This window comes from Pinus tabuliformis, chromosome Q (assembly GCF_031772625.1).
Source record: "Pinus tabuliformis cultivar Carrire ecotype Pingquan chromosome Q, CPIR1, whole genome shotgun sequence".
NCBI classification, from domain to species: domain Eukaryota; kingdom Viridiplantae; phylum Streptophyta; class Pinopsida; order Pinales; family Pinaceae; genus Pinus; species Pinus tabuliformis.
The window spans coordinates 226,755,056-226,827,144 of NC_142296.1; positions in this window are offsets into that span (position 1 = coordinate 226,755,056).

The window sequence follows — 72,089 nt, forward strand, 5'->3', positions numbered from 1 at the left end:
TTAGTTTGTTTGTGTTTCTCTTGTTGTTTGTTTCATAAACTTAGAAGTAGCAATCGAACTGCATTTGCCATTAACAAATGCAAAGTAGACATCTGCTACTTCAATCCATTCACTGGATCTGTTTATGATCTGAACAACTGATTCACAAATGATCTGATTGCCCTTTGTGATAGCTCTTAGACCTCCTTTAAATCTACCCTCTGATTGTGCATTACTGATTGCTTTTACTCGGCCAAAAACCATAGATTAAACTGCAAATCGTGACCCAGAACCCGGATAGAATTCTCGTTTCTGCCCCAGCGCAGGCTCTGTGAAGAGATTCTGCATTTCAACGCAGTTCCCGAGAGGGCTACCTGCACTGCAATCCAGTTTCTCTGTGTAATAGGTGCGCTGATCAACCTAGCCTTGTGCAGCTGAGTTTCTTTGCTTCATTTTTTCAGTTTTGTCTCTGATTTTTGCAGCCTGTGATCAGTGTATGTGTCTGTTTAAAAACCCCTTTTCTTTGCCTTAATTCCACCTCCTTTGTACAAAAAGACTGTAGATGTTTTTGTGTGTTTTTTACATCATTTACAGTTTTCCATTGAAAAAGTAGAATAGTCATACTGTCGTCCTTTGATTTAGATCTGTCGTAAGTGTCGATTTTGATCTTAGGAGAAAGTTTATTTGCTGTTGACAGTCGATTATGCTTTTAATTTTTCCTTTGGTTTGAATTTGTGACTTTCTAGTGTCGAAACGAGTATTTATTTCAAAATCATAAAGTGTCGTAATCATCTCTACCTTTTGATTTCGAAAAGAAGCTTGTTTGTGTTTGTCACTTGAAAGCAAATTCAGATTTGTACATCAACTTTCTTTTTAGGCATCAATATTAAGAAAGTGAAAAACAAATACATGCACATGTGCATTTTCATATTGACAGTCTGTTTGGCTTGATTTAGGAAAAGTGCATTTAAAGTGTGCTCTTTGCTCTTTGTGAAAAGATTGTGTCTTTCTTTTCCCCTTGTAGCTAGGATTTTCATTGCTAAAAAGAGATAAAAGTTTGCTTATCATCTTTAGATTGCATTTTAGGAATTACATCTACATCTCGTGGTGAACCCAAAAGGAAAACTTCATAAGAAAGATCAACTTAAAATAAATTGAATGAATCTAACAACACTTTGGAACTTAACGCACAACATTTAGAGGTCTAGGCTAGAGACGTATTCCGGCGCCGTAAAGCCTGGTAACTGTTGTCCTCACTGATGCTTGGGTGATTCCTCCACTTTGAGACGATAAGTACCAGTACGGACTTGTGCTCCCACGTACTGTCGAGTATATATTGGGAGACCCCTATAGGCTTAAAACCTTTTATCCATAGGAAGCCGTGTCGGCCGCCCTACTGATTGCAATGCACCGAACACAGCATTCGGGAAGATTGACTGCCGTACCATAAAAAGTATTCTGCAGTTTTGCGATTGGTTTGGTACTCCCTCTACCTAGATCTCCAGAGCAGTCCCTTTCGTTCCTTTTCAGACTCCTTAACGGAAAAGGTCCATCTGAGCACTTGTCACTTCAGGCTCATTAAAAATCGAAGGAGACTAGAGTCATCTTTTGTTTTTTCTCGACTCTTAAAAACTGAAAAAACAAGTTGTGTCAAAAGCGTCTAAAATTCATTTAATTCGGAAACATACTTCCCCTTTTTATTTTAGTTGATTGAGTAATCCGCAATCGTGGAAGAAAGTCAATTGAAACCCCGTTGTTCGCAGAGGCTTATGAGTCAACCGTCTTTGTCTCCGGAATCGAAACCAGTACGGACAAAGCGAACTCGTTTAACCGGTTCAAAATCTCCTATTAAAGTTAGAACAAGTGTTCCAACAACATCAGAGATTCCGGTTACTCCAAACATTTCTGGAATCCCTGCCTCTATAGAAGAAGTTCAACAACCACAAAGGGACAGTGATACTGATCCTAGTCTGAGAGTAAACACTTGTGTTACCGAACTAGTTCCATCTACAACTGGTTCGGAGAGTCTTACTCTTCAAACATCTGTCGTTGTCGATTCCACACCTTCTTCGGCATCAGAAATATTTTACGGACCTAACGGTCTTCCCCTTCCACCTGGTCTGATTGCAATTGAAGAAATTGTAGAAGATCCTCAAACAAGTACTCCAACGCACTTTGGAGTCGGGATCACTCTATATCCTTCTTCATCAGAAGTTAGTCTACCACCAGCGGAAGTTCCTGTAGAATCGCTAGGTAATCTTTTGGATAGACTACAAATGTCTGAACAACCGTCAACATCTAGGACTGTGTCATCTGACAGAGCGACAACAGAACTCCCTGCTGTCACTCCGACAATGTTCGCTGGCATACCATCTGTCCCGACTAGCTCTCAATCGCTAGAAGGAGCCCACTCGAGGGCTATTTCGACAGTCTGGTCTATCCCTGTTTGTTCATCCGGAATAATATCCGGAAACCCTTGTGTTGAGTCTCAACAAATTGATCCATTTGGAGGTCAATTTGGGCAGTCCGGTCCCCAAGGGCAAACAATTCCCTTGAGTTCTGGATTACCACCGTATGGGGGGCAGTATGCCCTTTCATTATCCCCTCCGGGAGGATATCCATATGGGAGTTCACAACAATATTCAGGTTATACTGGAATTACCTCAAGTGGTTGGGTACCTATACTACCTCAACAACCAAGAGTTGTGTATTCTATACAACAATGTGTACCTATGTCGAATATCCCGACTACACCAGCTATTGCGACGGTGTCACAAGTTCAAACGCTGCCTGTTGTATGCCAACCTCATATTTCTCAGGTTGTAATGCAATAGCCCCTTGACCCTGTGACTCAACCACAATCGCCAACTAGTGGGGCGACACAGGTCTAGAAGGGTACAATTACCCCACACCTTGGTCCAATGGTTAGTATAGCGCAACAGCACATGGCTTCTCAACCATGGCTGGTGCAATACCAACAACCACAATTCCAACAAGTATACCAAGGTTCTGAGCAGCAAATCTTTGCGAATAGCGGACAGCCGTACATTCAAAACGGTCAAAATCAACCATTTTACAATGGTCATGTCCACCAACCTTATCAGTCATACCAGCATCAAATGCATTATGCTGGCATGCAAAGACCAACTGCTCAGGCAATCCCATCTACCCTGGGTATGCTTCACCTAATCTGAATCAGTAGTTACCATTCGTGGCAACTTTAGAGTTACCTGATTTAAACCGGTTAACAAACGATCTAATTTCTTACGCCCCTTGGTGGCCAGCGATTCCGCATAAACTTCCATCAGATATTCCTAAATTTAATGGAAATCTGAGTGAAGATCCATCGAATCACGTGATGACATTTCATCTATGGTGTTCATCAAACACCCTAAATGATGATTCGATTAGACTTCGCCTCTTTCAGAGGACGTTAACGGGTCCAGCGGCAAAATGGTACATTGAATTGCATAGAGCTTCATTCGACAACTTCAGTACCTTAGCCACAACCTTTTTAAACCATTTTCAATTACCAATAAGGTATGAAACGGGAACGGAACTCCTTACCAACTTCAAACATACAATGACCACTCACATATCTGATCATATACATGAGTGGCAACGTCGTCGTAGGATGGTAAAAACGTACGTTCCCGATCAACTATTAGCTGAATGGTTTATCAATTCATTATTACCTTCCATCACGGAAGATGTGGCAAAGGGGGGAGTCGTAATGGAAGAGCAAGTCATCGCTCGTGCACAATATCTGGACTTGATCTATACTCAGTCCGACACGCTCTACGACAAAATACCAGACGCCCCTAGACCGGAATTCTCAATTCCTCCTTCTCCTAAATCGAACAATGACTTTCATGCCGGCGATGGCGTGATTGGCACAACAGACACGAAATCGACAAAGGCTACATCCAAGAAGGCCCGTAAGATTTCACGTCAAAATGCAAAATACAAACTTCTTGCTTCGGAAGTAAATGCCGTATCGACAGATAAGGGCAAAGAAACCAAACAACCAGGAAGCAAGAAGAAAGGCAAAGGGAAGATGAAGAAACAGGATGAATCATCACCTGAAAAATCTTCTTCAAACCCTCCTGGAAATAGGAAACCAAAAACTCCATGCTATATATGCGATGAGGATCAGTGGACCTCAGAATGTCCGTACAAAGCTGAGCTTAAGAAATTCTTTAAGAGTTCGAAAACCTCAGCAGTGTTAACTGATCCGTTTCCGAATCCAGGAGCAAATCTGGTTGAAAGTGGAAATGCTTCCCCGTCTCAAGTGCTGATGTTGTCGATTTCGAAACAGCAGAATGATGCTTTGATTTCGACAAGGAACAAAGATTACGGGAATCCACAGCTGTCGAACAACAAGGATAAAGATCGACCAATTAGTTCGACAACAACTTCGACAGAAGTTGTGCCACCCACCATTCCTGAATTGACAATAAAACTGCCGAAGGGAGTAGTACACAAGTCGACATTTAATCCCTGCGCTAGAGCGGCGCAACATTATAACATAGTGGAAGATTTGGCCCAATCGCCATCCGCTATGTCGACTCTTTAAGTACTACAAAATTGCCCATCCCAAAGGTAGGCTTTATTATCGGCCATTGGTGGGATTGATCCAAAGGATTCCAATCTTGTATCCTTTGACCACAAAGGATACGATCCTCAGTTACCGGCCCAACTAGCTTTCCTTGTTCAAGTGAAAGCCCTCAACAAAACTGTTCATCGAACAATTATTGATGAGGGGGCATCTACATGTATCATGTCGATGAGTTGCTGGAAAACTTTAGGATCTCCAACCTTGTCGCGGTCTACGACGACGTTAAAAGCATTCGACGGAAGGACATATACCCCATATGGTATCCTAAATAACTTGAAAGTTGAACTAGGGGGGAAAACGGTAGAAATAGATGTTGAAGTCATCGATGGGAATCTTGATTACAACATCCTACTAGGAAGACCATGGATATATGCCATGGCAGCTGTTGTGTCGACCTATTTTAGAAAGATTGCATTTCCCTTTCAAGGAGGAATTACAATCGTCGATCAACAAAACTTCCTCCCCAATGGTTCTCAAGTTACAGGAAGCATTCCTTAGATCCATGGAAGCCCCCATTCTCTTCAGAATATCGGAGTAGGCCTACTAAAAGATCCTATACTAATGGGAACTTTCGCTCTTCCACCACCAATCAACCTGGCGGAAGTAGCATCGGTAGGAACCTGCAACATGATATCTTCCAAAAAGATATAAGGAAACGATATCGACATGGATCATGCAGTGGTTTTGCCCCCAAGCCCAATAGAAATATTATAGCAATCAATGTTTCTAGCATGGGAGGCAAACCCAAATCAACGCTCATCAAGCATTTGGATAGATAGGTCTAGAGAATATGGTACTCCTTTAGATCCTTGGTCGCGAGTGCATGTCACTGACGAAGGAATTGTCCAATCTATGGTAACTGAAGGAGCACCATGGAATGATTCCCACCATCGTTCCTTTCTTCCAGATTGTGAAGAAGAGACTCAAAATGACCTTTATCATCCCTCAGTCTTTGATTTTCTTTCAAATACTGTAAATACGGTGGATTCCGAGCGAAACTTATCCAACATTGAGGAGACTATAGCCATAAATATCTCGACCAAAACAGATGTTGTAGAGAATATTTATGTTGGCAAATGTTGTTCTCCTTCAGAACTGGAAATATATAACGCTCTTTTTCGCGAATTCAGAGATGTCTTTGCTTGGTCATACAGTGAAATGCCAGGCATCGACTCAAGTATCGTTGAACACAAAATTAAGATGTATCCAGATGTCAAACTAGTACGACAACGACTAAGGTAGGTGCACCCCAAGAAAGCTGCTGCCATTAAAGCAGAAGTTGAAAAACTTCTCCATGCTGGTTTCATCTACCCGGTTCCTCTAACCGATTGGGTATCGAATATTGTCCCTGTTATGAAAAAACAAGGGACAATTAGAGTGTGCGTCGATTATAGAGATGTAAATCAAGCTTGTCCAAAAGACAACTATCCTACACCCTTCATCGACCAGATAATTGATGAATGCGCCGGATGCGAAATCTTTTCATTCATGGATGGATTCTCCGGGTATAATCAAATAAATATCCGCCCACAGGACCAGTCAAAGACTGCAATCATTTGTCCGTGGGGCACATTCGCATATCGAAAATTACCCTTTGGCTTAAAGAACGTAGGGGCGACGTTTCAGAGGGCAATGAATTATGCCTTCCATGACATCAAAAACATCATTCAACTATACCTCGATGACCTTCCGACTCATTTGCGAAAGCGGACTGATCATCCGCAGCATTTAAGAGTGATATTTCTACGTTGTCGACACTACAAGATACGACTCAATCCGCACAAATGTGTATTTTGCGTCAGTTCTGGTCGTTTACTTGGCTTTGTAGTCTCCAAGGATGGGATTCGTCTCGACCCGTGTAAGGTCCAGGAAATCATAAATTTGCCTCCACCTTCAAATTTGCTTCAGATTCAGAAACTCCAAGGGAAAGCAAACTTTCTGAGGAGATTCATTCCAAATTACGCCAAACTTGCTAAAGGTTATACACGTCTTTTGAAAAAGGAGGTACCCTTTGTCTGGGATCAGGTTGCGCAAGCTTCCTTTGATGCTTTAAAAGATTCCCTAATGAAAGCATCATTAATGTACACCCCCGATTATCAAAGAGATTTTAACCTGTATCTGGCTGCAACAGATACGACCATCACAATGGTTTTAGTTCAAGAAGTCAATGGAATTGAACATCCTATATATTATTTAAGAACTTAAATGATACAGAAAGCAAATATTCTTTTGTTGAAAAACTAGCGCTTGCAGCTGTTCAAGCGATACAAAGATTTCGACACTATGTCCTCTTTCGGAAAACTACCATTCTGTCAGATTGCAACCCCATGACTTATATATTGTCACGATAGTTGCTGGGGGGCAAATATTCAAAATGGATAGCGATCCTTCAAGAGTTTGATTTGGAATTTGTAAAATCCAAGTCAAAGAAAGCTCTAGCTTTTACAGAACTATTATGCGATCTCCCATCGTCGTCCAACGATGAAACATCCGAAGAATCAATCGTGGATGAGAATTTTTTTATGATATCTACAAGCAATGAGTGGTATGGAGATATAATAATTTATCTCCAAACCCAAAAATTTAGGCCAAAAACCTCACACTCTGAACAAAAACGTATTCGATACCAAGCAAAAGACTACATGATCGTCGGTGATACACTTTACCGTCGTGGTATCGATACAATTCTGAGAAGGTGCCTCATCCATGAGGAGGCCGAAAAAGCCCTGAATGAGTGTCATTCAGGCGCTTGTGGGGGGCATCAATCTGGATATGCTACAGCACAAAAAATCTTACGAGCGGATACTTCTGGCCAACAATATTCAAAGATTGCATAACCGCAGTCAGAAGTTTCCATGCTTGTCAAATTTTTGATAGCAAAACCAGAAGACCACCCACACCTCTACAGCCAATAGTTGTTGTTGGGCTGTTCACCAAATGGGGCATCGATTTCATGACATGTAACCCCACCTCGACCGGGGGGCATGGGTATATCATAGTCGCAGTTGACTATTTTACCAAATGGGCTGAGGCGATGCCTACATTAGAAAATACCGGTGAAACAACTGCCCTCTTCTTTTTCAATCATGTAGTCGCCAGATTTGGCGTACCACAGGCTATAGCCACAGATCATGGATCGCATTTTCGCAATCACATGATGGTCAAATTAGCTGCCAAACTAGGGTTGTCTCACGATAGCTCTACTCCGTATTATCCGCAAGCCAACGGACAAGTTGAAGCGATCAATAAGGTCCTGAAGCACATGTTGCAAAGGATGATCGGAGTTCACAAAAGAAGGTGGCACCTAATCCTGTACTCAGCCTTGTGGGCTTACCGAACATCGGTAAGGAATGCAACCGGGTTCACACCCTTCCAACTGGTATATGGCCTGGAAGCAGTCTTACCAGTGTAGTGTGAAATCTCGTCTCTCAAACTCGCAATTGATCTCCTCCCCGGAACTTCAGAAGAAGAGGCTCGTTTCTTGGAATTAATCCAATTGGATGAAACCCGTCGTGACACCGCTTTGGCTAACGAAGCCCATAAGAAACGAGTCAAGGCGCAGTTCGACAAAAATGTCAAACCCCGTGTCTTCTCGGAAGGTGACTTGGTCCTGCTTTACGACCAAGAATCCGATAAATTGGGAGCAGGTAAATTTAAGTCTTTATGGATGGACCCCTATATTTTTAAATGAGTGTTAGCAAAAGGAGCCTACGAGTTAATGGATTATGACGGAATTCCACTGGCGCAACCTTGTAATGGGTTGTACCTCAAGCATTACTATGCATAAATGGTAACCAATATGCTTTTGTTATATTTCTGTTTTCGCTAAAGTGTTTGTTTTGGTCGAGTAATCCACTTTTTACACTTATTGCAGATGTCAAACCTATTGGAGCCATGTGTTGGATATGCCGACGGAGTGAGTCGTAGTTCTCGGAACCTGTCCTCCGCAGCCTGGGCCATTTTTGATCCAAGCGGCGAGTTAGTAAGTTTCAGAGGTGTATGTATTGATCAATCGACGAATAGCATCGCTGAGTATAGCGCATTGATAGAACTTCTCTCTGATGCCATCACCCATGGTATATGCCGACTAATTGTCAGGATAGACTCACAACTCGTAATACTACAACTCAATGGTATATATTCCGTCCAAAACCCAGCTATGTATCGCATGTTCCTAAGGGTTAAGATTTTGGAAAGACAATTTGATCTTATTCAATACCAACATATTTCCAGAAACTTAAACACATTAACCGACTCATTAGCAAACTATGTGTTAGATAGACATTTGCAACATTTATAAAAAGAAACACATCATCAATGTTTTACATGTGGATCATATAGCTCAACCAAAATAAAACCCCGAAAATCAAAAATATATATAGTTGTTTATGGTTTACATATAATGTTCTGTAACCAAGACAAAATCGGTCACATGACCCAAAAACTCAAAATGCTAGGGGGCACCCTAGTCTAATGATGCTCGTGATAGCAAGTCACAGCCTATGCGATCATGCGTAAGAGACGAGTCCATCGTCTAGGCACACCAGTAGTATGCTGCTGTAACTGCAAAGGTAGCTCGTCAGTCCTCACATCTGGTATACCGAGAGTGAGGCCCTCAATCTGCTCCTGTAAAGCTGAGAGAGTCTCGGCCACATCGAGGTCGCGAAGAATAGCTCTTCCGGCGGCCTCTCCTGCTGGGGCAACAACTGGTACTCTCAGGCGAACTACTGGACGAACAGGACCAACATCTGCATGTACACATGAGTTTGATTAAAGTCTTGATAGAATAAAGCACAAGGACATTATAAACAAAAACAGTAAATAGCAATATGGTCAGAGATTTTACCAATAGCACCCCACTGCTCGCCATCCGGCAGTACTAAATCTGGATCACCCCGGAAGTCCATGCCTGCATATGGATACTCGGCATAAACCATCTCCTGACGATCAAACCACCTGAAGAAGGTATCAGAAAATGAAATCTGAGACTGGCCAGCATGCCTAGACATATGGTCAACCCATCTCTGCATACGTGGTTCAGTAGGAGAAGGTAAATCGAGTGCAATGTACTGCGGCTGCATCAATGGTATCTTCTCCAAGGCAAAGGCGGTCAAAATAGAACCGAACCCAAAGTTCTTCAACCTCCCGTTCTTTATCTTGGTCAACTGTTCTTTCATCACAAGAAGTACTGCGTCGCACCAGTTGAACACCTTCGGTTGGAGGCATTCCAAGGCATGCTGCATATAGGATCTGTTGGCTACATGAAGAGACGCACTACCGGCCATCCTACCAAAAGTAAACAGGATAGTCCTAAGGGACCTGTCAGTGACATCACGGATGATGATCTTGCTATCTTTACTCGGCTGAGATCCTTCCCTGCAACACTGGCAGACATAATCTCTCACAGAATCGCCTCCGCGGGCCGAACCTGACAAAGAGATGGGGGCACCCCGCCTCGACAAGCCAGTCAAGAAATAGATGTCTACTGCAGTCAAGGGGATAGATTTGCCCCTAATCTGGAAAAATTGATTGATAGGATCCCAAGCATCGAGCAAATAATGCAGTAGGTTGATCTGTTGTCTCATGCTAGAAATGCGGAAGAACTTCAGCAAGCCACAATTCCGCAGCGCGTTCACTGTAACTGGATCATGTAGGGATATCATGTCCTCATCTTCATGCTCATGTTCTCACCATGTAAGGGTCATCTTGCTCCCAAATCTCTGAAAAAACAAACAAGAGAGGAGTTAGATCCTGATTTTGGTAAGAAACAGGCAAAAATTCTATAAAAAATTGTGCAACAAATTCCCTTTCTGTGCCCAACGCACCTGCAGCAGTGTTCTAGGTGCATTGAATGTCAAAATGCCTTCATACAAGCCAGCATTCAACGCAGGTTTCGATACACTGGGGGTGCGTTGATGCCAGAACGAATCCCTCAAACCCCAGGGGCTCAGAAAAGCAGGGAATCAGGGTCAAAAAGCAAAATGGAAACCATGAAATGAAAGAGCTCGGGTTTAGCTCCTACCTGGTCCAGACGGCACCGAGAATCGTCCACAGAATCTCTCGAAATCAACTGATGAAAATCGAGGGGGAAAAGCACCTCCAAAGCTCCAACAAACCAAGTTCAAATGAAATGGTAAAATGAGAGGTAAAAAACACTTTTTGATTGCTTTTACGTAGTTCAAAGTAAAATATTAGCGTTTTAATCTCATTTTCAAGAAAATATTGTTCATTTCTGACTAGTTTGATGAAGCAGTTGAAAAATACAATACTATCTTTGGAAGGACAAAGCTATTTATGGTAAAAAATCAAAACAAGACCATCTAATCGAGCAGTTTTAGCACATAGTTCAAGCTCGTTAAAAAATAAACATAAGACATGAGCAAATGTTTCCACCCGCGTTTAAGCTCGTTAAAAAATGAACTATTCCCCGGTAAATAACCACTGTGAATGTAGCATATCAGCCATTAAAGCCTTGGTCGTGTTTGCACCGTCACCTCCACTTTTCCATTGGCCGATCATTCACCTCCATTTGATTGTTTGCCCAATTTGAGGAACGGCTGCGAAGAGTGATTTCACTAGCCATCCTTGTGACACTGCCATGATTTGAAAATTCCAAACCTTACCTGGAATCATTTGCTACCCATTTTGTCACTCGTTCCTCAAAAGACGAGTCTTCTTTAAGCTCTTTTCAACTGACTCGTAAAATATGAAAAGACTGCCTAGTTTTGGCCTTCCAGCTCGTTAAAGCGACCGGAAGTGCTATCCCTCCTCTAGATTTTAATCTTTTTGGACCTGAGGGATTATTGCACAAAAAGATCGAGCGCTTGTTTTGTTCGGCTCGTTAAAACTATCGAAAATTCATCCCTTCTGTATTATTTTATACTTTTTCGGACTTAAGGGATTAGATGATGAAAAAGGAATTTTGGAGTTACCTTTACGTACCTTTTCAGACTCTCTAAAAATGAAAAGGACCGAGTTATCTTTGTCGTTAAACTCGTGAAAAGGATTAATAGCGACAAACTTGTCTTTAGACGAGAACGAGTTTCACTATCGCTAGGCTCGTTAAAACATAGCGATGGGTTTGCCCGAATGGCAAATTATAGAACAAGAATATGTTATCCTCCTCAAGCTTGACAAAAATAAAGAGGTACTGGTCAGCAATGACTGGGGAAAAATTCGGAAGAAAACTCAAAGAATCTTTATTAGTAGCGAGTCGCTCTTGAACATGACACTTTCACTCCATGCCTGAGTTGGGTTGGGTTGTTTCATTCACCGGTCACATCACCATGGTCACGCCATACCATCCACATTTGGGGTAAATGCTACCAATCCATCACATAAGTGTCACCGACATGTTCAAGAGAAGTCATCCAGAGAAGTCACCTGTGTCCCATCCACTACCATACATTATATTTCATTCTTTCATGACCGCCATCCTGAACCGTATATCATCAGATTGTTTTCACTTCCATAAAAATCATTTGCTCCGTTCTGTGTCATTGATGTGAGATTCATTAATCCCATCCTTTGACGGATCGCTTCTTGTCGACATTAGCTCATTATCCAAGAAGTTGATCTAGGAACAACCCCTTCAGTACTTTGAAGCTTGCATGCCTCAATGGCAAGTTTCTCACTTCCGGCGACAGGTATACATCAATGACCTTCGACCAAAAGATTTTGCGTGGTGTTCGACGCCAAGTCCTTTATTCACACCACGTAAATTGTACTATAGTACCTTGAGGGTCTTCATCATTATCGGTGATTCCTCTCGCGCTTGTTAACAGTTTACATCATTGACTGGTAATCAAGCGATGTCTTTCCATGTTCGACTTCAAAACATTTCTCACATGGATTGACTTGTACTTCGAGTGAAGATCGGACGAGATTGAAGACCCCGGATCTAGTTTCATCCATCCGGGCTGCGATATATATTTAGGAAAATAAAGACATTGAAATGTACAGCATTGCGGCACAGATAATCATCCTACCAAAAGGATGATGGCTCTATCAGAATCATCCGTCTACCATCAGACGATTGTCTGTCCTATGTACATGAAAATGAATTTATAGAGCTGAGCATGGGAATGCCTGCCTCAGCTAGATCATGAAAATAGTATGAAGACAATGTATTGTATTGTATCTTATTACAGGTCTCCTCCCAGCATTGAAAGAACTTCGGATCCTCCTAATAAAGCATTTCACCCGATAAACGAACTCATACTTTAGGGGGCAACTGTTATAGACATTTTTGTGCCTTACATCTCTAAGCATGAAATGTCCATAAACCAAGGGATCCTAAGTCCCTAAAAGTGTTGTTCCGGCCCCTAAAGGAACAAGGTCAACAAATTACAGCTTCTCCCAGAAGTTCTCCACCAGAAACTGCTCAGAATCAGTCAAATCAGGATCATTTCAGGTGCTCCACTAGCTAGCTGTGTTGCATAGCACCCAAGTACACTAGCTAGGTGCGTTGCAACGCACCTAAATGCACTACCAGGGTGCGTTGAGCGGGAAATGACAAATGGCAGTGTCATTTCGCGAGGTGGACAGACAATGGAAGCTTCCAGAATCTTTCCCAATGACACTTGCCTCACTGAGTTCGACCAAGGATGAGTAAGAGGCTCTCAGTCTCCAAGTGGAAGCAAGAACTGACAGAGAGAAGACACTAGTCAAATCATAAGCTGACTCATCCTCTTTGCATACATCTATATATGGATCCCTCATCCCAGAGATCCAGAGGCTGGAATTTTGTACATTGCAGAGAATTGTTGTTGGTTTTGAGATAGATATCAGAGTATTGGGTGATTTATGCTTTGTTGGAGGTGAAGAGGGGATTCTATGCTAGGAGGTTGATGCTGGATCAGGAATCATTGGTTGTAACTCCTCCTGGATCTTCTTGTTATATCAACAAAACTATTTGAGTTTCTCCTACATGCTTGTGTATCATTGATGTTTGTTACATTTGTATGTTTAGCTTAAATCTGATCCTAAGCTATTTATGAATATAAATCCATGTCTTTGTGTAGTTTTCTTCTTTTGTGATCTTACAGGAACTTGGTGAAGCTGGGCAAGTAAGGGAGCAAGTAGCTAGAAGCTGTCAAAGAGGAGAGAGATTGGATCAAATGACTAGCGCAAGACACAGGTTGGTTCATCCTATTCCTCTTCGTTTATAGTTCATAAAGAAGAATACGAAAGTAGTTTTCTCTGTTTGTTTCTAAGGTCACTGTCACACCTTAGTGGGATAGGGTTGTTCTGAGTAGACACTTTTCCCGTTAACAACGCGCCATCCCTGCATTTGGATCGAGTGCTCGCGTTTCGATCTGCACTCTATAGGTAGGAGTCTGATCCATCATCAGCTCGTAACTTCTGCAGGTGCGCTCATCATGGCCTACCGACTTGCAGAAATTATAGAACAGTTGTTGGGACGTCTGTGTATACTTCTGTAATAGGTTACATTTATCTATAGTGTGTTTTCCCCCTATCTGACAAATCACGCACCATAATTTAGGCACTGCGCTCGGTCTTGCTTGTTCCTCTAGTCTTAACGACATCAACCCTCCTCTCGCCAAGTAATTCACGAAAACTGGATAGTGGTCCTTGTCATGCCCTTGGCCTTTGCATTTTATGCACCATACCTCCTTGTGTGCCTCTGGCCGAGTTGTCCTCTCTTGTTTCAAACTCTACAATTCGAGACTCCCAGACCAGGATCTTGTGTATGGGTCTCATGCAATCTCATTGCAATATCCAAAGCTTCGGCCTGGGTAGACAGCGTTTGTTGTGACAACTTCGTCCTTAAATGCGGTATTATTGATGCTACAAACCATGCGCGGTGTGGTCCATCTGTCAAGGTCATGTTGGCTTCACGAATCATACTCTTCAGTCTTTGGTCTAGATCCCAAGGGGTCTAGCTCAGAAGCATCACGATTTCCTTAAACCCGATGATTGATTGTGTCTATGATTTTGGCCTGCTAAATTCCCTGTTCAGCGTGGCCTGGATATTTGCGATTCCTACATTTGGATGGTCATTAGAATGCTTAATGTACCACATTGGTGTGTGGTCCTACAATGCGCTTACTAGCATTTCCTTCTTTATATTGTCATCCATGACTCCTTGTGCCTCCCATACAACCTTTACTACAAACCAGAATTGGTCCAAATCTTCGTTCCCTACTCCTCTGAATACTGGCAGTTTGATCGTGCTCACCATATTGCACTGTGATGGTGGCGGAGGTGGTGTGGGTGGAGATGGGGGTGATGATGGTGAAACTACTTGTGGTGTAGGTGGGGGTGGTATGTGTGGAATTTGCTGCCTTATTAGACTAATTGTGCTTCTCGGAGAAACTTTTGCGAGCTCTTACTCATTCTCCCATCACAATGAAATCAAGGAGCTTCCTTTCCAATCACCCTTCAATTTCTTTCTTTGTTGGATTCCAGTGACATGACATCAGACATCCCTTATGCAGATCCCAGTCCCAACAACGGAACCATTTGTTGGCTTGTTGGGGCCTAACCTAGGTTCAGAGGTGATTTAGTCAAACAAATCTCGGTACTACTCGCCCTTTCATCAACAGTCTATGGAGAGTGGACTGAGATCTCACCCAAAGTAGTATGGGAGGGTGCTAGAACAAGGTTTCTGCACCCTAGAGATGTCTAATGGTTTCAAGTGGTCCGTGGCTTGACCCTGCGCGCACATTGCTATGCGCAATTACCCGTACCTCGCAGCCCTGCTCAAGGCTCAATCAATGTTATTACCCAAGTCTGTACTTGCAACCCGATATTAGGTGATTAACTAAACTTATTCATACACTTTTAGTTATACTTAACAATATTCACAATTCATATAAGTGCACGTAGTAAATAAACATTATAATTGCAAGTAATATCAAACATGTAATAACTCAGATCAGATACACAGGATTCAGATAAAACTTCTCTTTATTATTTGCTTCGTTAAGTTATAGACTCAACTCTACCCCGCGCAATCATCTGCAGACTCTACTAGGCCTCTGTGCACTCAACTGCAGAACCTCTTCCTAGTACTACGACCCAAGACACTTAGACTATTTCTCTTTGCTTCACTATCGTATTCTCTTCATTCATTCATTGTATTACTTTACAACCTAGAGCCTCACTCTATTTATACAATACTACATTCAAAACTTATGGTGGACAACCCTATGACTCTAACATACAATTCGCGCTACGCGTCTGCAATTCCTAGAGTTTTTACAACAATATTACTCAAAACTTGGGCTTTAAGACCCAAAACATGTCATGGGGGAATTCCATGCCGAACATGGGGGTGGGGGGGGGGAATCAGTAATTAATACTTTTAACAATTTTTATGATAAAATTTAAAATATTGCATACACTCAAACAACATGAGATACCATCATTCATACATATTGGAACACAATGATTTAGGTGGAAACCCTTCTGGAAGAAAAACCACCAAAGCTTGTTTTTGTATTATGATGATAATAAAGGTACCAACTTTGATTACATCATTATTTTGTGAGCACTCATAGGAGGCCCCAACCCCCTTCAAATCAACAAGCCACAACTTTCCTAGAGGCACCAACCTCTTATAATTGTAGGATCCTACATGCTTCAACCATCTATCCTATTTTTCATACAATTTTTAGACTAAGAACAATGGTCAACATCTATTACATAAAGTAAAAAGACCTAATCTATTGCCTTTTACAACTCCTTCAACTCTGTGAAGCATACAAACCCTCAACTTGCCTTGTCTCTACTTATTCAGTTCTGTTGTACCCTGTTATCTTTTCTTCACAAACTCAACATTGGTACACAATCATTCAACCACAACTCACTAGTGCACACAGCTCCACAAGACTCACTCACTCTCTACCTACACAATCATCTAGACACAAAGAAATTCACAATAAATTTTTCAATACAAAGTAGCCTTATTTTTTACTGAATTACAGAGTGTTCATTAATTTGAATCTAATTACTTCAACAAAAACAAAGCATGATCAAAAATAGACTTTTGTTACCCAGTATGGCTCCCCTTTCTTATTCAATTTGTTTTCCATAGTTGACTTGAACATTAACTAAGCCTTTCATTTACTCAATACACCTAAAGGACTTGGTTTATTCAATTTTTTATGGCACATAGTGTACTCTATATTTCCATGCTTTACTTAAGACTAGGAGTCTACTCCAATTCTTTAAATACCATAACGTTTGACAAAGTATCTAGTCTTCTTGAGTTGTCTGAAGGTATTTTTTTATTTAATTCAGCATGACACCAAGAATACTTCGACTATCATTTGAATAGATCGCAGAGGATGCCCATCATTGAAGAAAATGTTCCTCACTAACTCCATTGATTAAACTATGTGCATTAGTATAGTGTTGTGCCATTGGCCTTAATTCCTTTGCGTGAGTGAGCTTCTTGAGGTTATGTGGTCAAATTTGGCATTTACAAAACTTGGCAAAGGCTACAACTTTAACAACCCTTCAAATTTGGAGAAGATTTTATGCTAACCAGTTCATATTTATTTTGAACCCAAGGTATGGTGGACAACCAATTTTGGCACAACTTCCAAATATGGCACATAGTAATCCTTGACTCATTCAAGCTTCATATGCCCACAAAACTAGGCCCTTGACACTTTTTAAATACAAGTGCATGACAATTTTTAATGTAATAGGATTGTAGGCAAATGGTCTTATAATATGAAAAAATGCGCACAAAACCGTGACATGGGAAGTCTTTTCGATACTTGACAGATCTATCAAATGTCATGAACATCTCCATTTCTTGGCCCCATTACCTTTGACATTTTCAAATTGTGTTCCTTTGAAAATTTTTGAAACATACCTTTGGGGTTACGCGTGCTGTGGGGTCTCATTTGGTTCGTTCGCCACTTCACCTATACAAAAACCTATATGATAGAGTGCCTTGATACCTAGTTGCCCCAGGAATTTCAAACTATGCTCCCTTTTATATCGTCGAGGTCATACCTTTGGGGCGACATGTCTTGGTGCGACCTCTTGTCAGCTACGTTGAACCAATAGAATAAATTACGAGACTGCATGACCTTTCCACTTTACACAATCAAGCCCTGCCTCCTACCTACGCCAATTCAAAAATGGCCAGGAATACATATACGTGATTGTGTGCCTAGTTTCCAATCCATCTCATCCCGAAATGGACTTTTCTTCATCAATCATCAATGAATTATCCATGTCCCCAAGCCTGGCTCCCCATATTTTCACAATTGAACTGCTTTCAAAATCACCATATCTCTGGGCTAACATCATCTGTGCCACATGGTCTCTCATGAATGGTCCATGTGTCACCCAAAATAGGCCCACTTGGCCACTAATAAGTTCCAAATTTTCATGCCATGTGTCACTGTCATGGACTTCCACCTCATGCTGACATTATTCTACCACTATGTTCCATCAACTAGTCAAATCATGCCAAGTGTCATTATTCCATTGATCCATGTTGTCAAGAGTATGAGGAGAGAGAGGGGGCATGGGGCCTTTGTCTTTTCAATTATTTTCTTTTTAATAATTAAATTCTTCTAGACGTAAATTTTAAAGTCTAGGATGGGAATACCATCGATAATAGATGGGGATTTTCTCGTTTTCCTGGGTCTGTCTCCCAAGAATTTTACAATGTGGACTCCTTTGGAAATGTCAGGGAAATAACTTTGAGGTTATGTGTCTTGTGGGGTCCCCTGTGTGATCCCTCCTAAGCTTTTTTTTGGACCAATGATTTGTGCCACCTTGTCACTTGCTTTGTCATCGTGCCATCTCACCCTGGGACCTCGAATCCCCAACACTTCAGTCTTGGTCTATAAAGGAAACTTCCATGGAAATATCCACTGGGATTACATGACCTGGGTGGGATCAACACAATCTCTCCTAAGCTTATCCCATGCTACCATATGTCCATTAAGAAACACTTGCATGTTGACTATATTGCAGGGCCCACATTGCCAAAACACCAAATTTGACCCTTCAGATTTGCCAACTTTGACCAGTTTTATCTCTCGCTCCTGAGGGCCAAATTTAAACTCCAACATACCATAGGAAATCTCTTTCTGAGCACTATCCAATTGTGCCACTTCTAGGAGCATCTTAGTTGATATCCTGAGGTAGAAATTCCTTCAAAACCTAGGACTCCCAACCAACATAGTTATAAGATTTTATAGATTTCATCATTTAACCTGCTAATATGATGATTCTCTACTAAATATTACAACTACTAGAAGACTCCCCCTTGAACTTGACACGCCATGGATCTACCATCCTTACCCATTTGAAACCAATGCTAAAAATATGCTCGACAATCTCCCCCTTTGGAATTGATGGCAACCTTTCCAATCCTTGTTACAACAACTCTGCCTAGAAGTGCTCCCCCTGAAAGAAAGCAAGGTTCTCTCCATGTTTGCACTTCCCTTGAAATTTATAATCATCATTCCACTCAACAAATTCTTCCCCGCATTTGAAATCAATGTCAAAGTATGCAACAAGTGAAATAAACTCCCCTTGACACCATAAAGAGAAACATAAATATTTGGATCACTTTTTAGTCTACCCTTCAATTGGACCACCACGTTGAGTAGCTACCAATACTCATTCAAATTGAAACATTTAGATGTAGGAGAAACAACTCTTATTTATTGCCTGAGATACTCAAATGTTTCTCATTTCAGTGGCTTTGTGAATATGTATGCAAGCTACTCATTGGTGGAAACATATTCAAGTCAAACAACATTAGCAACAACCTAATCTCTTAAAAACTGAAACTTAATTGGAATATTCTTGGTATTTGAATGCATGACATGATTTTTAGAGATGTTGATAGCACTAGTATTGTCACACATGATTGGAATTAAAACATTCAACTCTACCTTGATGTTGTTTAAGGTCTACTTCATCCAAAGAATCTGAGTTCATAAGGTGGCTGCAATAATGTACTCAAATTCTATTGTTGATAATAAAGATTGAGCCTTATTTTTTGTTGACCCAAGAAATAAGGTAATTGCCCAAAAAGAATACTTCTCTAGAAGTGCTTTTCCTGTCATCAAGGATAATGGCACAATCAACATCTGTGTAAGATTTTATCTTCAATTATTTACCTCTAACATACCATAAACCAAAGTCTATTGTGCCTTGCAAGTATTTGAAATTTCTTATTACAACATTGACATGGATTTCTCTAGGAATTTCTTGAAATCTAGCCACCAGGCCCACTGCTTGCATTATATATGGTCTCGGGGTAGTTAGGCACAAGAAGCTTCCAATCATTTATCTGTTAGTTGTTTGATTTAAAATAGGAGTTTCATCCTTTTTACATAGATTACAACCAATAACCATGGGGGTACTAACTGGCTTGCACTCTTCCATCCCAAGTTTCTTTAGAGTTTCTCTTAAGTACTTTGATTGAGAGATGAATATACCCCTTTTAGATTTGGTAATTTGCAGTTTGAGGAAGAGGGATGGTTCACCTATCATAGACATTTCAAATTATTTCTTCATTGAATTAGCAAACATGTGTCCTATTTGTTCCAAATACTTGCCAAAGAGAATATCATCTACATAAACTACAACAACCAACAAATGAACATCTTCATATTATATGGAAATTATTATTAGCAGCCCCTCTTTTAAAACCTTGCAATTATAGATACTTCTCTAGTTTGTCATACCAAGCTCTAGGATCTTGTTTTAGCCCATTTTTTATGGGATGGAATGTTTTTTCAACAACAAGGGGGTCTCCTCGGTGCAGAATCCAACATAGACTCTACATTTTTTTGTTTAGGAGTCCCATCCGATATGTAGGCCCAACAACCATCATATTTCTTATAGTTCGTTATGGATGAAATAAACAACGATCATTAGAGAACAAAATAAAACCTTTAATAAATGTAAATAAGTGAGTTATGGATTTCAAACATGTGAAACGTTACAGATATAACAATGAACAAGTAGCATTGACATGAATCCTAAGAGAAGATGTGTTAGAAAAACTTCAAATAAATCCCCTGTATTTAATAAATATTAGTTCATTGATCATAAAATAATTTCGTAATTGACAACCTCATAATATCATGTAAAGGCGCACAATCCCATATGTATCATATGCTCAAATCAATCAAACAACTCACCAACATAAGCATAAAATAAGCTCAATATGTACCATCCGATCATCACAAGAGAAATCCTACAATGATTAATAACACGTGAAATAATTGTACACTTAAGATCAAGGAGCATCAAAAGTTGAAATAATCATATCATCACATGAAAATTCTATGACATCCATAAGTGGAAGTGAAAATCACCACTTGAATTCACAAATGGTATATCGTTTCTCCAACAATGTACACCAATTCAGTGCAAATCGAAAAAGTCCATTACATTGAGCCATGAGGATATATTTATATAAAATGGGGTTACGGCTCATCTACCCATATGACTCTTGAGTTACCCCATGACCTTTAATATTCCCACATGACTCTCTACTCTCTATTCTACTACTAACACATTACATGAAAGAAAATAAATACTCTCAATCTACTAATATAGTAATACAGAGGTATGAAACATCCAAATGGAATTCTTGTACTAGATATATATGCCAAATATTGTATTCATTTGCAATATTGATGAACTTATGTTGAAACTCATCCCCATTCCCGTGAAGAAATTATAGGGAATCTGGAAATAAAGTGGATTTATTCACCTTCACTTGATTCAAAATGATCATGAGCTTCATGTATATCTTTACTGGCTCTATCACATATCGGCTAATTGCATGTTTTGTAACCTACAAGTTTTTTGTAGCAGCAACTTGCTTGAAGGGGCTCACAAATGCTTGGATTTCTTGCTTGACCTCTTCCCATGTCCTTGTTTCACCCAAAAAACCAATAGGGGGAATTTATGCACCAAAATAAGAGATTCTAGGCAACTGCATAAATTCTTGTATGAGGCTATTACCTTATCAAAATATTTAGACAACTTGTCATGTGAATGGAAATTGATGCAGACTACAACCTTATCATTTTTTTTGTTATCCAATATTTCCTTGGAAGTGCTTCTGGTGCATTTGGAAATTGAGTGGTCCATTCATGTATGCTCTCGATAACTACAATGGCTAGTTTAAGCATTGCTCCCCTTTCCTTAGATTTTGTCTGCATAGATGGGAATGGTGATATAACCTGATGTAACTTCATCATCTCTTCGTAAACCAAGTCCATGGCATCTTCCAATATTGTTACTTCTCCTTGAATGGATGCTTGCAACTCTTTGCTATGCAAATGGGAAATAAGCAAGGCCTAATTCTCATTCTGCACCTGTGAAACTCTTTGTTCAGAGGTATCAAGCCTAGCTTGTAGATTGACAACTTGTTTGTTCAATCTACTCGCATTTAGCTTCATTGCTATCACAAAATTGGTTCTAGCTGAGGTAATAATTTATGGGTTCATGGTGGTATTTATGACAATTTCCTTCTCTATGACCATGGATATGGGCTTAGTTGGATTCTTGGCATAACACTTATGTCTTTCCTACATAATATTACATTGAACCTAATCAAAAGTGAGCCTGGTAATATCCAACACTTATTCTTCTTCTTTTGGGATGCCCAATTCCTGTAGTGGGAAATGTCCACCAGTAATTGGAGTATATGGTGGAATATCTAAAGGAGGGATATCTAATTGCATTCCTGATCCCTATGGATACTAATTATTTGTTGCTTTGTCCTTTTGCTCCTTGAGAAGATACCGCTCAATTTGTTTGGCCAGATCTTCTTGTTTCATTTTGATATCTTCTTCTTTTGGTTTCCTCTCTTCTTCAACTTTCTTTCTCTATTCTTCTTCTTCTAGTTTCTTCCTCATTTCCTCCCCTTCTTGTTTCTTTCGATCTTCTTCTTCTCTTTTACGATGCTCCTCTTTTGCTTATTTTTTCCTCCTTTCTTCTTCTATTTTTATTCTCATCTCTTGTTTCTATTGAGTTATCTCTGCATTCCTTTTTTCGAGGTCATATTTTCCATTATTTTACTCTTTAATATTTCTTAAGGTTTCATCTTACTCCTGTGATTTTTGTTAAGTTCCCCCTTGCTTGTTAGCCTTTTTTTCTTCTATTTTTGTTTACTGCCTTCTTTACCTTCCTTCCTTTTTAGAACAACTACCATGACTTCAAGGCTCATGCTTTCTTGGGTATCATTATCTAATTTCTATCCCTCCTTTTCTTGTTTCTCATTTGGTACTATTTCCTTGGAGGCATTATAAAAGTTCGTGATCTTATCCTCGTCATAATCTTTAAAATGAGAATAAGACCATTCGAAGCCAACTGTGTCATAATGTGCAAGGGCAATACCTTTTGGCTCATATTTTCGGAACCTTAAATCAACAAAAAAAAAAACCCTTCTATTCCTCAGCTTACCCTTCAACCTCCTTAGAGTTCTCGAGGTTATATTCTCTAATTGTCAAAGGGAATATAGGGCGCGACCCATTTTTTCCTTTTACTAATGTTTTAGATAGATGAGTAGTCAAATGATAGCAAACCTCCTGTAAAAGCACCCTATCTGTCACTAGCGTGGGGAGAGAATGAGGAGGTTTGTAAGCACTAAAAACCATGATATAAGTTTCTTCTCCAATAAGGAACCAATATGCTACATTAGGGAGCGTTTTCCTAACCCTTTTGAACATATAATGAGGGTATTCACCAAAGAGTGAAAGATACAAAATAGAAATGAAATGTTCTATAATAGTACCATACATGACTTTATAGTCTGGGTTCCAAAAGCTTTTATAATGAATATGTATAGGCTCTTTCACCTCTGGGGTCCATTTCAAATTCCATCCCTTGAATTCACATTTTGCACAAACTACATCAAGGAGATAAGATTCCATATAAAACTCTAATGGTTGACCTCTCTCTAGATTCTTGGTTGCTTGAATGTTTGTCTTGAGTGTGGATGCAAGAATGCTTTCCTAATTAAATATTGTCCCTTTAGTGGCAACTGTGTGCATTAGAGGAACCCATGATCCTATAAAAGTATCAATATCTTCTCTCCCATACAACCTATTCATCATCCCTACCATTAGTTGATACACCTTTCGAAAGCCTTCTGTCTTGTAAACCGAGTCTGCCCTAAGCTTGAACTTGGTAACCTCTTTCCACCATGATTTCAATATGTATTTGGTAGACTCATTGAAAGTTGATAGCCACTTGGTGTTGAAGGCTTCCTATTTCTCAAGCAACTTGTAATAGGTTGTAATGTCAGCAATGGTGAAGGATGATATGACCTCTCCAGTATGCCCCTTGATCACCCAATGATCTTCATCTACATGTTGCAATATCCAGTCTATTGTCTTAGTGCATGGGAACACTAAAGTGTGTGCAACCAAGTTCTCTTGCTATTGATATATACCTTGAAGTGCTCTTGAGTTTGTGGGATGTATTTATTGGAAAAATTAGAGTAAATATCTCACTGGGTAAGCCTTTTTTTTCTTATCTATATTTCAAGTAGTGTCTCCATATATTAGCAAAGTTGGAGGATTTTCCACAACTCCTTCAATATTTCTTTCAAATATGGAAGAAATCTTGTCGAAACCTTTGTGGGAACCTTTCACCACTAGTGGTGCCATCTCTCTAGAGAAAGATGATATATTGATGCAGTGAAAATCAATGTCGCCTGGAATTTTAAAGATATGATCCCAAGATGTAGATGTTAGCATGAATAATAATAATCACTAATTGACGAAAAAAACTGAGAGTGTGAATGTGGGGCCTCTAGGTGTAATGTATGAGCAATCAGGTGGGTGCAAGAAGAGATATTTTATGATGGTTGCAATTCCAAACCATAGGATAGGTTGCAAATTTTAAGAATAGAGCAAGTCACTTGGTCGCATTCCTATGCAGGTCGCACCGTTGGATAGAGCATGCCTTTTGTGTTTTCAATTTGTGACTTAGGGTTTCAATAATAGTTAGGTCACAATCATGGAATCGATGTAGATCACATGTTGCAAGAATAAGTGACAAAGTAGAGGAGAGGTTGAAAGGTCACAAAAGAGGAGACGTTGCAAGGTTTCAAAAGAGTATAGGTCACAAGATAGAGGAGAGGTCGCAAGGTTATAAAAGAGGAGAGGTTGCAAGGTCATAAAAGAGGATAGGTCACATAAGACAAAAAATTATTTAGCTATGATTTTTATACTATGTTACTTAGGGGTCAAAGCAGGTCGTAAGTCATAAAATAGCTTGATATTGCTACTGCTAGCTCTGCGATTATGGATAGGTTGCGACATGGAATTAACACTTGGGCTTCCCCGAAACTTTGAGATTGGGTGACTATGCGAAAAGTAGGAGAGGGTTAATAGATTGATTGATGGCATGAGGGTTATGCTATGGCCTAAATAGACATCTCCTTGGGTGCAAGTGAGAATTAGTCAACGACCAGCTCGTAAATGACACTATGAGAGAAATGGCTCTAATGCCCAATTTCAAATGGAAATATATGCTTCGGATAATGGAAACATTACCAGAACCAAATATTAAACCCATCCAATGGTTTAGGGTGTAAATTGAACCACTAGTTACAGTGCCATTCTTAAAACATGTAGAATATGGAGAATATGTAGGGCCGAGACACCTAGGCAACAAACACATTCATTTAAAACAAGATGCAATGATTATGAAGAGGGAGCGAATGTTGCTTACTTGGAGAGGTCACAAGTCACCGCTTCTTTCTTAAGGGAGGTGGAGGTCACATAGTGATAGGAGGATAAATGAATTGAAGAAGGGGAAACAATATTTTATATAGGAGGCCCACCACGCGTGAGAGGAGGTTACATGATGGGATCATGTGATAAGGTTATTGCATGTGACCAAAGGAACGAGATCGCAAGTGAATATTGTGCAGGGTTTCCTTCACATGAGACCATCACAATGAAGTCACAGGTGTGAGTTGCATAACATCTAGGTCACATGCGACCAATATAAAAATAGGCCGCAAGTCACAATTAAAACTAATAGTGAAATGTCACTATGAGTCTAGAATGTGACCTTTTGATATTAGCAAAAAATACATAAGAAGGCACATGTCTCAAGTTTAGCACTCAGTTTACAATCTCCAAATGTGACTAATGACCTCGTGGAATAACTTCGGTTTGAATTCTCCTAGTGTGTAATTTATATGTTCCAAGGAAACCATAGACATGTAAAGAGAAAGGAAAACCCTAATATACCTCCAATATCGTGAGAAACTAGAACCTAATATTATTTCCTTGAGAAATGATCTTGAAAAGGAAAATGATCAGCTAAAGTATGTGTTGTCATTCTGTATTTTTGAGGTTGAGGGAGTAATCACATAGGATAGCATCAAAACCACTTTGGAAGCTAGGATCTAGCCCTGCTAGCTTCAGAGAGGGATCTCTCTATTTAATTTAGCTTTGTTTTAGTGTAAGTTTTAGGCTAGCTATGATTGTCCTTGTTTGTTTTGTTTGAAAGTTTTGATTGATTTGGGTGTTATAATTCCATTGGACTATGGAGTCTATAAATTAAACTGGAATTTTGCATCAATTTTTAGGGGAGTTCTCACAGGGCAAGCTAGGTTGCACTAAGTGGATCTTTTCAGAAATTAAATGAATCGTGGAATAGCAAAAGTGTAAGGTTTACTATAAATCAAGGAGAAATTAATAATTCCTTTATCTCACTTCAGTGGAAAACATTACAATTAACAACAGTGAAAATAGGGCGCTCTAGATAATGAATCCTATTTATCACAGTTTCTGTTGATTAATTCAGAAATTTAGAATAACAGAGAAAGGAAAAACAGTGTTTAAACAAATATACAGAAGAGACACATCACCATTTAGTACACCACATGAATCCTGTGAAAGGTCCCTATATTATTGATGCTCCAGTGCTTTGAAAATTACAATACGTAGAAGGAAATTACATTCGGAAATTTACCTTTGATACTTCAAACAATGAAGTATTTATAATGAAAATTTACAAAAATATTGTACAAAATCGCTATCAAACCTACAATGTATTATTAGCCTAATTACAAACTATATCATCTAATCCTGGAAAAAGAATAGGCAACGCAAGTTATTGAAGAGAAAGGTGGCCCTATTTTGATGGTTTCGGTTGCTCAGTCATCCCGAAATAGTGTTGCGATGCTGAAATGACCCTTGTGCTGGCTCTTGCACTGGGAAGCTATTTTACTACTCCCAAGTTATCCTTCAATCCAGTAAATCAACCAATTCTTCCCATATCTTTTCATCTGGCACTTTCAACTTTGTTACCCTACAGTAAATTTCATCTACCTCTATGTATTTGGAAAAAGTTGGTTTTATGATAAAAATATGTTTTACCTCATTCTGCACATGGAAATTGTTTGACATGGTCTCCATGAATGCCTTTATTGTCATACTTCCTTTAATTCCACTGAACTTAATGCTACTTTTATCCATTTATTTAATCTTCAAGATATAGTCTTCTTGAGTGATCAAATTGTCAATTATGACATAGATACTAGGCAGTCCATTTTGCATTAAGGCTTCAATTTTGTTTGTAAACCTGTTTACCTGCAGCTCTAAGGTTTCACACCTTTCTTCCAACTGATCAATGAGATTTCTTTTTGTCAATACTTTCTTGAATTCCAAAATGGTGGCAGTTCTATCACTGACTCCTACTTCCTCCAGCTCATATTTGGACTTTGAGTTTAAGAACTTAATTATATTCGCAACTTCTATCCACATTTCTCTCAGCTTTTCTCTTCCTTGCACAATAGTTTCTATAGCCTTCTCTATTAGCTCTTTCTGCTCAAATATGATTCAGATGAAGGCCAAATCTGATTCATAGAGTCTAATATATTCATCCAAATAGTTTCCTTGGCTTGGGCCAAGGTCTAACCAATTGAAGTGCCACTCTCTACCTGGCGCAACTTTTCCAATAGTATTTGGAATCTCTCCAATTCAGTAGTCCAAGCAGCTTCAACTTTGGCTTTTTGTAATTCCAAAGCTTTTATTTGGCTCTGCAAAGTCTCAATCTCCTTTAACTGTAGTGACATGTTTTGCAGTGTCTGGGTTACCTATTCAACACTTGCAGTCTGAGTGGAAGAAGTAGCAATAGTGGTTGCTCCTGTTGATGGAAGATGAGAAATAGGTATGACATCCAGGGGGAAATAAACATCTTCAAACTGTCTTCCTTCTCTTTTATCAGTTTCTCTAACTCTGCCTCCATCTACCAAACCTATACATTTTTTTCTATGATTAATTTCATCATATCTACTTTCTGTGCTTCCCTTTCTTCAATATATTTGGTCATTGTATCTTCTGTGACTAGTAGCTTGAGATGCTTCCTCAATACTGCAATGTACGGGTTTTTCTTTCTAACTATCTCCTCAGCAAAATTGACATCTTTAGGTTCATACCCTATCTTGATCACCAAGTCTTACAAAGACTTGATCCTGTTATCTTTGGTCAAGGAGGACACTTTCTCCATCTTCAACTGTGACTAGAATTTTGCAAAAGAAACCTACAATTTAGATAAGGACATTGTAGTGTTAGTTAGAGTGGAGGATATCATTTCACCAGTTGCTTGTGCATCTCCATTTGACCAATGGGATGTATGTCCTTTGTGCTGAATTCAAAGGTGGTGCTCTTGTAGTTTGCTGTTGATTTTGGTTGTGGAATCTGGGCCTCAAGAAAGGCCATCTAAATTTTTCCATGTTCTGTATCAAAGACTGACAACAACCTACTCTGTGAGTTGGAGGTCTACTTCTAGAATTGGTTATAATTTATGTTTTTCAGAATTTCATTTCTGAGCTTTATCTCTCTGTACTTATCAAAAACTGTCTTCTCTTTTTCTGTTTGGACAGTTTGTGATTCCAGCTCAGTTTCCTTATGACCTTGTGAAGATGAAGGTTTAGAAGGAGATGTAGTGAATTTGGTAGTTGCAGGTGGTGAATCTATGATGATGATGGCTACCTGCTCTTCAGTTTCTTTGTCCACTTCTTCTCTGGGAGTTACCTTTTCTCTCTTTCTATAACTAATTCTAAATTCTCTAGCTTCACTTCTAGTGGTAGATGATGATCCTTCCTCCCTCTACCTTTTTCTTGATTTTTCATGAGGAACAGGAGTCTGCAAACTAGAAGTAGAAACAAGTTTCTCTTTAGCTTCTTGCAAGGTATTTTCTAACCACTCCAGCTAATTTGCATACTTCTCTATGTCTGGCCTTGAAGTATGAATGTAAGGAGTGTTTTTGTTCTCCACTCTGAGTTTTGAGATGATGCCACAGGGGTCATAAGACCATGCAAAGCTCAAACTGAACTTCATTATCTTCAGTGTTTTATCTTCCTCCTCACCTGTTGTTCTTGTGTTGCACAAAAATGCGCCCACTTGTGTCTTTATTCTGAATTGTGCCTTCTTCTTCACCACTACAAATTGGATGTTATCTGAATTCAACATCTGCTTCATATACTCCAAATAAAAGATCCTCATTGGGAGGTATTTGGGGAGTTTATAGGGGGCCAATTCACAACCGTATACCCTCATTTTTGTGTAATTTTGGTATAGGTACCAATCTCCAATATTTTCTTGATTTGACAAATGTAAAATTCTCTTGGTCTCCTCATTGATTCTGGGTTGTACTGCACTATTCAGAATTTTCATGGATGGATGAAGAAAATCTCCAATAAACTGTTTGTAGGTGAATTCTTGTTGTTCTCTCATGAACACTGAGGTCTAAAAGATCATCGGATGTTGGTTCCCTACATCATCCAGCTTCTACAATGAAAAACTAAACGTGTTTGCTTGATAATAGAGGAACATATAAATCAACACAGAGGTGTAATTGAACACCTGCTTTGTAGGAAACTTAATAAATTTCTTATGGATATTATTGGGCATAGGATCCCCCCAAGGCATGTTTTGGGGCTTAAAGCCCAAGTTTTGAGTAAGTCCATTGTAAAGACTCCGCGATTTGAGGGCACATAGCGCGAAGCTGTAATAGAGTCATGGGGTTGTCCGCCCTTGTTTTTGTAATGTAATGTCGGTTTGAAAGATCTACCCATGGTCCACGGACCATGGGATTGTATAAATAGAGCGAGGTTTTAAGTGTAAGAGACATCTATATCTAAGTATGGGAATGATCTAAGTAATCGATGAAGCAGTGAGTCGAAGTGTAGAGTTGTGTCTTTGGGTTGTAGAGTAGGAGAAGTCTTTGCAGTTGAGTGCGGAGAGGCCTAGTAGTCCACAGCTGAGTGCGTGGACCCTTGCAGCTGAGTATGCAGGGGAGGTCAAGTCTGTAACCGTTGGAACAGTTAATAAAAGAGAAGTTTTACCATATTTATGTGTATCTTTTCCTGTTTTATGCATTGAAGTATATTGGGTCTGAATTACAGGTTTACGGTTTATTTTTTGCGTGAACTCATATGAATGTGCTGAATAAATAATATAATATAAGGCATCTGTTTACACGAAGATAACTAATTGTTATAAGAAGATAAGTAATATCTCGGGTGTGACTTAGGGAAATAGTGCAGATCGCTGCTCCAACAACACGAAAGCCCCACAACACCTGGTTAGCATTGCATGAAGGTGAACATATTAGGGTGCGAAGGCCAGAGGAGTGCATGAAGGGATTCAAAGTTGGACCAAATCAACCCCTCAGATATCTCAAGGGTGCAGAAACCTAGTTCCAACACCCCCTCATACTACTTCGGGTGAGACCTCAGTCCACGCTTCGCGGACTATTGTCGAAATGGCTAGTAGTACAGGGATTTGTTTGGCTAATTAACTCCGAACCTAGGTCAGGCCCCAACAAACCAACAAATGATTCCATTGCCAGTCCTGCAATCTGCATAGAGATGTATGATGTCATATCATTGGAATCCAACTAGGAAATAAATTGAAGGTTGGTTGGATAGGAGAATTCACGAGTTCGCGGCGCAGGAGAATAGGAATCCGTGACTATCAAAAGAAGAATGGTTATACTGCTACCTGTACACCGAAATCCATGAAATTTTCTTCGCATCTTTCCCTATTGAGCTATACGAGTGGATCACGAAGCTAGCAGATAACCAAAGAAGGTACAAGCTCGATAGTCCTATTGTGTGGACCCCAAAGTTGGTGCGCATATTGGAAGCACCGAAGGAGAAGATCGCGTGCGTTGTTGATCACTGGCTCGATCGAATTATAGGAGGATTCATTACTGAGTTTGTGATAGATACTTCAGTTAGCTATAGCGAGGCAGAGTGACACTTCCTCAAAGGACTGAGAGGTAAGTACATTAAGTCTCTGAACACTTGGATTAAAATGCTACTATGTGAAAAGCGGATTATGCGAATACATTGATGTTTGGGGCTACGCAAAGTGGGAGAATTTGTACAAATGAAGGTAGTCCAAAACTAGAAAATAGCCCCTTGATTTCACCTCTGTGAGGGGACGAGGAAGAAAAAGCGAAGGTCTCACCAAGAAGTGCGATCAATTTTATAAGGCATAGGATTCCACACATACCACCCCCACCCACACCACCACCATTTTCACCGTCTTCACCCCCATCTTTTCCCGTACCACCTCCGCCACCACCGCCACCACCGCGAGTCAATATGGCAAGCGCGATAAAGTTTTCGGTGTTCAAGGGAGTAGAAAATGAAGATCCGGACTAGTTTTAGTTTGTGATAAAAGTTGTACGGGAGGCACAAAGAGTTACAGATGACAATATAAAGAAAGTGACATTGGTTAGTTCTCTACGGGATCGCGTGCTGACCTGGTATATTAAGAATTCTAATGACAATCCGAATGCGAGGATCACAGACATCCAAACGACGCTAAACAGAGAATTTAGCAGGCCAAAGTCAGAGGCACAGTCGATCATTGGGGTCAAGGAGATCACGATGCTACTAGGCAAGACTCCTTGGGAGTTGGATCAGAGACTGAAGTGCACAATTCACAAAGCTAATATGACTTTGATGGAAGGACAACACCGCGAATGGTTTGTAGCATCACTAACACCGCATTTAAGGAACACGTTGTCACAACAGAGGCTAACAACTCAGGCAGAGGCCTTCGAAATCGTGATGAGTCTGCATGAGACCCCAATAGAGGATGCCAACTTGGGAGTTTAGAAGATCCACGTGCAGTTGAAAAAATTATGCCTTGAGATGCAAAGTTTGAAACAAGATAGGACAGCTCGCCCAGAAGTGCGCGACGAGGTATGGTGTGTTAAATGTAAGGGTCAGGGTCATGATAAAGACCACTGCCTAGTGTTATCAAATTACCAATGTCATTGGGACCAATTTCATTAAGACTGAAGGCCAAGCAGGACCTAGCGTGGCGCCTGTGTTGTCATGCGTGATTTGTCAAATAGGCAGAAAGCATGCTATAGACAACTTCCATTTATTGCAGAAGTATACGCAGAATTCACATAAGTTCTTCTCTAATTTCTGTAGATCAGTGGGACATGATGAGCACACCTATAAAAGCTATGAATTGATGATGGATAAGACTCCCACCTATAGAATTCAGCCCCTTGACCAGAATGCAGCCCCTTGACCAAAACACAGGAGTGGCATGAGCTGGATTTCAAGGGCGCGGACGAGGCCGAGGTGGAGGAGGACATGGAAGAGGTCACAGACAGCTGATATGTTACAATTGTGGAGGGCCAGGACATTATGCCCGTGATTGTACAAATCCGATGCATCCATCATGCTTGTATTATACATTGTTTGATCATCAGACGTTGAATTGTCCCACACTGATAACGAGGTTGCGCGACAAGGAAGCGCTCCAACCTCCCCTGACTTAGAACCTGCAAATGATGAGGTCTGAGCTATATGAGGAAGACCCTAATGTGAACATTGTGCTTCGAAGTGGAAATATGATAGGGGATGATAAAGGCAAGTAACCTGAAGATAGTACTTGGGTTCGTAAGGCTCACCCGAAAGAACCAGAGTTTGATTTGGAGCACGCTAAGGAAACCTTCATGGAAGCTAGGAAGGGATTCGCTGATGCCTCCACTTCAGGAAGCAAAGACAGATTGAAGCCAAAAATGGACCCATTGACTCACGACATTTCTAGAAACATGCATGAAGCTACTGCACGATAGCAAGGTTGTAAAGGGATTGTAGGAACTCATAAATAGATGCATTGGGACTGCACCAGGAGAACGCGCGTAGTCTGCAATATTGGAAAGCATGCGACGAGGACGGGAAGAGAAATGAGATTGACCGCATAGATTGGAGAATATGAGATGGACCAAGTGATTCTGGATTTAGGATCAGACGTGAACGCTCTACCGAAGCAGACATGGGAGCACATGGGAAGGCCTACAATACAATGGTATCCTATCGTACTATGAATGTCGAACCAACAAAAGATCCTACCTATGGGAAGATTACAGGGAATCACCGTGGATATTGAAGGAGCAAGCGCGCTGGTAGATTTTGAAGTGATAGAGATTTTTGATGAAAACAATCCCTACCCTTCACTATTAGTGATCAATTGGGTCACTGACATGAACGAGGTGATAAATCTAAAGAAGTGCAAGATGATTTTTGAGAAAAATTCTCTTCGTGTAGTCGTACCTTTGGACCCTGCAGAAGGATCGTGCTACACGGAGCTAGTGCGTGACTGTGAAAGTGACGACATCATAGATTGCATCTACAAGATAATCTCATGAGAGCAAGACTGGGTAAATCCCAATGTGAATGGGTGAATCTCATGGGAGCGCCAAGGCTCCTATACGTCGGATTCATATGAAGAGAGAGCGATGGAAGAACTAGTTACACGAGGTAACCACGCTAAACTGCAAAATGATGACAAGATCGCTGCATTGCGTATCAATAGAAGTAAGGGATCTGCCTATGTATTATGGGTTAAGCAAGGTTGATGCCTTCCTGAACAGATTTGAAAGAGAGGTGTTGGAACAACAACGTTTCGAGGCTTTGAAATGGGTACTACGCGCTATGCCCACGAGGTGGTAGGGTACGCACCAAGGAAGCTTTGAGGATTGGCGCGAATGCAGGAGAAAGATGCACATGTGTTTGAGGAAGCCTTAGGTGCAATTAAGAGACAAGAAGCTCGGAAGGAACGGTCCGCGCACGCACCTGTTCAGATGGGTACAGGCCCATGTTAAAACACTTGCACTCATGCACATGGACTTCGCATTTGGAAACATGGTCAATATGCCTAGGTGAGAAAGGCAATTGCGCGATGGGTCCCTCTAGTTGGGATGACGGAGTGTCGAAAGAACGACTATGCAGAAGGATATCCACATAGAAGCCTTTAGCGGAGTGTGCAAAGCACTGAACAAGATATATAATGCGCAGCGGAGGGATTGGAACCTACACGTACCAGCAGTCTTGTGGGCTTATAGGACAACGTGCAAGAAACTGATGGGGCAGATGCCTCCAAGGCTAGAATATGGAGCAAATGTTGTAGTCCTAATAGAGTATAAAATCCCTAGTCCACGCATAGCAGCGCTGGTAGATATGATAGCTCGCTGAGTTTTGGAAGAAGGGATAGCAAAACTGAATGAAGAAGACCACTTGGGACCTAAAGAAGAAATCTGACAGGGTGATCTTAGGCTCCAAGAACTCATGAAAGAAAGAGTGCACTTAAGGTAGAAAAGCGCTCTAATAGAAGCAGAAGTTAAGAATCTTGAGGAAGAAATAAAGAAGGATCTTCATGATAAGAAAACCAGGGAGATAAAACAGGGTGTGCACGGCTCCGGTGATAAATTTTGGGACTACTGCCGAGAGTTTATTAGCTTGATGCCTTGGAATGGACAATATATTACTAAAGGGATCACCCATGGTGGCGCGATGTAGAAGTGCGTGACGCTGACAATAAAATCGAAAGGTGGATTTGTTCTAGGAAAAGTGATGGATGACTGGTTGGAACCCTATACGGGTGGCACGACCACCTGACTAGTTGTGGGAAGTATAGACTTAGCACTCATGGTATTTGAAAGGAAGCGCGAGACTATAAACTACTTTTCCCAAGAGTTGTGTGATGTCGAGGATGCACGCAGAAGCAAAGTGTCACAAGGTCCACGATCGTGCAAGGGGGTTTGCGCTACCGCGCGGGTTGGATGGAAAGTGACCGTTGTAGTCATTATTCACGATGTGATGCTTGACTTGAGACCAAATGGAGTGCGCGGTAGGCATTTAAGATGATTTTTATGGACAATATTTGGGCAAATCTATCGCCAAGGGAGCATTAATGGACTGGATTTGGGGGGAACGATCAAATTCAAATTCAAAAGGCACTATAAAATACATAGGGTTGCCTAGAAAACAACACTTGGTCATTTTCAAATTGAGATATTGTATGCCCCACGTATTTTGAGGCGAGACCTATTTTCCCTGTGGAGAGTGTTGGTTGAGCACCTGAGTGAACGGTTGAGAGATTTCTAGGCAAGCAAGATGGAAACGTCCAAAGAAGCCAGGGAGATTTTAGAGATGACCGCCAAAGAAGCCATGTAGGCCCTGACCATAGAAGATAAACAACCAATGATTCCAGTGTGGGTATCCCCACGAAACCCGTTGTGCACTAGATTAACGATGGAGGAGGAAGGGAAAGCAGTCAACCTGGAAACCGATGAGGAGGAAGAAGACCTGAAGGACCTCATAATTGAAGAAGATGAGGATGAGGGCATGGAGGAAGAAATAGAGGCTATGCACCTTCCAACAAAGCTACCTGCATATGTCCCCCAGTGGAAGGGGAAGGCAAAAGTTCCCCAAGACCTAGATGAGAGCAAGAGCTCTCTATAGACCCCGCTACTCCTGAACGATATCATTTTTGAGGGCACGCACCTAGGATGGGTGCCAAACTTGAAGTTTGAATATTGGGATCTCGTTGAACATGAGAAATTCCCTCGCGTAGAGACCACGCAGCTCATGAAGCCGAAGCAGAACACCGCAGTGGGAGTTATAGAATTGGATCCGCGCAAGTGGTTACGCGGAGTTGAAAAGGCTAGGTTTTTGAACCTGCTCTGGGTGTCGCATTACCATCACGCCCCAATGACTATCTTCATCATCAGGCAGTTGCTTTTCCTAGTGCATGGTGGGTGTTTGTGGCTGGAGGAGCCCATCCCCATCACGGACCACTTAATCTATTGCATTACCCGGCTCCCATGTAAAGGAGAGGACCCCATAGACATTTCAGAGGGAAAGAACAGTGATTTGGCCATCGCGGAGGCTGTCAAAAAGAAATACAAGCTAGAGAAGAAGAAAATGGGCTATGCCATATCCCACATCAACAATAAATCAGTCAAAGTTGCAACCTAGATACTGGTAGGTAAGCTCATGCGGAAGTGCCACGCAGATGAGGTACCTGGGCGAGTGGTGGAACTTGTTGAATAGTGCGCATAAGGGTTGCAATTTAACTGGTCTAAATTCTTGTGCAAAGAATTCCTGGAGAATTGTTGCGAGGCATAGGAACAAGTAGAAACATTCCACTATGCATGGCTTCTATTTTCCATAGTGCTGGTGGTGGGGGAATTGCTAGAGGACAACCAGTTCCCCACAATTCAAGGGATCTCTTAGACGCCGTGAAGTACGCTTCACTATGGGCCACTAAGGACGCGAACCAGATCTACAACAGTAAGATATTTTAGGTGTTCATGGAGATGAACATCAAAATGGGGATTAACTACAAGCTACGCTTATCACCCACTGTCTACAACAACTTGCAAAGTTTCGCAGAGTTTAAAGCAGACTTTCACCACATCTACCTCAGAGCGCGCAAGGACCCTATGAAGAAGTGGAGCGAGTGACCCTACATAGCCACAGATGATGTGATCTTCGATGTACTGGAGACATGGCCACCGCAATGGCACACCCCACACATCTTTGCACTGGAAAAGTTTGTTGCGCAGAAAAAGGAGGAGGAAGTTGGTAGAAAAGAGACGGAAAGAAGCGATAGTAGCAAAATCGTAGGAGGCACGAGACGCTGCATAGACATCAGCAGAACAGAGAAAGGTCACAGCAGCAACAACACAGGAGGCATCAGAGAAGGCACGTGAGGGCTATAAGTTGCCTTCGCTTGAGCAGGAGAAAGAGATGGAAATAGGGGAAGAGGAGGGTGGCGCAGACCCACAAACAACATCAACACAATTGAAGCACCAGCGCCTGAGCAAGCGGATGGGCCACACAAGAAGGTGACAGCATCCAAGCTGTCGATTGACCCGATCACCATTACTGAGGGTGATTTGCATGATATAGGAGATACGGTGCGCGATGTCACCACATAGGCCCTCCAAAAATTTGCGGTGGAGAATCGGATTGTGTTGGGGGCCTTCCGAGCACAGATTTAGGAGTTGTAGGTGTGTGCTCCTCAGGCTAGTTCTCTCTCGACTAGCCTCACAATCGGGACAGTCTTAGCCGAGGAAATGTTGCATGCTCGTACAACCAACATAATAGTGCTGCCAGAAGGGGCACTGTTACTGCAAATGAGGCTAACCGGTCTATGATTAGCACACTGAAGGGGATAGGGATCAACATGGTTGCACTCCCACAGGTGACACTCTATGTTCTGTAGGATGTGATTACTACAGAACTGCGGGCTAGGGAGAGTCATGCATTGCAAGTGCTAAGTGAGAAGAAGATCAACATGGAACAATTGAGCTTTCAGTGCGACAAGGTCGTGTCTCAGAACTGGCAAATGGTGTAGGTACTTGAAGAAGCTTGCTAGATGGTCCTTGAGTTGGCCATCCTAGTAAAAGCACCAGCAGAGGCGCACATCCAAAGATTAGTAATAGGGGTGCGCGAGGCGCGAGAAGAAATGGCCAAGGTTTAGCGCTAAACCTTTAGATAGTAGAGTTGCGGTTGAAGGCGCATCCATCCACTCCTCCAAAAGTAAGGGAACAGTGTGCCAGCGCTATTACATTGGGGATGGAGGAGATCAGCAGTGCAGTAAGGGACTACACCATAATGTTGGTAGAATCATTTGAGGTCCTCTCCAAACTGTAGGAAGACCCAAACATTCAGCACTTAGAAATAGAGGCATGTGAGCTACAACAGTAGTACAACAACATCAAAGGGACAACGCAGACAGTGGTCCTCACTCAGAGGCTCGCGTGAATGCAACAGGCCAAAGTTCTTAAAGAGTAAGTAGATGCAGCATGAAACAGAGAAGCAGTTTTGAAGGCACGTGTTCAGCCTTGGATCGACGAGGCCTTCGTAATCACAACAACAATTGAAGTCAAGCTTGTGCAAATGCAGGGGATGCAGGAACAGATGCAGGGAAGCAGTCTCGACACCGCGGTCTTGGAACAATGAGTACAGGAGATTCATCAGGGAACCGTTAAGTGCATTGCCGACCTTGCAGCCGTCCGAGTAGAGTTGGAGGGTCTCTGCTTGAAGATCTCCGCACCGACAGAGTGACTCGAGGGCGAGTCACAATGTTTGTGTTGGGGACCTATTGGGCATATGATCACCCCAAGGCATGTTTTGGGGCTTAAAGCCCAAGTTTTGACTAAGTCCATTGTAAAGACTTCGTGATTTGAGGGCGCATAGCACGAAGCTATAATAGATTCATAAGGTTGTCCGCCCTTGCTTTTGTAATGTAATGTTAGTTTGAAATATCTACCCATGGTCCGCAGACCATGGGATTGTATAAATAGAGTGAGGCTCTAAGTGTAAGAGACATCTATATCTAAGTATGGAGATGATCTACGAAATCGATGAAGCAGTGAGTCGAAGTGTAGATTTCTGTATTTGGGTCGTAGAGTAGGAGAAGGCTCTACAGTTGAGTGCTGAGAGGCCTAGTAGTCCGCAGCTGAGTGCACGGACCCCTATAGATGAGTGCGCGGGGTAGGTCGAGTTTGTAACTTTTGGAAGAATTAATAAAAGAGAAGTTTTATCATATTTTTGTGTAGCTTTTCCTGTTTTATGCATTAAAGTATATTGAGTCTGAATTATAGGTTTACTATTTATTTTCTATGCGAACTCATATGAATGTGCTGAATACATAATATAATATAAGGCATATGTTTACACAAAGATAACTAACTGTCATAAGAAGATAACTAAGATCTCGGGTGTAACTTAGGGAAATAGTGCAGATCACTGCTCCAGAAGCACGAAAGCCCCACAACACCTAGTTAGGGTTGCATGAAGGTGAACATATTAGGGCGCGAAGGCCAGAGGAGTGTGCAAAGTGACCTGCACAAAGGGATTCATAGTTGGACCAAATCAACCCCTTAGACATCTCAAAGGTGCAGAAACCTGGTTCCAGCACCACCCCCCATACTACTTTGGGTGAGACCTCAATCCGCGCTCCACGAAATGTTGCCGAAAGGGCCAGTAGTACAGGGATTTGTTTGGTTAATTAACTCTGAACCTGGATTAGGCCCCAACAAGCCAACATATATTGTCAGCCAAGAATTGGCTAAAGTTGAACATCATGGAGGGCTTGTTGTCTATGGAAAATATGGAGAGGAATCCTAAAATGGGCTCATCTACCCACTGATCAGAATGATAGCCTAAAATGTGAGAAATCATGGAAATAATATGCTTGGCCTGATCAGGGAAAATGGAAGAAGGATATGGAGGATTCTTTTCGGGTAATTGGGCATCCTCTGACAAGAAAATCTCAAAAATTATGGCTCTGGTGGCAAAGTCAAAATTTTGATAAAGCTGGGTGAGGGCTTCTAGGGAGAAAGGGGCATCATTTTCCATAGTGGGGGCAAACATCATTTGGTCAATGGATTGGACTATGATGGTGAAAAGAATGTCACCTGTAGGGGCAATAATGGCTCTTTAGGCAGGGACATAGCATGCTTGACATCTTCTAATAAATTCTGGGGCTTGGAATGTTAAGGGGAAAATATAATGGGGGAGGTTGGACTCCTAGAGCCCAATTTCACCAGTTTTGTCTTTGTGCTTATCCTCTATCCAACAATATAATTCCAGAAAATCATAGTCGCATTGAGTTTCATTTATCCTGTAATCCCTATCAGCTAAAGGTGTATGATCTAAATCTATACCAGGGGGAATTAAAGGATTAATAGGCTTATCTTGTGTTTTAGTTTTGGGAGGCATGACTATAAAATTCTGAGTACATGAAGAAATTGCAAAGGAGCTTACTGAACAAAGCAGGATAATGGACTGTCAGATGAAAACGGAAAGGAAATGTCAGTTTCAGTCGTAATCTGGCTATAGAATGGATCTAATAGAGATTGTTGTGGGAAACTGTGAATAACAGAAAATGGAAGGAGTGAAAGAGGTGAGAATGATAGGCTTCAAGGCATTTAAACGTTGCGACGAATGTCCCGTTAGAAATGACGTGGAACCGTTAGGTTGAACAGTTACCCGGGAGAAATTGAAATAAATGAAGAATGGTTATTATGGTCGAGAACACATTTAATTGGCCCAATGGTCATGCCATGTGGCAGGCAGAGAGTGGTGGAGGAAGAATGGTGGGGCGCGACAAGAAGGATGAGGGAAATCAGTTTCCATAGGGGGTAGAAAATGGTTAACGGTTTTAGTCAGGGGGTGCGAAATCACTAGAGGGCGACACGTAAGGGATGGGGCCTGGCGGGAAAAACTACTTTCCAGACCCCCCTTGACGGTAAAGGCGGAATGATGAGGGGGCGCCAAAAATGACTAGGGTTCATGGATTAAGAAAGGGAGTAGATCCTGAGGCCTTTAAGGCTAAAGATCTTTAATCATAAGTGACAAACAAGATATGTCCTCATGCACTTTTTATATTAGCTTTTCGAACTTAGGATAAGGATGGATGATGAAATATTTTTAAATAATTTATCCATAGCGCACACATTTCCCTTTTGAACTTAGGATAAGGGATAAATAATGAACATATAAAAACTTTGTCCCATCATACAAATTATGACTTTTCATGATATCCTCAAAACTTAGGATAAAATTTATATAAGCAAATATTTACCAAATCACCTAATCTACCTACCCTTAGCTAGACTAGCATTTTTATTTTTGTCTCTAGGGAGCACTTACACTGACAAACCCATTTCTATTTTTCTTTTATATAGAATGAAAAACTACCTAACTTATCACTTATTTCTCCTATTGATCCAAATTAAATAGTTGGGTCAAAGTCTTTTCTACCTAACTAATGATTTACCCAGATTAAACTGTTGGGTAAAACTTTATTCTCTATCTTAATTTACAAAAATTAAAAGGAGTTTAATCATGATTAAAATGTATGATTAAACTAAGACTAGTGATTGTAGCATTTTGAATAAGATGCATAAAACTTTTATTTTACATAAATGAAGCAAAAACTATCTATGAGTAGTGGCATTTAGACTTGCAACACTTTCAATATTATTCTTTTTTGATTTTATTTCTTTTGGTGGGGTTAAATATTTTCTTCTTTATACCCTATTTTCATTTTTATTCTATTTTTTCTTTTTATTTGGAAATCATTGGCAGATTGACAAGCATTTACAAAATAAGTTTCCTGAGATACAATACTCAATTAACTTGAGATCCTATAAATTATAGGACCCTAATAGTATGGAAGAAGTTATGAGTCATTAATTCTCAAACTATTGATCAACAAAATAAAGATAACTAGGAAGAGAAGACAAATGAAGAGGAGGAAATTGAAGGTAAGAAATATTTTAATGGTGAGCTCTCTATTGCCTTAGAATAGTTAAAGACACTCACAATAATAATAGAAAAGACAAAAGGAGTTATTGCAAGAGTATAAAGATAAGGATCATGATATTTATGAAACATAGAAAATGGTTATAATCCTTAAAACTCAATTATGAAAAGTAAGGTATATGAAAGAAGTGGTGATAATACAACTAGAAGAAAAGTAAGGACATTGTGAGAAACTAGAAACTGAGATTATTTCCTTGAAAAATGATCTTGAAAAGGAAAATTATTAGTTGAAGTTTGGAAGAAGTTCTGAGATCTTGGATAATTTACTCAATAACTAGATATCCCCTTTTATTAAAATAAGTATTGGTTTTAAAGAATATAATGAGATGTTTAAATGAGAATCAAGCTCAAAGACACTAGAAGAAGAAGAACCTAAAAGCTATGTCAATGTGCTAAAAGGATCAAGCATCAATGCAAACAAAGTCAGATGAAGCTAAGGATCAATATATATATATGATACTATCAACAACGTAGATGGAAACAAAAAAGAAGGAGAGGACCAACAAAATTCTAATCCTCAAATGAAAGAAAGAATTGCTAGGCAAGGAAGTAAAGACCAACCAAGACACAAAAATGAATTCAAAATAATTTCTCCACCAAGATGGCTCATCATATAAATTTTATTTTATGTCCATTGATTTTCATGAAATAATTTTAGTCACAAGAAAATATATTGTAGATCCTATGTAAGAAATGACTATAGTAGAAATAGTAATAAAGGATCTTATAAGACCCCAATGAATAACTATGTAGGAAAAAAATTTATAAATTCTTATGAAGGTGGTCACAATTCATTTTCTCCATTGTTGGATCATACTGGCTGTTTCAAGTGCAACAATTTTAGACATAAATCTCATGATTGCAAAATAAATATATATTAATACCTCAATATCAAAGAAGAAAATAAGATGTCATCACCAATAGAAATCAAAGTATGGAGATATGAAGAAAAAAACAAGAGAAGTGTGTAGAATGCAGTATAAATATATGTTCAAGACAATGAAATCCAATGGTGTATCAATGATATACGCTCAAATCGTAGGGAAGGTATTAAAAAAAAAAATTCTCTCTCTCAAGGAAGTTAACAGTGAGTTAGCATCATCCTTGGAAATATTGATACAAGAAGGATTATTAGAAAGGGAACAATCAATCTTGATGATGGAAGGACAAAAAATCCAAATTTTCTACTTGTTGAAGGACTAAAGCACAATCTACTGAGTGTAGGTCAAATAGTTAATGAAGGGTATGATCTCATATTCAATTCCAAAGGATGTAAAATAAGAAAATAAGGTTTAGGAAGATTAGTAGAAAATGAAATCAGGTCTCCAAACAATGTATATGTCCTCAATGAAATTGAAAGAAATAAAAACTCCTCTATGGGAGTAATATCCCTAATAGCTCATCAGTAAAAGAGAATATAGTTTCAAGCGAAGCAAGAGGTGGAAGGTCTCATAAAACGGATGGAGAAATGATGAGTTTGCAAGATATATACATTAGATTATGTGTCAATATATTGAAGTAAATGATGTATCTTAATAGTGCATAAGTTTTGGGGGGGAACATCTTGCCCTTGATATAGCAAAGGGGTAGAAGATGTAGTCATAATGAGAGATAACAGACAAGGGGAGAAGATATAGATACTAACAGAAGTTGAAAATAGAGAAAGGGTTGTAGACACTAAGAAAATTTTTATACATAAGGAGAGTTATAGATAAGGAGAAGCACACGTTTAGGTGGAGAATCCTTTTTTCCATTGATGTCAAAGTGGGAGAAGTTGCAGGCATAAGGAGAATTGTAGATAGGAGGAGTTCTACCATATTATTGCAAAATTGACTAAGGGTTGTCATCAATGAAAAAGGGGGAGATTATTGGAAATATTGTTGTCATTGATGTCAAATACATCGGGATACTGCTTATTTTCAAGATAAATATTGGATAATGAATATTGTTGGGAATATTATTTTTGGACTTTTTATGCCCCATTTGGATACCCTATGTTTGAGGGAATTTTTTCTATAATTACCTATATCAAATGGGAGCATAATGTATATGGTTGGAAAGCTTATTTTTATACTTTCCAATGGTAAATGGAACTACCTCTAATTCCATATGAGTGAAAAGATATGAAATATTTTGTCAATATGACCTAACAAAAGTACAAACAAGCCCCATCTGGAAACCCTATCTTTCAAGGCATTTTTACTCGAATTAACTAGCACAAAAGGGATCATAGAACACATGGTTGTAAATATTATTATGAGACATTTCCAGTGGTATATGGAACTCCCTCTAATTCCAGAGTAATGAGGAGATATGAAATATTTTGTCAAGATAACCCAACAAAAGTACAAGCAAGACGACTCAACTAGTTTTACGATTTATCCCCATAAGTGAATGTAAAAATTCTATAAATAAAGGGAATATGAGTTCATTTTAACAAAAATTCATCAAATAATGGATATGAGGTTGCAACAGGATCTCAGGAATAACTTTTGGGGTGATTCTTGGAATCTAAAGGTGGAAGAACAAATGTGATTCATGGAGTGATGAATCATCTTGGAATTTTTGCTATAACTTTTGCTCGGGAATGTTTCAGAATGTGAAACTTGGAGGATAAAGATAGAGTATATTTATGTACCTTTGGTTAAAATTTTAGACCTTTATTCACTATACTTTTATATATACGGTTGAAGAAATTTAGGCTTCCCGAATTCTCCTCAAATCTTCTTCAAACATGTCAGTTGGAATTTTTGCTATAACTTTTGTTTTGGGATGTTTCAAGCTATAAAACTTTGAGGATATAGATAGAAGATCATGATGTACTTTGGTTCAAATCACAAACCCTTTTTTGATATAATTTTGGATATATGATTTGAGTAATTTAGTGTTCTTGAATTCTCATGAAACACGCTTCAAATAGGTCATCTACACCATAGTCTTTCTTGCAGTTGTCGAATCTCGAGCCAAATCCACGATCCAACAAATTTCTTTCTTAGGGTTTCAATCAAACTCATTTTGGGTATTTATCATATTTCCAAGAGTATGGGAATTCTTTATAGGTGGTTTAGCAATTGTCGTTTCAAGGCAAGCACTATAGGACCTAGAGCACATTATTTGTGTGGTTTACTAGCTTCCTTAGCAAGCACTCAATAGTTTATCAGCCCTATTCCGAAAGCACCTCGATGGATTTCCACCTTACGTAGTGGTTTATCAGCCTTAATACAAGTTCCTGATTGGTATATTGACATACTTTGCAAGCACTAAGTGGTTTATTAACACTCTTTAACAAGCAAACTTCACCCAATTCCTCCTCTATGTCTCCCACTAATATTCCAAGTTTGTATGCTATATTCCAATTGCTCCAGTGCATCAAAACTAGGAATTACATCCCATCAGTATCAACATAATTTTTGAGTGTGTAGCACCCTTTCTCTTATGGTATAAGATAGTTTATTTCTCCATTTTCTCTCATGCCCTCTCAGTCCAACCTTTTGATGCATGTCCCTTTTCTTTTTTTTCTAGGCTCTTTGTTTCATGCAGGGTTATCCCCCTTCCATTTTCCCACATTGTGGGATCATAAAAAGCATGGTTGTTTCTATTCCCAATAATTTCATTTCCAAGTGTTTTATGTTGGTGCATTATGTTATGACAACCCAACCACTCTCATCTCTGCCTTAGGTCACGGATTTTTCTGTCCCACTCTTTAGGCCAACCAAAAATGAATGTTATTTTTAGTTACATGAATCATTTATTACAAAATCACGGGTTAAAATAGGGGTGTTACACAGTCCCTCGAGTCATCCATTCCTTGGAAAGGATTCTTCACATAGGAAGAGTCTCAAGATTTATGGAGTCTTGCAGCCAATGCATCCCTCTGGATTTCGCTAAATAGCAGTACACATTTGTCATAACATAACTCATGGTGATCAATGTATGCCATATGGTTCTAGTGTCACCAAAATGGCCTTGTCCCTAGGATTTTGAGCATCACAACCATCATCTATTCTTCTTAGATAGATCATCATCTCACCTATATCACAAGCATACCATTTCCATGAGATTAATCATAATAATGTAAATCAAAGATTCTTCCTTTTTCTTTTATTTTCGAAAATTGCTTCATATAGGAATTAGATTTCATAAATATGAGATTCTTCTCATGATTTTTTACTCTTGCATATGACATTGAAAAATGTAAAGCCTAGTTGGTGGCAAAGGGTTATTTTGAGCAAGAAGGTGTTGACTATAATGAAACCTTTTCTCTAGTTCTTAAAGTGAACACTATTAGATTTATTTTTTCCCTTGCTACATATTATCAATGGGAACTAATTTGAATGGATGTCAGGAGTGCAGTTTTGATTGGTGGTCTTTGTGAAGACATTTATATGCAACAATAAACTAACTTTATCACTATTGAAACAAGTTTCGTATGCAAATTACACAAATATTTATACGGTATTAAGTAGACACCTAGAGCTTGGTAGGAGAAATTGATACTTATTTCTTGAAGAATGGTTTCAAATAGTGTATATCGAATTTGAATGTGTATTTAAAGCACATTGATGATCGAATCCTGATTGTTGTATTATATGTGGATGATATCATCCGTAATGGAAGCTAGCTTACATATATAGAGGAATTGAAAAATAGAATTAAGAATCAATTTGAAATGACATATTTAGGGATCCTCCACTATTTTTTGGGTTGTCAAATTTGGCATATGGTCAATGGTATTTTTATTTTGAAGTCAATATGCCTGCTTGATTATGTATGAGTGATTATAAGCCTTCACCAATGCCATTTCAGTGTGGCATCAAATTAACTATTTATTGTACTAATCTCTTGTTGGCTACTTTTTACCATTAGCTCAGGGGTAATTTGATATATTTACCACACAGCATGCTTGATATCTCTTCTATCACTGGTATGGTCTTGAGGTTTATGCATAAGCCTCATGAAAGTCATTGACAGGTTTTAAAAAAAAAATCACAGATATTTATAGGGGACAACAAATTATGGTGTTTTCTATTCGATCAGGGTTATTATTTCTCATCATGGTTATATAAATTATAACTAGGTAGGTGACAATTCTCATACATGGTCTACTATAGGGTACATGTTTTAGCTTGGTTCAGGTCCAATTTCATGGTCAAGAAAGAAGTTGAGAACTCTTTCTATTTCTTCTTGTGAAGTAGAGTATTTTTGGATTAACTATTATACTAGGAGGTGGGGGGTGAATTAGTATAATGACAATTTCTACTTATTTCAACATTCAAACACCATAAAGAATCAATCTCATAAACTAAGAAAATAATGAAATATATATGTGGAAACCCTTATGGGAGAATACCACCAAACTTATTTCTCTGCAAGAGCTTGTAGGAACCAACCTATTTTTATGTTAATTACTAGGTAGAAACCTACAGGAGACACTAATCCCCTTTGAGATCTGATATATAAATTTCTTCTACACTTCAATGGTCAAATCTGTAATTTGCATTTGTTTTTGGTTTTCTCAATTCCTCAATTACGTACATCACTAGACTCTAATATGGTAAATTAGTATTCTCTACAACTATTCATTTATAAAACTCTATAACTTGTTAAAAAATATTCCCCATCTTGGTCCAATCTACTTTCCTGATTTTTTTCTCTGTTCTCTATCTTGGAGCTTTTTCCTTTATAATGATATCTTGAGCCAGACACTTCCTTCACCCAAACAATTATAACTACACTACCAACGTAATACCTTCACATTATTACAATAGGCCCTTCCTTAAATCCAATTTTGAAATCATATGTGCTTAAAACAAAGTTCTTATAGGCTAGTACCATTCGCTTCAAATATGGTCCCACGCTTACTAGTGTTATATCCCATCTCTCCAATGTTAGCGCTAAAAAAATATAACCATATGCCCATGTTATATCATCAAGTGCTTAAAGTTTGGCTCCCATTGCTCGAACCACATGTGAATATTCTCTATAATATATATTTATGAAGGGAATGAAATGAAATACAAATTTATAAAAAGACATAGAGATATAGTAAAACTTGACTTCTATTAATAAATGGAATGTGTTGAAATTGTAAAAATATGGAATGAAACAAACTCGCTTGAATGGTGGTACCTTATATTTGAGAAGATATGTGACATCTACATGCACTCACCATAATACAATACAATGACACAAAAAATCCCTTTTTAACATCAAGAAGCAATGAGGAAACCTTAAACATCCAAAAACCTAACCTTAGGAGATGATATGCCAAAAGGTTTGTGGCTCCCAATGGGTCATTACATATGACATGAGAACATGAAAATATAATTATGGACTAACGAAATCAGCCTTCAAAGCATTAAAGAAAACAAAAGGACACAAATAACATGACCACTTTATGTTGGCATTGTGGCACTGATTTAGAGCTATGGCACAGGTGTTGTCCTTGATGGCAACTCACTTTGGTGACAGATCTCAGTACAGGCTCTCAGAATGAAGGAAAAATATAGAGACGCAGGTTCACCTAGACGAAGGCACATATACTCGCGTGTTAGACGTTACAAAGGAGCGTATGGGTTTACACGCACTTTCACGCAAGGAAAATCACGTATATGTTGGAGAACTTACTTTTGGTCCGTGGTATTTAGTCCTTGGTATTTGAACCTATGGTTTTGGACCATGGTATCTCATCAGAAGTGTTGATCCCAAGTATTGGGTCCATGGTATTGTTTTATTATGGTTTTGGACCGTGGTATTGTGAAAGGTCTAAGACTATAAAAGAGGAAGGAGATCATTTGGCAAGGGATCATCTGAATTAATTGAATATATAATAAGTGCTAGATCTGAAATATTGGTGATTGGGGTTATGGTGCAGATCTGAATCTGAATGAAGGAGGAACTTTAGCGCAAAGAGAAGGATAAGTTCTATTGATGGGTCATAATCTTAAGGCTTGAATAATAGTATCTTTGTATGATTTTGATCTATTATATGAGGCGCATGTTTGATCTATAAATCTGATAATCTGGGTTAATTAGTGTCCAAATATTTGAAAGAATGAATTATCCTTTATAGATCTGTACGCAGGTTCAGTGAAGTGAAGGCGCGTATACACGCTGGTTCAATGAATAAAACAGCGTATACGCAGGTTGGTACAAACACAGAAGCATATGCACGCAGGCTTCAGGTTATTGAAGTAGCGTACATCCCTTGAGTTTGGTTCTAGCTGCTTCTGTTTATTGTTGCTGTGTTCTAGGTTCAGAATTTGGTGTGTGGTTACTGTTATTGTGTTTTGGGTACAGCTATCAGAGAAGTGTCTACTTGATTCAGTTCTAATTGGTGAAAAGGAGATTGTTTGATGCAAAAATTCTTGATGATTGATTGATGTTCATGGATCCAGTCTGAAAATTTATGAAATGTGGTCCCTGGAAGAAAGAGAAGGTTGTAGCCTTCCGTAGGTCAGCACCTACGTACTAGTATCTTGGCTAGTGCAAGATCCAAGGGGGTTGTAACTCCCTTCCAGGAGAAGCTGGAGAACGAGAGAGGGTTGTAGCTCTCAGCAGGTTGCAGCCTGCATACTGGTAAAGGACTGCACCAATACAGAATCATTGTAAAAAGAAGTTTCTAATTAAAATGAAGATAGAGACAAATTGCAGCAGGTGGTTTTCACCCACATTGGGTTTCCACCTTATATCTTTTGTTCTTGTGTGTGATTGTCTTCTGCTCTGTTTTACTATTTCTGGTTACTGTTTATTTGATTCTGATACACAGATTAATAATCAACATCTGTAAGATAAAGTAAATTATAAGTTTGCATGGTATACATGGGTTTCCTTCTACGTAGTTGCATATGTACGCGGTTTTAATTAACTGAAGTAGCGTATATGATCTGGATTTGAAAAAGGGAATATCTGACTTGATAATACTGATTCACACCCCCCCCCCCAGTATTATTTACAACAATTGGTATCAGAGCAGGTCCTTCTGAAGAAGCTTGATCGCTTGAAGGAAGATCCATCATCATGAGCAACTACGAGAGAGAAGCATCTATCAGGCCACCAATTTTTGATGGGACCAACTTCTTCTATTGGAAGGTAAGAGTCACAGCCTATCTTCAATCTCTTGGTACAGAAGTCTGGGATATCATAGATACAGGGTACACTTTCCATCTACAACTCCTACAGATTCGGCTGGTAAGAAGCAATATGAAACAAATGCAAAGGCTGTCAATACTCTATTAGGATGTCTATCTCAATCAGAATTCATCAAGGTTATGCAATATAAATCCGCAAAAGAAATATGGGACAAGATTGTTCTGAGCTATGAAGGAGATGAACAGGTAAAACAAGCAAAACTTCAAACCCTCAGAATTTAGTATGAAAATCTCAGAATGCACAATGATGAAAGTGTGGCTAACTATTTCCTTCGTGTAGATGAGATTGTTAATTGTATGAAAAATTTGGGTGAAGAAATAAAAGAGGCTGTTGTGGTTGAAAAAGTTCTAAGATCTTTTTCCCCTAAGTTTGAATCAAAAGTTTCTGCAGTAGAAGAAAAGGAGAATCTACGGAACCTTACCATGTCACAGCTGCACGGAATTCTAACTGCTTACAAAATGAGGAAAGGAGGACCATCAGATAAGAGAGAAGTTGCATTCAAGGTATCAGGCAAAGGAGATTACTATGAGTCAGGACATATGTCAGAAGAAGAGGAAGAATCAAATTTTGTCAAGAACCTTCAATGGGGTGCTGGCAGATTCAGAGGTAAGTTACCTTTCAAATGCTTTGCTTGTGGAAGAGTCGGTCACTATGCTGCCAAGTGTCCTCATAAAGATAAGCTTGACAAAGGTAAGGAACGTGTTATATGGAACAAGAAACAGAATGTAAATAAGAAAAGCTATTACACTCATGAAGATAGTGATGGACTTTCAAATAGTGATGAAGAAGGCTATAATTATAAACTTTTAATGGCTTTTGAAGATGATGATTTTGCGGATGCTATAGATGAAGAAGGTATTTATGAAGAGATTTCTAAACTCAAAATTTGTTTAGAATAGAAGAATTTGATCATAGATACTCTACAATTCCAACTTGCTAAAAAGGAAAAACATCATGAAAAGTTAGAATGTGAAATTGTGGGACTGAGAAAAGAGATTGAGAAAACAAAAGCTCTTAACCTTAGATTTGTTAAAGTATCTGACACTTTAGATGATATTATCAAAGTGCAGCGCTCTCCACTAATCAAGACAGGTCTGGGATATAATGAAGAAACAACTCAAGCGCAGAAACCATCTACCTCCAAGAGTTATCTTGATGCTGCAAGGAGAAGTGAACAAAGACTCAATGGAAATCACCAGGTAAATCAGGGACAATTTACCTCAAGAATGAACAAATACTACCAGGTAAATCATGGGCAATCTACTTTAAGGACAAACAGAATCTACAACCAGCCACAGGTAAAACCTTCTCAATTTTCCTCAAGAATGGATGTCAATAGGAACTACAATCATTTGGCTGGTAGATTTGATAATCAGAGGAGGTTTTTCAATGGCCAATGTTTTTCTTGTCATAACTTTGGTCACAAAGTAGCTCAATGTGTTGCCTATAAGACAATCATGACTAGAGAAGCTCATAAACAGAGGAGTATGACTGGGATCATGAAAAGGACCTAAAACAACTTCTCTGCTCTTGAAAATGAAATAGAATGTTCTATTTGTAACAATTTCAGTCATGAAGATTTTGAATGCAGGAGCAGGTTTCGGCAGACAACTCAGAAGGAGCAAGCCTCAAGTGCCAAATCATGGAGAATAAAAGAACCACAACTAGAAATATGTGGTATAGCCTTATATGCGAAAGGGTAGGAAAATCAATGGTACATCGACAGTGGATGTTTGAAACATATGACAGGTGATAAAGAAAAACTTCAGTCATATAGTGCCTTAGAGAAGGAGAAGGTCTCTTTTGGAAATGACGCCCCTGCTCTCATAAAAGGTAAAGGTTCTGTTCAGTTGAAAGAAAGGGTCAAAGCTGGAAATGTCATGTATGTTGATGGCTTAAAGCATAATCTATTAAGTTTCAGTCAGATGTGTGATCAAGGAACTGAGGTAATATTTCGATCAAATGGATGTAGTTTTCGTGATATTGATACAGGAAAAACAGTGATCAAAGGCGTAAGAACTCCAAATAATTTATACATATTCAAAGAAGGACAACATCAATGCTATCTAAGCAAGAATTATGAACACTGGCTATGGCACAGAAGATTGGGGCATCTTAGTTTCTCACAGATAAGGAAAGCATGCAAATATCAAGTAGTTCGTGGTCTTCCAGACATTAGAATTCCAGACAATACAATATGCAAATCGTGTCAGTTTGGTAAGCAAACCAGAACTAACTTCCCTGAGAAGGAAGGATTAGCCAGCAGGCTGCATGAACTTGTCCATACTGATGTATGTGGTCCTTCTAGGAAAAGGTCACCTCGAGGAGAAGAATACTTTATATTATTCATTGATGACTATTCCAGGATGTGTTGGATAGGACTTATGAAGCACAAAGATGAAGCCTTTGAAAAGTTCAAATCATTCAAAGCCTTGGTGGAGAACGAATCGGATCACAGAATCAAATGCCTCAGGTCTGATCGAGGAGGAGAATTTACCTCGAATGAATTTTTTGGTTTTTGTGAAGAACATGGAATAAGAAGGGAATTCTCTACAACTAGGACTCCTCAGCAAAATGGAGTAGTATAAAGGATGAACATAACGGTTCAACAAATGGCTCGTGCTATGCTTGATGAGTCTGGAACTCCCACAACCTTCTGGGTTGAAGCCACATTTGTTGCAATTGTTATTCTCAACAAAACGAATGTCTGGGTAAACAGCACTCAAACTCCACATGAGATTTGGTATGGTGAGACTCCTTCGGTAAAATATTTCAAAATTTTTGGAAGCAAATGCTATATCAAAAATACTGATGAGAATCTTGGCAAGTTTGAACCTAGAGCAGATGAAGGCATTCTCCTTGGTTACTCTCCTCATAGCAAAGCTTACAAGTGTTACAATAACAGGCTTGGAAAAATTGTTGAAAGTATTGATGTAGTAATTGATGAAGAAATAAACACTCCTAGGCAGGTAAGATCTGAAGATTTCGAAGATGATGAGGACTATCCTTCAACATCAAATCAAACTTATGATGAAGAAGAAGCTCAAGAGGCACCAGAAGAACAAATAAGGATAGAAGATAAGACTCCATCCAGGTACGTTCAGAAGAATCATCCAGAATCTCAAATTTTGGGGCAGAAAGAGGCAGGTATACAAACAAGAAGAACAATTGCAGAAGCCTCAAGCTATTTGGCTTTGCTCTCCTCCACTGAACCACAAAATGTAAAAGAGGCATGCAAAGATGAATGCTGGGTCAAGGCAATGGATGAAGAACTTGAGCAGATCGAAAAGAATAACACTTGGGAGTTGGTTCCTAGACCAAAATATAAGAATGTCATAGGGACAAAATGGATCTTCAAAAACAAGTTGAATGAAAATGGAGAAGTGATTAGAAACAAGGCCAGACTTGTTTGTAAAGGGTATGCTAAACAAGACGGAATAGACTTTGAAGAAACTTTTGCTCTCGTTGCTAGACTTGAGGCCATCAGAATGTTCCTTGCTCTCTCTAGCTTTCAGAAGTTCAAAGTATTTCAAATGGACATGAAATAAACCTTTCTGAATGGAGACCTAGAAGAAGAAATGTACATTGAGCAACCAGATGGTTTCATTCTTGGGAATGATCCAAATCTTGTATGCAAACTAAAAAAGGCTCTCTATGGTCTTAAACAGGCTCCAAGGGCTTGGTACTACCATTTGGAAAAATACCTTCATCAACAAGGTTTTTCAAAAGGATCAGCAGATAGCAATCTTTATATAAAAATTGAAAATGACAAATTTCTAATACTTGTTGTGTATGTAGATGATATTATCTTTGGCAGCAATGAAGAAGCTATGAGTCAAAACTTTTCCTTGGTGATGCAGAAAGAATTCAAAATTTCATTACTTGGAGAGCTAACATATTTTCTTGGTCTACAAATCCAACAAAATGAAGGCGGTATCTTTTTGTATCTCAAGCAGATCTTGAAGAAATATGGCATGGAAGATTCGAAACCAGTATGTACCCTTATGGTTAGAGGATGCAACCTCAGTGCAAATGATGAATCAGCAGCAGTGCATCAACCAACCTATAGATCCATGATTGGAAGTCTGCTTTATTTGACAGGTACCCGACCAGACATCATGCATGAAGTGGGAATGGTTGGAAGATTTCAGGAAAATCCAAAGGAAACTCATCTTTAGGCAGTGAAGAGAATATTCAAGTATCTTCAAGGAACTCAAAACTATGGCTTATGGTATCCGAGAGATACAGATCTCACTCTTCATGCTTATACAGATGCAGATTGGGCTGGAAGCATGGATGACAGAAAGAGCACAAGTGGTGGTGCATTCTTTATGGGTTCCAGATTGGTATCTTGGTTCAGCAATAAACAAAGTTCGATTGCTCTATCTACAGCTGAAGCGGAATATGTGGCTGCTGCATCTTGTTGCATTCAACTCCTTTGGATGATGCAAACCTTGCAGGATTTTCAAATCACTTGTACACCACCTATCTCCATCTTATGTGATAATACAAGTGCAATAAGCATTTCAAAGAATCCAGTTATGCATTCAAAGACCAAGCACATACCTATCAAATATCATTTCCTCCGGGAACAAGTACTTGAACAAAAGGTCAAGTTGGAATATGTTCCCTCTAAGGAACAAGTTGCTGATATACTCACCAAACCACTACCCAGGGAGATATTTGAATACCTCAGAGAGAAGCTAGGAGTAGTTGATGCTTCATCCTTCTGTTGAAACTTGTCTGTTTCAGAGAAAAGTGGTTGTACGTGAGTTGGCTGAAGAGGATCCGCGTACATACGCTGGTTTATACAGATACAGTCACGTATATGGAGGCTTGATGGATATCAGTAGGGACAAGCTCTGGTTGAAGATATTCTGATATGGGTCTGATAGAGACCATCTGGCACAGTTTCAGGGGGAGCAGATAAACTTCTAATGATGCATTGTTGGCATTACCTTAGAAGCTTTTGGTTCAAGTTCACAGTTGTTGTTGGTTTCAGGTGGAACAAATGCAGAGGGAGAACAGAAGGAAAACATGGTTGCTGATCTGAATGGTGATTGATAGATGCTGCTGATATCAGTTATTGGTGACTTTCATAAGTCTTGCTCTAGATATTTCATCTCTATGTCATGTATCTCTTTTATGGTGTCAAGGTCATGTAACGGCCTATTTTGGTTTCCCCACTATGCCTGGGATGAAGATGTAATGTACTTGGTTGTCATATGTAAATTTCTAATGTATCCCCACTTGGTTGGGTGGATGATCCCCACTTGGTTGGGTGATAGATGTATGTATTGAGTCTTTTGGTGATAGGAAGGTCTTTTATGATGTATAAGTCATGGTTCTTCTTGAAGAACATCTTTTTGCAGATCTTTCCTACAGTCAGGGGAAGCATGGTCAGCACAGCAGGGCGGAGATTTTAGCATGTACTCAGGGGGAGCACAACCCTTTGCCCTTGATGACAAAGGGGGAGAATGAATTTGAGGATCTTGGGGTTGCCATCAAGTCCAAACAAGGAGATTGTTGGCATTGTGGCACTAATTTAGAGCTATGGCACAGGTGTTGTCCTTGATGGCAACTCACTTTGGTGATAGATCTCAGTACAGGCTCTCATAATGAAGGAAAAAGATATATACGTAGGTTCACCTAGACGAAGGCGCGTATACACCCGTGTTAGACGTTACAAAGGAGCGTATGCGTATACATGCACTTTCACGCAAGGAAAATTGCGTATATGTTGGAGAACTTACTTTTGGTCCGTGGTATTTAGTCCTTGGTATTTGAACCTATGGTTTTGGACCATGGTATCTCGTCAGAAGTGTTGATCCCAAGTATTGGGTCCATGGTATTGTTTTATTATGGTTTTGGACCATGGTATTGTGAAAGGCCTAAGACTATAAAAGAGGAAGGAGATCATTTGGAAAGGGATCATTTGAATTAATTGAATATCTAATAAGTGCTAGATCTGAAATATTGGTGATTGGGGTTATGGTGCAGATCTGGATCTAAATGAAGGAGGAACCTTAGCGCAAAGAGAAGGATAAGTTCTATTGATGGGTCATAATCTTAAGTCTTGAACAATAGTATCTTTGTATGATTTTGATCTGTTATATGAGGTGCATGCTTGATCTATAAATCTGATAATCTGGGTTAATTAGTGTCTGAATATTTGAAAGACTGAATTATCCTTTATAGATCTGTACGCTAGTTCAGTGAATAAAACAGCATATATGCAGGTTGGTCCAAACACAGAAGCGTATGCACACAAACTTCAGGTTATTGAAGTAGCGTACATCTCTTGAGTTGGGTTCTAGCTGCTTTTGTTTATTGTTGCAGTGTTCTGGGTTCATAATTTGGTGTGTGGTTGTTGTTATTGTGTTTTGGGTATAGCTTTCAGAGAAGTGTCTACTTGATTTAGTTCTAATTGGTGAAAAGGAGATTGCTTGATGCATAAATTCTTGATGATTGATTGATGTTCATGGATCCAGTCTGAAAATTTATGAAACGTGGTCCGTGGAAGAAAGAGAAGGTTGTAGCCTTCTGTAGGTCAGCACCTACGTACTAGTATCTTGGATAGTGCAAGAGCCAAGGGGGTTGTAGCTCCCTTCTAGGAGAAGCTGGAGAATGAGAGAGGGTTGTAGCTCTCAGCAGGTTGCAGCCTGCGTACTGGTAAAGGACTGCACCAGTACAGAATCATTGTAAAAATAAGTTTCTAATTAAAAGGAAGATAGAGACGAATTGCAGCAGGTGGTTTTCACCCACATTGGGTTTCCACCTTATATCTTGTGTTCTTGTGTGTGATTGTCTTTTGCTCTGTTTTACTATTTCTGGTTACTGTTTATTTGATTCTGATACACAGATTAATAATCAACATCTGTAAGATAAAGTAAATTATAAGTTTGCATGGTATACGCAGGTTTCCTTCTACGTAGTTGCGTATATACGCGGTTTTAATTAACTGAAGTAGCGTATATGATCTGGATTTGAAAAAGGGAATATTTGACTTGATAATACTGATTCACCCCCCCCCCCCCCCCTCTCAATATTATTTCCAACACTTTACCCTTGAATCAGATGAAGAATAAGATCAATTCATGAGAAAGTTGAAAAGAGGATATGCAAAAGATAAAGGTAAGATACCATTCAAATGTTTTAAGTGTGGTAGAATAGGTCATTATGCTATAAAATGTACATATGGAAAACTTGTTTTTATTGTTTGGACGAAATGATTGGTAACACATCATCTTCTATCTAAGCATTTTAGTGGCAAGACAAAATTTGGTAAAGCAGCAACTTTCCTTCTTTGTTTTTAGAAGTAGTCTTTAAATCTTGCATCCACATATAGTTCTTGCATTAGGATAGATTTGCATCTCTTTTTAGGCATATTTAGTTTTGTTAGTTTTTGTGAGTGTGGAGTCTGAAAAGAAAAAGAAAATTTGTTTATATTAGAAGTACCTATGAACCTCATAGAAATTGCTCTTCATCAAAAACAAAAAGTGCATGTGCATGTAGCTAAGTTTTATTAATTTCTTTTGCGTCCATAAAAACACCACAAGTTTCATCTCCATTACCTTGTGACTTAAAGAATAGCCTAATAAAATCAAGCGCTAAATTAAAATCCACTAGAACTTTTTTGTTTTAGTCAGTTACACCAACAAGTTTAGGATTTTAGGGCCTTGGATTAGGCGAGTGGAGAGTTAACTCTCCAAGGCCACATAAAACGTCAAACATAAGAGTCTGATTAACGAGAGTAAATCCAATAGCGTTAGGAAGACCAGGAAAGCTCCGGATCCGGGAGTTAAGCACGAGGGTCTGTGAAGACAGGGAAGAGAGATACCCCCTCTCCTACTTGTCTGAACTTACCTCACGACTGTTCCGCCTGGCTTCTGCGACGAGTTGGTACCCATAGTTGCCTCTCCTAGGGATCTGCATAGGTGGCTACGGAGGGGAATCCCGTGGCACCTGAGGTCGACGTTGTATCACTCTCGACAGTACTACTGGAGGGCACCCTTGCGAAGCTTGGGGGCTTGCACCGGCGCAGGCTGTTGTTAGGAGGTCAGCGTAACTTCCTCTGATACCTTCGCTGATAGGACTGGGCCCTCATCATCCCAGACTATCTTTGGAAGGTCCCTTGATTCACTTTCTCGTATTTTGGTGTCCGGTCCTAATCACCCGGAGCGGAAATTCTTGGAAGTTGTTTGATTGGTTGTATCTTTAGGGACTTTATAGTGTGTGATCTGTGCCCCTAGTCGGCTTAGCTTTTAATTTTTTGAGTCTTTAGTTAGATCATAACAAAAAATTCAAAGTGGCTGACCGATCTCCAAGACAGTCTCGAAGACTTCGTGGTCTCTCGCCACCAAGTTTAGAGCCTTCTCCTAGAAGGCGCAGAGGCAGTACTACTGGTGGGGTCCGTCCCACGCTGGTTGACGCATCGGGGATTGATCCTCCTCTCGGGGACATTAGCGGCCAAGCAAGGTCTGGTACTTCTGAGCAAGAGAGGGACACTCCAGTCCTTTCTCGAGTTCGCTTTCAAACGGAGAATAACGTAGAGGTAGAAGAACTTTCAGAATCATTAGTGGTTCCAAATGCTCCTCTACCATTTAGTCATCCATACGTATTGCAATACGTTGGGACTCCGTCACATAGACCAGCAAGTCCAGGTTACGCTACGCGCTTACCATTCATGACCACTACTGGAAGCATGGCTTCTACGAGTGCTGCGGCTATGCAAACCCCTACATCGGTGCAAGGGGGAGGAACCATTTCCATCCCCTCCACTTCCTTGTTTGGATCTTTTGCGAGCACATCCCTACTTGGGTCTACCTCCATTCCGTCCACGAGTGGAAATACCCAAACCAATGGACTCTTCTCTTTTGGCACCCAATCACAGGGTATTCCATCGGTTCCGTTTAGTGCGGCTACATCCATGATGGGCGGATCGGCCTCATTCCAGGGTTTTCCTTTCGGAAGTGGTCATATACCACATTCCAACCCGACGGTAGGATCCATGCCTTTTTCTTCTATAGGACAAAGCAGCAGTCCTTTCCAAGGTTGGAATAACCCTGGGGTTAGTAGTGCAAAAACTGGGAATCCATTTATCGGCCAACAAGGGAATAGGCCGTACACCACGGTTAGTTCGTTTCAAAGTATTCCTCCCCTTGCTTCGGCTTGGAACCCATATCAGGGGTTATCAACTCCTTACCATTCTTTAGGATGAAACTTTGCGGGCTATGGAGGTTATACGGCAGGAGTTGGTCAAACTCCGAATTTTGCTGGACCACAAGGCTTGCCTTTTGGTTCAGCCGGTTCTACTGGTCACTTCGGGCAGCCTGGTGCCTCCCAAATCCCAAGACAATCTTTTCAGAACTTTGGGAGTTCTGCCCAGTCTGGGTGGAATCCCCTAGGTCCTCCTAGGTTTCCATTTCTGGCAACGTTAAACTTGCCAGATCTTACTAAGCTAACAAATGATCCTATCATATACAATCCAACCTGGCCTCCAGTCCCAACCAAACTCCCTTCGGATATACCGAAATTCGAAGGGAAGAGTGGTGAAGATCCGGGCGATCATGTAACCACATTCCATTTGTGGTGCTCATCCAACTCCCTCATCGAGGATTCGATTAGGTTGAGACTCTTTCAGCGCACCTTGACTGGTAATGCGGCTAAATGGTACATAGAGTTGCCAGGGGGCAGCTTTACATCATTCGCTGACTTAGCCAATATATTCTTAAATCACTTCCAGTTGCCTGTCCGCTATGATGCCAGAATTGAACTTCTGGCCACCTTTCGTCTAGATAAGGCAACCCACATTTCTGATCACATCAGGAATGGAGACGAAGAAAGAGGCTCATCAAAGCCGAAATCCCTCCGTAGTACCATCTAGAGTGGTTTTTGAAGTCTTTGCAACCTGAGATCTCCAAGGATGTCTCCATGTCTGGGGTCTATTCTGAGGAGCAAGCCATTTTCAGGGCCCAGCAATTAGAACTGATTTACTCTCAGTCTGGGATCCTCCAAAAGTACTTGCCAGATGCTCCTGGATCTAAGGTTGATTTAGCTAAGCCAAAGCCAGGTTCGCACGCGGATGGTATCGTTGGGTCAGTAGACTCGACTCCAGTGAACTTGTTGAATCAATTGCAGTAGTTGTCATTAAAAACTGCTTCTAACAACCAAGTCACATTGTCTAATCCTTCCGCTTCCCAAAATTCTTCCATTAACGCCGTCCAATCTGATAACCCCAAAGGAAATCAAAATTCCAATGGGAAAAAGAAAGGACGTGGTAAGAAGAAGAACTCGGATGGGAAGCCCGATGCAAATAAATCCGGTAACAACGCTGGTGGTGGTAAAGGTCAGTCGAGAAAGAAAGTTAAGTTCCCTTGCAAGTTATGCAGCGGGGACCATCTAACTCATCTCTGCCCTAGAATTGAAGGCACTCAGCGCTTGTTAGGACAGCAAGGGACTTCTAGTTCGCAAGCTGTGCTAACTAACCCATTTCCCCAAGGGCAACAACTTCTTGCTAGCGCGAATTTGAATCCTGGGACCTCCTCAGGGGGCAACCAGGAAGGGGAAAAAGCATCAAATGTTTTTATGATGGGTTCAAACGTCCATGTGACTACTCGGTCACGTGATTATGGTGAAGTTGAAACATCTAAGGATAAAACTGTCCCTGGAGGTAGTGACCTTCATATTGAGCGACCTCTTGTTGAGACTATACCTAGGATACCGAAAGGTTCCGCCAAACGCGCGACGATTAACCCTAATGCTAGGGCCGCCCAAAATTACTCCATTGTGGAGTATTTGGCTCAAAGCCCGTGTGCTATGTCCGCTTTGGAGGTTCTCCAGTCGTGTCCATCTCAGAGAAGTGCTTTACTCTCCGCAATTGGAGCGGTCGATCCAACTAATTCTTTAATGCTCTCTTTTGACATGTCAAATGTCAAAAAGAGACTCCCTCATCATATGGCTTTTTAGATAAAGTCTACATACCGGAAAATCAATATTTTTCACACCGTTATAGATGAAGGAGCTTCCACATGTGTCATGTCCATGTCATGTTGGAAGGCTATTGGTTCACCTTCGGCTGTTCCTTCACCAACCGTCTTAACTGCATTTGATGGCCATTCTCACAAGCCGCATGGGATTATCCCGGCCTTTCCTATATGTGTTGCAGGGAAGGTCGTTAATATCGAAGTTGAAGTCGTAGATGCTAACCTAGACTATAATCTCCTATTAGGAAGGAACTGGGTGTACGAGATTGAAACCGTCGTGTCGACTCTGTTTCGTGTCATTTGCTTTCCTTATGAGGGGAAAATCGTTAAGGTTGATCAATTGGACTATTCCCCAATCGATCCTCAAGCAAGCTCCGACTCTACTGTTCCTTTGGTGGATAACCCTCGCCCGCCGACTGAGAATTTAGGAGTAGGGATGTATTCCTCATTGATGGGTACGTTTGATCTTCCCTCTCCTTTTGCAAGAATCAATGCTATTTCATCATCCAAGGAGTCTCCTCGAGAAGAGTTCTTCCGAACTCATTATTTTTCTGACCCTTGGACCTTGCCTTCACCTACGACCACATTAGTTGAAGGACAAGTTAATGGAATGGCGTTTCCTATATCTGCAGCTGAGCTTAGATATCAGTCCATCATAGACTCTGCAGATAACCATTCTACTCCTTTTTCCGAAGAAGAGTTAGATGGTCATGTGGCCCCAGCTTGGAGCTTTGATTCTACCTCTGCCTTGGACTGCTTAGATTTGGTTCTACCTTCTGAAGAGGCAATCCTCGAAGTAATGATGGGTATAGATCGACCTTGGGAAGACTTACACCATCGTTCATATTTTCTTCCTCCATTGCAGGAAGTAGAATCTAGATTCTCCGAGCTCATTTGTAGTGATGTTTGTACGGTGTCGAACCCTTTGGCTCCAACACACGTACGTGCCGAAGGTAATATGTCAGTAATTTCAAAAACGATACCTATAAACATCTCTAAGGATCCTAACATCATCGAGAATATCTTCATCGGAATTGAGTGTTCCCCTAAAGAAATTCAAATTTACACCGACCTATCCAAGGAATATCGCGATGTGTTTGCTTGGTCTTATGAGGAAATGCCCGGCATTGATCCTTCTATAGTCCAACATGAGATCAAGACGTACGAAAACGCAAAACCGATTCATCAAAGGCTTCGGCCGGTTAACCCTAGGAAAGCAGCGGCTATCAAAGCTGAGGTTGAGAAGCTGCTAAGGGCAGGTTTTATATACCCTGTTCCTCTTACGGATTGGGTTTCTAATCCAGTCCCTGTGGACAAAAATCAAGGAACAATTCGAGTATGCATTGATTTTAGGGACTTAAACAAGGCTTGTCCGAAAGACAATTACCACACGCCATTCATTGATCAGATTATCGACGAGTGTGCGGGTAATGAAATTTTTTCCTTCATGGATGGTTTTTCGGGTTATAATCAAATCTCTATCCGTCCTGAAGACCAACATAAGACAGCCTTCATATGTCCCTGGGGTACCTTTGCATATCGAAAGATGCCTTTTGGTCTTAAAAATGCTGGAGCCACTTTTCAGCGGGCCATGTCATACGCTTTCCACGACATCAAACATTTCATCGAGGCATACTTAGATGATCTCGCTGCTCGCTCTCGAAAGAGAACTGATCATCCGAGTCACCTTCGATTAGTCTTTGAGCGATGTCGTTTCTATAAAATCCGGTTGAATCCCAATAAATGCGTTTTTGCGGTTACATCCGGTCGGCTGTTAGGGTTTATTGTGTCCAATGAAGGGATTTGGGTTGATCCCTTCAAGGTTGAGGCAATAATTCAGTTGCCTCCCCCGTCCTCAATTCGTCAACTTCAAAGTCTTCAAGGGAAGGCTAATTTCTTAAGACGGTTTATAGCAAACTATGCCGAGATCACTAAAGGGTTCATGCGTTTGCTACGAAAAAGGAGTTCCATTTGTGTGGGACGACTTTGCGCAGCGGTCGTTTGATGCTTTGAAAAAGGCATTAGTCTCTACCCCACTTTTGAGTCCACCGGATTATGGTAGAGACTTCCTTTTATATCTTGCTGCAGCAGAATCTACCATTGGTATGGTTCTAGTTCAGGAAGACAATGCTCTTGTCGAGCACGTGATTTATTATTTGAGCCGAGGCTTAATAGGTCCTGAACTCCGCTATTCTCCGGTTGAGAAATTGGCCTTGGCATCTGTCCATGCTGTCCAGAGGCTCCGTCATTATATTTTGCTACGTAAAACTTTTGTCTTAGCGGCGGTCAATCCATTTCAATTTGTCCTCAGTAGGCGAGTGATTGGGGGCAAATATAATAGATGGATAGTCATTTTACAAGAATTCGATCTCGAATTCTTGTCCGCCAAGTCTAAGAAATCTATGGTCTTCGCGGAGCTAATTTCTGAGCTTCCTTGTGGAGAGGATATTGTTTATGAGGAAAGTTTACCCGACGAACATATATTCCTCATCTCTTCACAAGACCCTTGGTATGGAGATATCATTGTTTATCTCCAGACTTCGAAGTTTCCCTCTACTTTCTCCAAGGATGAATGACGCAAGTTACGTCACCTGGCTAAAAACTATGTTATCATTGGTGACACATTATACCGTCGAGGGGTTGATTCAATTCTTCGACGTTGTTTAACCTTAGAGGAAGCAGAGTCTATTCTTAATGATTGCCACAGTGGAGCTTGTGGTGGTCATCTATCAGGGCTTGCTACAGCCCAGCGCATCTTACGTGCCGGCTACTTTTGGCCTTCACTCTTTAAGGACTGTTTGGAAGCGGTCAAACGCTGCCACCCGTGTCAAATTTTTACTCGCAAGATGCGCGCCCATCCAGCTCCCCTTTTTCCCGTTGTCACCGTCGGTCCCTTCACTAAGTGGGGTATTGATTTTACGACTTGTAATCTGCCTTCAGCGGCGAATCACAAGTATATTATAGTGGCTGTAGACTACTTCACGAAGTGGGTTGAAGCCATGCCTACTTATAAGAACGACAGTGACACGGCAGCTTTGTTTCTTTTCAATCAGGTTATCTCAAGATTCGGTATCCCAAGGGAGATTATAACTGACCATGGCAGTCATTTCCAAAATCAGCTAATGTCCGAATTGGCCCTTAAATTAGGATTCCGTCAAGAGCATTCGTCCCCTTATTATCCTCAGGCCAATGGACAGGTCGAGGCGGTCAATAAAACTCTTAAGACAATACTCCAACGGACAATCGATAAAAATCGGTCCAATTGGCACATTATGTTGTATTCGGTGCTTTGGGCATATCGAACCTCCGTCAAAAGGGCTACTGGTTTTACTCCTTTTCAGTTGGTTTACGGGATGGAATCTATCTTTCCGGTTGAATGTGAAATCCCATCTCTAAAGTTGGTTGTTGAGCTTCTTCCTGAGACGTCAAGTCTCGAGGAGCGCCTTGTTCACTTGGAACATCTCGATGAGCAGCGTCGAGATGCCGCCACGATGAATGAGGCCCATAAGAAAAGGGTCAAAACACAGTATGATAAGTCTGTCCATCCTCGTGTCTTTTCTGAAGGTGACCTTGTCTTGGTCTATGACCAAGATAAGGACGCCTTGGGGGCAGGAAAATTTAAGCCTATGTGGTACGGTCCTTTCATTATCAAACGAGTTTTAGAAAAAGGATCGTATGAGTTAATTGATTTCGAAGGAAACAAGCTGGCGGAGCCCCGAAATGGGCTCTACCTAAAGAAGTACTTTGCTTAGTTCAGGCTGGGCGATGACTTCTTTGTATTTTATGTATATGTTTATACATATATTGTCGAGCGTTTTCTGATATCAGTGCTTTTTGGTCTGTCGTGGCAGGTGCTGATGGATGATTTGGTCTATTTTTGGGTTCGCTGATGGTGCTAGTCGGCACACTCGGAATCTTGCTTCCGCAGCTTGGGTACTTTATTACCCAACTGGTCAGTTGATGATATCGAGAGGCGTGTGTATCGGTCCTGCTTCAAACAATATGGCCGAGTATACAGCTGTTATCAATTTATTATCTGAGGCAATCTCTTATGGGATCGACTCGTTGGTAGTATATCTTGATTCTCAATTGATAGTGTCTCAGTTAAATAACATTTATCGGGTTAGAGATCCATTATTATATCGCCAATATTTAAGGGTGAGGTTGTTGCAAAGATCATTTATTTACATTAATTATTTGCACATTCCAAGATCTCAAAATTGGTTAGCTGATTCTATCGCTAATCAAGCATTAGACTGGCATATCAATCATTCATCATCATAAAATCATGCATCAAAAAGTCAAACTGTATATATATATATATATATATATATATATCGCAAAGCGTCTCGAGTGTACATATGTGTGTCCAAAAATATACAAAATTGGGACTCAAATGCCCATAATCATGTCAGGCATATCTAGCGCCTCGGCTCAGGATGAGCATCTAAGTATGTCACTATAGCGTGGGCCACGCGCCGAAAGATGCGAACCCAGTCACGTGGCATGCCAACCACATGACGCTGCATATCTGGAGGAAGGTCCTCTATCTCGGCCTCGGTACTTGGCAGCTCAGTCTCGCCAAGTATCGATGGACGTTGTTTAAGGTCCGTTCTGCATCCGCAACCGCCTCTTCGGCTCCTCGGCCACGCCGTCCATGCCGCGGGAATCCATCTGGTCGTATGGGCCTAATGTCTGGAACATGATCATCATATTAGTCATTTGAATCTCATCAAAAAATATTTTTCAAAGTTCATCATTATATTTGAAAAATCCAAAAAAATCATAAAATCATAAAAATCAAAAATCTTACCAATCTCGCCCCATGCTGCATCCGGTGGTAACACTAGATCAGGATCTCCTCAGAAATCCAGTCTGGCATAGGGGTAATCATCCACGGCGATGATTTGCTTCTCCCACCAGGTAAAGAAATCATCGTCGAATGCATTCCTAGGGACTTCCCCACCCCCCAGACGTTTCATCAAGTCAGCCCACCGGCCCATGCGTGGATCACGTGGACTACTGATGGAAACTGCTACCCTGGGGCGGAGTGCGGGAACCTTCTTGAAGATGGTTCCGAACCCAAAGTTCTTGGTCTGTCCCCTCCTGATAGAAGTGAGTTGTTCCTTCATGTTGGCAAGGAGAGGAGTACACCAGTCAAACACTGTAGTGAGACAGTCCACTGCCACGCTCATGTTTACCCATGATGCCTGATGTAGTGAGGATGATCCGTTCACTCGACCTATGGTGAACAAGATTATCCTGAGTGACAAACTCGCCACATGTGGGATAGAGATCTGACTCTCGACCTTCCGATGACCCGGGCAATAAATCTGTACATAGTCATCTACACTAAGGCTATTCTGTGTCCTGCCCCGGGAATGCACTACCTCTCCCCTTCGGGAAAGGCCCGTGATAAAATATATATCTTCCACTTCTCACCTGAGTGGCATCTGATCAATGATGAATGCTTCCTCATCGACATCCCAATAATCAATGAGTCTCTCGAGCAAACGCGTGTTGGCTTTCATATTTGGCATTTTGAAGAACTTTAGCAACTTGCATCCCCGTAGGGCATCTAATGCCTCATCATTGTTCATAACTTCATTATCCACAGCTGAGTGCTCTCTTTCATGCCATGTGAGAGTCATCCTGGAAGAAAAAAATCATTTTCATCCGTTAGTTTTGTGTATAAAATTAGTTTGCTGCGCACACGCGGGTTCCTTTGTATACAGTCGCGTGTAGGGCCGTCGTATACGCGAGAATTATATAGCCAACCCGCATGTACGCCGCAAAGGAATTTTTTGCAAAAATCCAACGGTAAAACATCAATTAAACTTCCTAAAAACTATCACAATTAATTGCAAGACAAGTTTAGTGCTTACCTGGAAGTTTTCGGCAAGTTTGAACGGTTGAATAAGTCACAGGGAAGTTTGCTCCTTTTGCTCCACAATTTTTTCTCTCCAAGTCAAACGATGAAAATGGTAAGTCCAAAATTTCTTTTTATAAGTTTTGAAAATGCAAAATTTTTTCAAAATTTTATTTTGTTTGGTTTCATGTCACTTTTAACTTGGGAGCTTGGAATGTCGAGATTGGGTTGTTTTTCAGGACATTTTGGACATTTTTCGACGGTTCGAGACGGTTCCATGACTGCTGACCCGTCATGGCAGGTATCTTGTTCTCACTGGCATATAGGTTAAGGACACCATTTTTCCGTTGCATTATGCATACTAGCCTCCATTTGACCGATACATCTGCCATAGGGTCGACCCCATCGTGTTATGGTTCGTTAGCCATTTTCACTCGCCGATTCTTTATATCATGACACGATGGTAGAGCCATCCTTCACATGGGCATCCTAGTTAGCACCTCACTGACATTTGTTGACCATGCTGCTTCGTTTTGAGTAGGCTCGGGAGTCCTTTGTAGTCCCGCCATGACTTATGCATTGAAGACTCATTCCTCTTTGCTTCTTCGTTTCGTTCTGGCCTTATACCCTAGAGGCTCCTATGAGTGTCGAGTTGTACTTTTGCATTGCATGTTGACCATTTGCACCTTTTGGCCTAGAGCCGGCTTCACTTGGACTTGTGTTTAAGCCAACTTTTGACCATGACGTCTGCAAAATCAACCTTGCATACCTTTGACTTCTGCAGCTTGACATACCCAGATCCGTGGAAGGAACATACCTCTGAGTGTCACTGACCAGTTTTCACCTCCCTGCATTGAGCATAGGAACGTTCCTTTCCCAGGAACTAGATCATCTATTTCACCGACACTCATTCTTTCCACTGTACCATAGCATTCTTTTATTCTTTTTCCGGCTTATCAGAAAAAGACAAAAAAATTAAATATTCCAAAAAAGAGCGGGAACAGGGACATTATTTCCATTTATTGTTGGCAGCTAGAGTCAGTCGTGTTGCCCTTGAACAAAGCACTCAAAACAAAGTCTCCTCCGCATGGGTGGGATTTAGTTTGACTTAGGTATGCCATAACCTTGTTATCGAGTTAGTTCTCCCCCGATTGGTTATCTCTTCCAATCATATGGAGGGTTCGTTCGTGCCTCCTGCATGACGAACTTATACAGATTCATCATCTATTGCCACATAGTCACATTGAGTCGTGCTTTTGTTCAAGGGAAGTTAGCCTGAGTCGGCATTTCTGCGGTGTCTCTTGACTCATTTTTCAGTCGGCCATCCCTGGTTGTCAGTGTCATGTCTACCATCACATCAGTTATATTGGTCCTTTACTCATGCCAGTTTGAGAAGGTCCCCATTGACTTCTTGCTGGCGGGTCTTGTCCTTATCAACGACGACACCTTGCTCTGAGGACAGGCCTAGAGCCGCACCCTGGCCCTATTTTCATTGATAGGTCACCTTGTGCTTAGCATCGATCAGTATCATGGGTCTTTGACTGAGTGGTTTCCCTTGTGTTCGACGTCAGCATACATTATCACACATTGGGATTCGTGCAGTACCTTGGTTTCGATTTGACCCTATTGGTGGATACCTCGCCTCTGTGTCAGCTTTCATTATTGGTTGGTTTAGAGGGTTTCTGCCGTGCGCTAGCCACATCTTGTGTACGCCGGAAACGTACTTCGGTTGGGTTACTACATCTTTTTTCGTCCGATTCCTTCCACATTATTGGCCTACGGGTTACACTCGCGCTAGATTGATGGAGGATGCCTTAATGCCTTCCTTCTAGCGGATCTTTCCCAATCGACTCCGACTCATTGCTCTGGGGCAAAGATATAGAGTCCATTTGGCAGTACCTTGGGGTTTGCAGTCATTAGTGGCAGATCCTTCGCTATCGACAGTGGGAAACCATCATTGTCTCCTGATCGATAGATTCTTACAGGTGTTCGACTTCATCTCATCTATTCACACTTGTTAGATTGTACTGGGTACCTTGACGCTCATTATCATTATCGGTGAGTAGTCTCACGTTTGTTAACAGTATACATCAATGACCGGTAATCAAACGATTTCTCACATGGTCGACTTCAGATCATTTATTCCCATGATGTAGAAATGTACCACGGCGGTCGGTGAAGACCTCAGGTTGTATCAGCATTCATTGGTTCACTTGACAGTTGCTCCTGTTGCTGCTAGTTGATACCACTCCACCTTATATGTTGCAGTCAGTCATGGCGACATTCTATATGCTGGCACCTAAGTTTGCAGTGTAGTACCATCCTATTCCATCATGTTTAGTTGGTACCTTTTGGGATCAGTCTTTGATATCAGTGATCCGTTGCATCTTTCAGCATCATTGACAGTTTTATATGTGATATTCAGACATGTACTTACTCATTATGATCAGATGATCCATTATCTATCTTCCAGTCATTTATACTTGTATACTTAGTGGATCCACTTGTACTTGATATGTGGACATTCTTTACTTTTTCTGAGCATGGGTATGCCCGCCTCAGACAGTGTTTCTTTCTGATCTCCTTTCGGTGGCTTGGCAGGCTGAATTCTGGTGCAGTCCTCCTCGGTTTTTCGACAGAGTTCCTTTCCATGTACTTACATAATATATTTCGGTCATCATGTTCCCCTTCTAACCTCATACATTAGGGGGCATATGTTATAGCTCCAAATCTCACTCTTATGGTTTGTGATGCTGCACTCATGGCCTAGGGCAACCCCTCCTTCCAGACCTGGTCCAAAAATTTTAAAAACAATGTTTTATTCCCTATACGCGACATTGCCCTGAGTTAAACGCGTGTACACATGGGTCTGTGTATACCCAACCCGCGTGTATGTATTAAAACACTTAAAAAAATATATAATTCCTTATTTTCGGGCGGAGATCGTGGGTTTTACCTGCTGATCACCTGTTAGTGCCCGTGGCCCAACTATTCCCAACCAACTCCTAACTAAAAAACTACTTTGGAGATGGTATAAAAAGACATCAAAGGGAAGGCCTAAGGGAGAGAGAAAAGAAGAGCAAGATTATTATGCTGAGATTTTCCCCATAGACCAGGTCTGAAGTCCTTGGTGCTTTCTGCACTTCCCCCATTTTGCATAGGAAACCCTTGTTTCCATGTGTATTGGTGATCATTCATCCTTTATGTCATCATTGAGTAAGACTTGGAAGGAGCTCTTGTTGGAGGCTTGAGGCTGGAACGAATCTGGGAGGAAGCTTTGCTTGGAGCCTGTTGAAGGTGTTCAGGTGATATCTTTCCGTTATATGTACTTTATTTGCCTTTATATATAAAGAAACATGTCTTTGTTCCCGAAACAATCTTTCTTTATGCTTATGAGATTCTTGTTTTGAATTCTTATGCAAGTGGTTACTTAAAGATTTTTATAACTAACTTTATAGCATAAAGATGGTTTATACATAAGTATTTGTACATGTACTGTTGTGTTCTTTGATTTGTTTGTCTTACAGGTCAAAGGAAGAAGAAGGGAACTCCAAGAAGGGTTTGGACCCTAAAGGCCTTCTCGAACGTAGGACCTTAGGTACGTACCCTTAACATTAGAATTTGCTTAAAAGTAAAGATGATGGCTATGTGTGTGTTTCTTTGAATAAGCAATTTTCAGTCTGGTAGAGTCTTAGCCCAAAGGACCCTAGGGGTACTTTCCCTTCAACCAGTGACGATGAAAAAGAATATACAAATAAAGGTGAATCTCATAAAAAGGGAAGATCTCTCAAGAAGAATAATTTCTATTCCAAGGAAGATAACAGCTCATTAGAAGATAGTGATGAAGATTCATCTAATGATGATCAAGAAGAATTCCTACTCATGGCCTTTGGAAATTAGAAAGAGAAATTAGATGTAGTGCAATCTATCTCAAAAGGAACCAACAAAGGAAAAGATAATCTTCCACTTTGTTTCAATTGTGGTAATGAAGGTCATTTTACTTCTAGATGTCCATACACAAAATGTGAAGGAAATGCTGATGAAGATAATTTTATAGGCATGAATTCTCAAACTATTGATAAAAAGAAATAAAGATAACCAGGAAGAGAAGATAAATGAAGAGGAAGAAATTGAAGGTAAGTGTGACATCCCCTATGGGTTAATCTCCCCTGTAAACATTTAAAATAATTCCTTGTAATTATCTAATTATAAATTAAAATGGTTGAAAGAGGGACACAAATTCCATTTCTTGATAAAGTTAGTTGGTTTAAATATCAGTCATGGGCTGACTGAGTGGTTTAAATGGACCTGAATGTGTAGTAAATTTGGCTAAAATGAAGGACAAGCCCATGTGTCTTTTGGGAAAAACGACAAGCTAAGAAAGGACATTTTTTAATGAAAAGTGACAAAGTTGGAAGACGGGAGTATCTCAAAAGCATGTAAGAGAGTATGGGTTGGGCTATCCACAAAGTTGGTCTACGTAGACCACACGAAAGGGAAAAAAACATCGTGACTGAGAACGAGGGGGAAATACGTGAGAAGGGACCACAAAAGGAGGGGGAACACATAATTAATCACCATTCACATTCTCTCACGCACTACAGGAAAGGAGGGGATGCACACAGAGGAAAAGAGGAGGATGGGAGACTCCTATTGAAGCAAGAAGAAGGGAGGTTGAGATAATCCCATGGAAAAGAGGAGAAGAGGTTGAAAGGTTTGTGGAAGATCACCCATGACTAATATGAAGAGGTAGAGGAAGGAAAGAAACGAAAAGATAGGGAGGTTGTGAGGCTCCTAAGTGGTAAATATGAATCACTGAGAGGGTAAAGAAGGTTATGAGGATTGACAGAATTTAAGGAGAATAGACACTCTGATTATATCCAACTAAACAATCCATGGGATTGCTGACAAATAATCATAGAGCATAACTCTGATGATAGCTAGCTCAGAAAACCCATTAGGCTTTTCTATTAACACTCACAGATCGGTGGTTATGTCTTAAAGGGCTGATAAATCCATTGGAAAAAATATTGGTGGATAACCTTGAGGAGTGGAAACTTAGAGGCTAGAGGGATGATAACACCTGACAGTAGTTCCATGGGATTTGGGCTGAGAACCCAGGTGGAAGATACCACTAAGCTATTGGAATGTGCACTCATATTTCTTCAAACGTAACTTAGTTGATTAATCCTCCATGTTATTAACTATATCTCTCTCTCTCCACATCTGAAGTGAGACTCTTTGTTTCTAAACCCCTGGAGATGTTGGGATTTTGTATTATAATTTCCTCGAACTAAAGGAAGTGTTACCTACCTTATGTGAAATCTTTGAATAGCTAGTGGGTGAAGGAAATGTGGCATTGAGACACCCTATTTTGGCTGATGATACTTATTTAATCCCTTTGAGCAGAAGATAGATGTATGCCAACGGCATGGTTTACTATATTTATTTTACTTTGATAGTTGGTGGGTGGAGATGAGACAACCTTGATACAGCATGTTTCAACTGATAATATTGGTTTAAAAATCCTCTAAAATGAATCTACCTCAAGCTTTGGAATATGGCTTGAAGGTGACAACTACAAGAAAGGCTTGGTTGCAGCTTGTTTATGGTTGGGTGGAGAGTTGAAACCCCAATCTTAGTTTCCAAGCACAATTTAATAAGGTAAGTATATTCAATCCTTTATGAATTGATTGCTATGCCTATGTTAATGTGTTTGGTTTAATTCTGGTGATGAAATTGGTTCATTATGTTGGTTTCATGCGTTTATATGTTAAGGAAATGAATTCTTGTGTAATGAGAAGCTATGTGTCGTGGATGATGAATGGTTCA